Source organism: Prosopis cineraria, unplaced genomic scaffold (genome assembly GCF_029017545.1).
Source record: "Prosopis cineraria cultivar Desert tree isolate PC_DT_omini unplaced genomic scaffold, ASM2901754v1 PC7, whole genome shotgun sequence".
NCBI lineage: Eukaryota > Viridiplantae > Streptophyta > Magnoliopsida > Fabales > Fabaceae > Prosopis > Prosopis cineraria.
In genome coordinates, this window is record NW_026555338.1 from 38,940,552 (window position 1) to 39,012,640 (window position 72,089).

Below are 72,089 nucleotides of genomic sequence, written 5' to 3' on the forward strand. Positions count from 1 at the left end.
TCTTTTCTAACTGGTTATTTTCACTCTCAAAAAAAAAAAAGGTGGCTGGGAGGGCCGTTGGGTTTTATCCGACTGGAAGAGGAGTGAAGGAAAGGCAGGCACCTTCAAGCATACGGCAGGAAAGTGGTCTGGAGATCCCGATGATAAAGGTATCAATCCATTGTCATCTATAAAGTTCTTACTCAACTGCATAAAATTATACGGATTAATGCAATGTAGCATTGGAGTTTCAAATTCTGGACGTTTTGGTGCATGGAAAAGGAACAAGGAAAAAGATTTACGTTCTTAATAAGTTCTTTGCACATGTAACCTTGTATATTGGTCTTCCCCTGATTGTTATTTATGGTTGATCTTATTCATCCTGTAATGCTTGCAGGTATCCAGACATTTAGTGATGCCAAGCATTTTGCAATATCCGCAAAGATACCAGAGTTCAGCAACAAGAACAGAACTCTAGTGGTCCAGTATTCTATTAAATTTGAGCAGGACATTGAATGTGGTGGTGGTTACTTGAAACTTCTTTCTGGTTATGTCAATCAGAAGAAATTTGGTGGTGATGCTCCTTATAGGTCTGCCGTTTTCTTATGTCACGTCTTTTTATTGGTTCTTAGTTTACAACTTGAAATTCTTCAATCTGTAACAAAATTGATTTTGAAGGATATGCGTAAGTTAGCTCAATATTTCATTGTTGTTGACAATCACATTGATTGAACTATGCACATCCTGTTTCTTTTACATTCCCCCCACCCCTCCCTGTCGTACCCCCTGTCCTCTCGTTTATTTATTTCTTTTAATATGGCTGGTAGGAAGGCTCAGGAGATAAACAGTTATGGTACCCTGCTATATTTTTATTTTTATTTCTTATAGTAGTAATGTCCACCTGTGTATATACCAATATTGTACTTGTTTACCAGGGTAATGACGATGTGATTTTAGACTTAGTTTAGAATGCACAAACTATGCGTGTATAGCAGATTTTGTCATTATTTTGGAAGATTGTTGGAAGCCAAATGTAAAAATGGAATTAAAGTATCTTATGCCACAGTGCATACTTAGCATAAGCAGCATTACAGCTCTTAACTTAGGAAATTAAACAAATGAAGAAAACATGGCAATGGTAGCTTGCACTTGAGAGCCTAGTCTCTCCACACATACAATGTATACTTTTTCTACTTCCCTCCTTGGGCAGCTGGGCCAACTAGGTGACTACCCCTATCCCCCCCCCCTACAATTCATTACTCCTCTCTCCGCAAAAAGCCACAGTAGTTACATTTCCCCTTTTGTCTGTTTTATCCTTAATGGGCTTTTCTGGTGCATTTCCCATCTATTTTATCCCTGTTAGAATAAGTTTGGAAGGGCCAGTAGCATCAAAGACAAACTGGAATAAAGAGATATTAATCTCATGACTGTAGAAGTGACTGTATAGTTATAGCTGGCTACTTTTAATGCATTTAAAGATGTATGCATTGCATGCTTACCTGTAGAAGTGGAACTCAAGTTATTTAATGTTTGAACACCGACCTGAATTTTGCTGCCCTTTGCTGATGTTCTTGTTAATCTCATACTCCTTACTGTACTGTATTATATGAGGTGCTAAGTCAGCTGATTGCCCTTGCTTTATGCAGTTTTATGTTTGGACCAGATATATGTGGCTCACAGACTAAGAAGCTCCATGTTATAGTTTCGTACCAGGGGCAGAATTACCCTATTAAGAAGGATCTTCAGTGTGAAACAGACAAATTGACTCATTTCTATACATTTATTCTGAGGCCTGATGCTTCTTATAGTATCCTGGTTGACAATCGAGAAAGAGATTCTGGAAGCATATACGTAGATTGGGACATCCTTCCTCCACGTAAAATCAAGGATGTAAATGCAAAAAAGGTACAACCTCTGGGTGATTAATAGGTTTTGGTGCAGTGCAAGGGTGGCAAACTAACCGAATGTATGTCAGATGCATTCAAAAAACATTGAAAATTTAGCTCAAGTTTGGATATTTTTGTTTAATTGATTGCAGATGTTTGAATCTCTTTATGCATCTTATCTTTCAATCTGTCTGTCATGTAAAAATATTTGTTTTCATTTTTGTAGCCATCTGATTGGGATGATAGAGAGTACATCGAAGACCCTAATGATGTCAAACCAAAGGTAATTTTCATCTTGATTATCATATCACCTGCATCATTGCTGGTGCATGCATTTACAGGAGAGACCTTAATTCCATTTAGCACCTATTATAATATGAATTTTCTTGTTGCGTTCTACATTTGTTTTCCTGAATTCTGAGAAATAACTATCATGGGCAAGAAAGGATCATTAAAGTGATGGGGAAGTTATCCTCCTTAAGAGAGATATGTAAGAAGGCGAAGTTGAAACAAACAAGATTATCAATATAAGGCCTTAAATACGATCCTATTTTACCAACAAATCTAATAACTGGGAAGGACATTTTAATATATTAGCTTTCCTTTCTTGCCAAGCACACCAAAGAACAACATTTGTAGCCGTAGCAAGATGGGCCTCAACCATTGAGTCAAGGCTAATGGCCCATAGAGCTGTATAACAAGGGATGAGAATCCCTTATTGGAGGGGTGAAGAGACTTGTTTGGCACTGAAATCTTGTATCAATATGGTCAAATCAAGTGCACACAGTTATTCCAAGTAAGCTAAAGATGTTTGATTATCGCCTTAATAACAAGTTTACTTTGAATGAGATAAGGGAGTGTGTTCTAAGAACTAATCAAATTTTGATGCAAGATATCAATTCAACCAAACAAAGCAATATGACCCAAATAGGGGTAGAAAGATTGCAAATTAAGTACTTTTATTTGTCTAGCTTTCTGCCATTGATTTATTTCTTGTTTGTGTGTTTTTTTACTATCACAGGGATATGATTCCATTCCAGCTGAAATTCCTGATCCAAAAGCCAAGAAGGTTTATTTCATGCTCATACACAATTTAAAAAAGTTGATTATAGTAGGATCATATTAGCAGCAATAGCAATATTATATTGGAGGCCTTATGAATGATATTTGCTTTTATTTCTGGTTTTGATTTTTCTTTGAGTAGCCAGTTGATTGGGATGAGGAAGACGATGGAATATGGAAGCCCACCAAAATTCCTAATCCCGCATACAAAGGACCTTGGAAACGCAAGGTACTTTAAGCTTCTCATGTTAAACTTTTATGCATCCTCTTGGAACATGATTTCTAATTTTTCTTTTAAAATTTGTGTGGCGCAGAAAATCAAGAACCCCAACTACAAGGGAAAGTGGAAGATTCCATGGATTGATAACCCAGGTAGACTTGGGGTGATATCAGTTAAACTGAAAGTAGAGAAAAAATTGACATTAGCCTAACTAAGCATTAAAGAATTAAATGGGTAATAAAGAAAAGTGGCTAAGAAAATGGGTAATAAAGAAAAGTGGCTAAGCTCTTATGCATCTGAGGCATTATATAGTAATTTAAACATGCACAAAGTAGCCAATTTACCACGTGTTAACTATATTCATTGACTCAAATATATTATAGTTAAGAAGTCTTTCCAAATGCTGTGGGATTAGGGGAGTCGGATTAGACATGAAGTTAGTTTATAAAATGGTTCCTTTGTAGTTTTACTAATTTTTTATGGTAGCCAGATAATTTAGATCATAATTTGATCTTACAAGCAAATCAGATATTTTTGGTGGTGACACTCCTGTGACTTCCTTTACATTTACTAGACTATAGGTAATCTTATATATAATTCTGATGCTCAACTTCTAGTGAAGTCTAGTTTATATGTGTGAACTGTGAACTATGTGAATCTTCGAGAAATGCCAAAAACTTATTGGCAGCATTTAGTTTTGCCATCGTCTTTTGTCTTCCCAATTCATCAATCATCCTGAGCTACAGCTCCAATTTATGAATCTAGCTTCGGTTTCCCTTTTACTGCAGAATTTGAGGATGATCCTGATCTTTATGTGTTGAAACCAATCAAGTATGTGGGCATTGAAGTGTGGCAGGTTGGTGTAATGTCTTTCCTTTTTTGTCTCCCAAATGCAAAGAAAAATAGTCGAATGTAGATCAGATTCTCAAGTTGCATAATAGCAGTAAACCATTGTCTCACAAATGGTCAGAACCTGAAGTAAAACTTGAATAGTTAGCTATGTTTGTCTATTCGAAGCCTGATAATGTTGATAATTTGAATTTTCAGGTTAAAGCTGGTTCAGTCTTCGACAATATCTTAATCTGTGATGACCCGCAGTATGCTAGACAGGTTGTGGAAAATTTTATGGCTAACAATAGAGAGGTAAGCCTTTTCTTTCGGAGTTTGTATTTGTTACTATTTTAGAGATGTGGTTTTAGTATTCTTAATATGTGTACAATTACAGGCAGAAAAAGAAGCCTTTGAAGAAGCAGAAAAGGAAAGAAGAGCTGGGGAAGAAGAGGTTGTTGACCAAAGCTCATGCTTGAGCGCTATGATCTGAGCATTCACTAAATTTATTTTACTTATGGTAACCATTTGATCTTTAATGATTACATAGGAGGCTCAGAGAGCTCGAGAGGAAGGTGAAAAGAGGAGAAGGGAGAGAAATCGTAGATATGGAGATAGACGGCGTCATAGAAGGGTACACTGTATCATAATTGTTCTTCATTGCTTTATCCTTGGGCGCATTTAAGCATCAATATTCAATATAAGATATAGAGTGTGGAGCCATACTATTCACAAACCATGAATAGTATGGTTTATCTCAAATCAATATAAGTGTGAGGAGCTCACTCTAATTTAGTATGTCAACTTTGTTGTACGATGTTAAATTTGTACTTGAATCTTGTGTGATAAGAATTACCATAGTCACCAAGATAGCGTACAACTAATAAGGTGGAATTCACGCTGTTGGTCCTTATATTTTTCCAGATATGTTTGCGAGGAGAGATTTAGGAGGATGATTAACTTGTATTTATTTGCTCATTGTGTTTAAATACTCTAATCCTTCAAGTAGAGGGTAGACAATGCTAGGCGGGGTAAAGAGGAAATGGCGAAACCTATAGCAGTAGTTAAGTATTTGAGAAAATTTGGAAGATCTGTGGTTGACAAATATCAACAAAATTGTGAAAGGTTGTCTTGAGACTTGGGAGCTTGCTCATCTGTTCTAGCTATTTGATTTATATGGTAGTTTCATTTTATCATTTAGCCAGTATAGTAAATACTTTCATGATCACATGTTAGCCAAGATATTAATTAGCTTTGTATCACATCTTACTTCCCGACATTTGATCTTACTTTGGAACTGTGTTTTGCAGCCGGATCCCCATGATTACATGGATGATTACCATGTAAGCCAGAAGCTTTATTGCTTTGCGTAGTTTCCATATTGAAATATGAATCTTATTGCTAAGAATTGACATTGCTAGTTGACCCGGGATGGAGCGGGTATTTGAGTCCATACCTAGTTGCCATTAAAAAAAAAAAAATCTTGTTTACTTATCAAACATGCAAAACCTAGAATAGATCTTTGGTATTGCTGTTAGTGTTGTTTTGGATTACAAAGTGGTAAAATATGAAGTGATGGAAACTATAGTGATATTAGATAACTTTATTGATGCATTTTCTGACATCTGAGCAGACAATGAGCACAAATAAAAAAACTTCTACGTTTCAATTATGTTCCTTTAATTTGCGATATGTGATTAGAAACTTATGAATATGCATGTCCCTGGTCTTGCAGGATGAACTTTGAAACGTGCTTTTTGATTGACTTGTGTTTTGAATGCATTGCAAATGGAAAAGCTCGAATGAGGACGCTTGTTCTCCAGAATGTGGTCTGTCTGCATGATTGCTGCTATTCTCAATGCCATCTTTTCTGGTTCTCTAGTGTTGTGTGCTGCAGGATCAAAGCTGCGATTGGACTAGCCATAACTAGCCGCTGTACTGATATGTGAATTTGGATGTCAGCAGTAAGGTTTCCTTGAATAAGTAAACTTAGACGCCACCTGCTAGATCCAAATCTTTACTGCATAGATACTGCACAAAAGACCCAAAAAAAAAAAAACCAAAAAAAAAATTGATCACGCTCGTAGGGGAAAAAGGAAAAACATCACAACGCTTGATTATAGGATATTTTGCCAGTGCTAACAAAAGAGAGACGATTACAGGGTATTTTGTAAACAATTAATCAAATTTACAAACTTATTTTTATTTTAAAAATCTAGAATGTGAATATCTAACTTAGCGCTCCAAGCACACTATTTGCCTGCAAACATTTCTCATTGGAAACGCTTAAAATGTGGGGCTTGAAAAGGTCAAGTTCAATGAAGGAACATACAGCAGGCCACCTTTTTCACAAGGCACGAAAGGAAAGCTTTTCTGCAGGAATATTAAACAGGAAATGGATTAATCCTAGAAATTATAAGCAGCCTGATTACAATGTAAACACCTTTGCTAACTTCAAGCCATTTGACAACGTAATGCAGATCGAATAAGGTTCAAATCCTTCAAATGACAAATCGGTTATGGAGATTGGTATTGATGATTAATATGCTAGACATGGCACTTCGTAGCAGCCATTTAAATCTGATTTCTCCTCCTAAATCTCTGTTATACTGTTGACTATACAAGCAATCATTTTGGACATGTTTTCGGTGTGCCTTTCCAAATCGTTCAGAATCATATTTAGCTGTTCTTCATATGCAGCACACCGTCTCTTGCACTTTTGCCTTTCATTGTACAACTCGAGAGAGAGTTCACAGATTCTCTTATCTTTCTCATCCTGCAAATAAATGTTAAAAGTTTCAATGACTGCACAATCCCTTGTAAAATTTTGGGTCACCACAGCAATAATGAAACAAACAGGAAGTGGACATTAAACACCAGCTATAAATGATTACTAGACATAAATTAAAGTATCCGACCCAGTATAGGCAACCCGCTTAGTGTGAGACTTCGTTCTCAATGCATAAGCATCCAATTCTATATTATCCGTAGTGTATTGCATCACATAAGCCTTAAGAAAAGAGGGTTTATGCAACTGCAATGTTCTTCAAGGAGGTAAAAGAAGTCAATCTCAAGCTCCAATTGCCCAATCTAATTTACTTAAATTAGCTTCCAAGTACTTCAATTATATCTCAAGTAAAAAAGTTTAAATATTTGAGAACTATTATTCAACATGATAGGGAAATTGATGGAGATGTTACATGAGATACAAGTTCAATGGTTTAATTGAAAAAAAGAGAAAAAAAAAGTTATTTGTGATTGAATGGTACCTGATAAACTTAAAGAAAAATTTTATTAAACTATTATAAGACTAGCTATATTATATGGAAATAAATGTTGGGCTTTAAAATGCATTAGGAGTATAAAGTTGGAATAGCAGAAATGAAAATGTTGAGATGAATGTATGGGTATGCACATAAAGATAAAATTCAAAATGAGTATATACAAGAAAAAATAAATGTAACATCTATTGAGGAAAAAAATGGTATAAAATAATTTGAGATGATTTCGACATATACAGAGAAGATCGCGGGAAGTACCTATGAGGAAAGTGGAACGGATATAATTTTGAGCACTATAAAGAAAAATAGAAGAAGGCAAAAAAAAAAAAAACATTTATGAAACTTGTTGGGCTTTTAAAATGGCAACAGGAGCATGAAGTTAAAGTAGCAAAAATGAGAATGTTGAGATGAATGTATAGGCATACATGTAAAGATAAAGTTCAAAATGAATATATACGAGAAAAAATAGACGTAGCATTTATTGAGGAGAAAATGACATAAAATACTTTGAGATAATTTAGACATATACAGAGAAGATCGCAGGAGGTACCTATGAGGAAAGTGGAACGGATAATTTTGAATCTTATAAAGAAAGATAGAGGAAAGCCAAAAAAAATACTTATGGAAATTGTTAATCGAGACTTCTTAATTAACAACATTCCTAAAAGCTTGATAAATGATATAGTATAATGGTGTAGTGCAATCTATGTAGTCAACCCTACCTAATGAGATAAAGCTTGTTTTGTTGTAACTTACAAGTGCTTCATAACCACACCTTTTTTTTCCCCCCTTTTCCCGTTTTCTTTTTCTCTTTTGAGCCATAGCCAACAACAGCATAATGTCTGGGCAGCACGTTGAAATTTGATGCATAAAGTACCAACCACCTAGTCATATGTAGTGTTCTTTGACCAGAGACTTACCTCACTAACCAAGTGCTTTCCAGGTCCTCTCAATGGAACTTTGCTAGGGCTCATCAGTTTATGACAATGGTCCTTCACAAATTTGGTAACAACCCACCTCCCTCCATTCCGAAAAGCCAACCTTATCATAGCCTGACAACCTTCTCTTGTGAGTGGGGGAGGAGGAAGCACTCTCTCTTTTCTATATACATACTTTTTTGCACGAAAACCTTCTCTCGAGCATACAAAATCTTGACCAATAACTTGATTATTTACTCTTTGAACGACGATTGTGATGTATTCGCACAGTAAAACCTATCTGCCTGCCGTAGGCAATGTAGAATTCTCTGGCTTCATCTCTTGAATTGAACTCCATGCCTACAAATGGTTCTGAAGTTTCAGCAGTTTCCAAAGAATCTGTACCAGATTGTCCATCTTCACCTGAAAAGAAGTCTAAGTTTTGTGAGAGCTTCTCTACTGTGTTAGTTTTTTCACTAATTTCTGCTTGCACGGGAAAGACACTTTCATTTGAATCAAGTCCTTGGCTAGATTGGCGATCCATCATCCTCCTACAGCAGAAGCAAAACAAATTATCATTCACAATAATCTAAAAACAAAAGGAAATCCGACATAGTATTACAATCAATGATTATCAAGTACTTATGGATCTAGTTACTAAAAAGTTCTTCATTTTCTGTCTAAAAGGCTCCTTTTCAATTATGCATCAGATTGACCCAAAAACGAAAAAACTTTATGCCTCAAATCTAGGATCAGCCTCCAATGGCTTTGCTTTGGAAGAAATAAAGATAAAATCTGTCCAATTGAAGCTTTTATTTATCTCTATATATGTAGCCATGCCTCCTTGCAGCTTGAGACTCCAGATGAAAAACACCAGTGAAATATAAAACTTGAGAATTTGAAACCATAAAAAGAAATGAAAATAGGGTTTAGAAGGAAAACCAAAAATAAACTTTACTGTTTGTTCTTTATTGTTTTCCCTTAATTTTCATCTGTGTTGCACCACCAGTAAGAACCCAAATTCCCAAAAATAGACTGATTGCTGGGACTTCTGATTGTCAAGCAAAATATGAGGTCACTTGCTACTCTCCAGAAACCAATTAATAAATAAGCTCAAGCCCGCTTTAGTTTCTTTGATGTTCCAAGGAAAATGACAGCTAGGATGATCGAGAAGCCTATTCTGTAGGATTTATTTTATTCTCTGTTGTGTTATATAAACCATCCCAAGCCAAATATTTAGTCAGTCGATAGTTCTTGCCCTAGTCATACAGGAAGCACCAATACATCAGAAAAGGGGGCTACCAATATCTGAAAAATAGAAGGTAGGATGAACAAGATACAAAACATAACATACCTTTACATGAATATTGATGGCTTTTATTTGTTCAGTACATTTTAAAACATTGTGAATTACATCAATATGTTTGAAAACATGAAGAAACAAATTCCAAAGATTTAAGAGCTTCTAGAGGAAGTTATCATATGAATAACAAAGAAGATAAATATTGAATTTGAATTAGAAAGTCTAATTTTAGTTTGTTTTATAATTTCATTTGTCATTTATTATAAACAGCTTATTTTACACTTGATATTCATGTTTAGTACTCAATTTTTTTTTTTTTGGTTAATTTGTTGAACACACACAATCCCGTAAATAAGTCCATGAAGCTTTAGTGACAAGGAAGTAGGTAAAAGACAACAATACCCATAAAACGGACTATGAAACTGCCCCGCAAAAATCAAGAGAACAGCGATGATCAGGTATATTTGAACACATTTCTTCTGAAGTGCTGGAGATACAGGGCATATAAGCGAGGAGCAACATCCTGCCGGTAGAACAGGCAGGTCAATAGATCACAATAAAAAGGTTTTCATTCATAAAAGTGTCGTTCTGGTTAGAGTTACTGAGTTAAACTTGCATTGGACGTCCCTTCATTATGCATGGATCACACGAATGCTCAATCAAAATTGAGATAGAGGAAAATGTAAACGCAAACGGGGATAGAATGAGTTATATCAAGAAATAAGAATTACAATGAATATGGTAAGGGGCAAAACGAAATTGAGAGAGAGAGAGAGAGTATGACCTCAAGAAAGCTTACGAGGTTCACAGATGAAGAAAGAAAACAGCATGGGAAGCCAAAGGTTAGGGGAAAGAACACCACTATGAAAGAAGTAGGTGCGCGTTCAAGCTGAGATCTAATTTAAAGAGTTGGGATTGGGATTGAGATTGTGACTGGGGTAAGAATTGGAGGTGAAGACGACTCAGAAGATGCTTGGGAAAAGAAAATAAAGCGGCCAAAAGGGACTTCAAGACTCACAAATTCGGATCCTCGCTCTGGTTCATGACCCGCGTCTCAAGTAGAGTTTAGGCATACTGGGATTTCAATGTTTGGATTTCACATTTCGGTGGAGCAAAAGTGATTATAGAAAATATTAAGTACTCCCGCCGGATTAAATAAAGAAAATCTTTTAAAAATTTTATTTGATTCAAAATTGAGTGTATTAAATAAGTTTCAAAATTATTTTTTAATTATATTCCTACTTTATTTATAAAGTATTTAGTCTGAATTGGTTAACAATACATTATATTTTGGTTTGGAGGGAATATCAAATAAAGTTATAAACTAATTAATTATCATATGAAATTTCAAATAGCTTTTCTAACAAGAAAATTTTTAAGTAGATTTGATGTATCATGTCATTTGCAATTTATCTATTTTTGATTGCCTCAAGTCATTTAAATAAAATTTTACGCGACATTATTTTAATTAATTTTATTCTTATAACATAATGCATATTTAATTTATTATCACTTCTCTTTTTATTTTCATTAATGTCAGAATTAATTTATATTTAATGTGATTTGAATTTCATATTTTTATCGGATGAACTACAAATGACTTGACACACTGACCCTCTTCCTTTGGTCGAGCACTACGTTCCTTCGCGTCCCAAAAGCTGTTTGGATTATCTTATCTGTCTTCAACAACCGATAAAGCAATAAAGGAAGTGGTAGCCTATTGTTGGGGACTAATTCAAATTGAATGATTCCCTCCAGGCCCGATCAAAGGTAGTTGACTTATTCCTTGATAAAGGATGGAAGAGCCAATTCGTAATAGCCTTTCTTTTCCCCTTATCTGATAGGGCTTACGTTCCTACTTCGTAACGGCTTCTGCTCCCACTTTGTATGGTAGTTTAGTCCCTTCTTCCTTTTACCTAAAAATTTCTCTTTTCGATAATAAAGTTTTAAAGCAATAATTGATTATTAAATAAAGTTTCAAAAATTGAAATGTCTACCATATAAAAAAAAAAAGGGAGGCGGTTAGGTTTTTAAGTTTTTTTTTTTTCAAAACAAGGTTTTGGGAGCCATAATTAATTACAAAGGGTATCCAAACATGAATTTACATAATAGTAACTTAAGGTTTGGGAAGAATTTCAATAAAGGATAGTTAAAAGTTTTCAACCAACAACTCAATTAAAATTATATTTTACGGTTAAATAACCAAAATGTCTTTTTTTAAAAAAAAGAAGAAGAAGCGATTTTCCTCCTTTGCATCACAACCACTACTATTGGCCACTAGAAATGCATCATTGATGATGAGGTTATTGTCACTAGCAGCCATTCTATCATAAACAGCCATCAGAGCTTCAGCACTTATGAGAATTTAATTCCTAAATTAAAGTGAGATTTAAAGATCTCTAGAATTTACATAATCATTGAGTTATCAATTGCACTTAGTTATAAAATGTGATATATTATATCTAGCATAAACTTAATTTTGAATCATTGACTTGCCAACATTAATAGATTTGTCTTGTCAATAACGTTTACTTATTAATTTATTAAAAGAAACTTGTCAACGAAATTCAATCATGAAAATGTTTCTTTTATAACCTGAAATGTATTTGCTAAAAGTAGTAGGTGAATTTGCCATTTCATTGAAATTGACTTGTCAGTTTATTAAAAGAAGTTGCCAACAAGGCTGAATATAAAGAAGATGAGTCTCTACAAAAAATTGAGAAGTAATGGCTTCTAAAATGACAAGTTCATGGGGCTTCGCGGTGCTTGGGATGGTGGTTTACAGCATGTAAGAGTGTTTTGCAATCCTTCAAATGTGATTAATTTGATTTACTTGGAGGCTTTTTGTTTTGCATGAAGAGTAAGCCATCATTCAAGAGATACAACGAATGCTTCAGAGGGATTGGAGGGCTATGATTCTGAAGATTAACTGCGATTACAATGGCGACATTGATGCACTTGCCAAGCATGCTCTAAAGCAACCTATGGACTCATAGATCTTCTCAAGAGAGGAGTTGTTGGTGATAAGTAGAAAAATAAAGCTTGAGTCGTGTTGAAGGCAACATAGCTATGGACTTATAGAACTATTACTTCTTAAGAGAGGATAGTAGTTTTTAAATTTTGGCACTCTGGTACGTTGGATCGACAACTCTCCAAGATTAAATAAGCTCATCTTGCAAATAAGAACAAACGAAAGAGGAAAGAAAGGCTCAAAAGCTCAAGAGCAAAGCGAAGGTCCTGGATGAATGTTGGAACAGTAATTACCAGATTAATCCACCATTAAGCTCCAATTACAAGCATATAATTTCCCATTTAGCACTTGCTTGGAGCCATTGGGGAACAAATAATGTCAATTAAAATCAATTTAAGATTGTGCTTAAAACTCAAAAAAGGTTAAGGTTGAGATTCAAATTTCAAAAAGCCAAAAAACAAAGTTTTTTGGTAAGCTAATTTAAATAAATAATTATTTATGTTTTACAAAAAAAATCCGATAAAAGAGAACCCAATGCCTGTTTAACTTGCGCATAGAGAGGTAAATTGGCTATTTTTAATTACAATTGTCTTGAATTAGCCTGTCTCATGCACGTAAACTCATTTTTTCTCCAAGCCTATTTACTAACCCATTTTCTTTCTTAGTATATAAACATAAGGAGCTCTCTTCTCTCAAGCAATGTGTGACTTGTCATTTGACTCACAACTTCAAACAACATAATAGGAGGTGTCTAGCTTTTTTAAAGAGGGTTGTTACTTCTTAATTGTCTTTTTATTGGTTTTCTTTTTTCCTCCTGCTGTTTTTCCTTTCCTTTGTTATAAAAAAATGACCAGTTGAATTATAATTTTAATGAGTTCATTTAATATTTTGACATGTTTTCTTATGCATCAAGTTAATAAGTTACTAGAATGATAAGTTTAGTTAGGGTTTTAACAAATTCACTTCCACTAAACATGTTGATAGGTGACCCTTGCAAATTGACAAGTAAACCCTTCCAAAGTGACAAGTTCAATAAAGGTTTTAATAAGTTCATCATTTGATATCATAATATGTTTCCTTGTGCATTTTCAAACTTCTCAATTTAAATTGACCTCTCAAACAAGGTTTTAAAAATTGGACTCATCATTGATTAATAACTCTACTTTGTGATATAACAAGTTAATAAGTTCAATATTTAGAAGGTGAGTCTTGTTAACAAGTTCTTTTTAGTTAATTGAACCTTGTTGATAATTTCTCTTTAGCACATTGACAATTAAATTGTAATCAAATAACAAGTTCACTCACCATGTTGACATGTACTCCCTTTGATCTTATTTATAAATTATTTCTACTAACCTCATCAATGCTTATACAATAAAAGTATAAAAAATAAAAATTGATAAAATTCCAAACATAATCTTAGAGTAAAAAGAAAATAATAAATAAACTATATAATATTATTTTTTATCTCTCTCTCTCACTTACTTTTTAATGATAGTATAGACATTTCATTTGAAAGAAAATATCATTGTCAACCTCATGACTTAATAAACTGAATCACTTCACCTTTTTAAAGGTGACCACTAAAGTGGATTGAAGGGAGTATACTTCAAGTTGTGAAGACAGTTTCTATATATTAAATGAGGTTAAAGGTCTTTTTTTTTTTTTAAATTGTATGTGAAAGTTATAAATAATCCTAAACTCAGTTATTCCTGCCTCTCAACTTAAAAATTCTCTCTCCTGGCACCTAAAGTTAAAATGCCTCACATTTGATAGTGTAGGTCCCATTTTTTTGTAATTTTTTAATATTTTTTATTATAAAATATTAGTTACGGGCCACACATCAATTTCTTTTCTATATTTTTACTCTCTTTCCTCTCCCTCTCTTTGCAACCCGTTCATCATCATCATCATCATCATCATCATCATCTCTTCTTCTTCTTCTTCTTCTTCTTCTTCTTCTTCTTCTTCTTCTCATCTCTGTCACCTTCTCCTCTCTTTCTCATATTTTGGGTTAGTATATTAGCGCCGGCTTGAAGCCCAAGGAGCCATATTTGTTACTATACTTTTGTGAGTTAGCATAACTCCATTGGGAAGCCCTGTGGTTCCTGGTGACAATGTCTTCTGTAGAGATCATCACTTGCAGGATCTCATTCTTGTCAATGTTCATTAAATATGAGATGAAGATGAAGAGGAAGATGAAGATGAAACTAACATGGTGAGGAAATTGGTGATCGATGCAATTGAGCTTTTTGGGAACTAGTATGAAAGTTAATGAACTGAGTCCTTGAACTGGCTAAAACAAGAGAGAGAGAGAGAGAGAGAGAGAGAGAGCTGGTTCAGTGAGGAGTGGAGGAGGGAAAAAGTAATTGTGCAGAGCTTCCAATAGAGTACCATGTCAAGCATCTCCTATCCTCCTTTGATCCTCGCCATTGGCCATCTCCCTCATCCTCATCGAACCTGATACAAGATCTTCGATGAGCCTTGATGAGCTATATAGTTTCTCCATTCCCTCTCTCTTCGTCGGCCAACTCCCTCGTCCACATTGCGTGTGTTCTTCTAGAAGTTGAACATTGCACAAATCGGCAAATCGCACAAATCTCTGACGATGTAAGTTAAAGATCCAAAGGAAGGAGACGGTGTTAAAGTTGGTACTGGTGAAGGAGCTTTCACAGGTACAGGGGATTTCGCCGAAGACAGGGGGAGAGAGAGAGAGAGGAGGGAGGGAGAGAGCAAAGAGAGAAGGAGAAAATATTAAAAAAATAATTGATGGGACCCATTTAAATATTTGTAATAAATAATATTAAAAAATCTAAATATAAGCCCTAAGGAGAAAATAAATTACATAAACTGGAAGGTGCTAAAATAAAATTTTTTTGAAATTAAGGAATATAAATAACACATAATTAAATTTAAAATTATTTATAAATTTTTTATATAATTTGAGGTAAAAATAACCCTTAACATTGTTGAATTTTGTTAACCAATTCTTTTTATAAATTGACAAGTAAACATTAATGAAATAATAAATTTACTTATCATTTTGAAAAGAACAATTCAAGTTATAAAGGCACAATCTACATATTGAACATTATTGACAAACTTTCTGTAATAAACTAACAAGTTGATGTTAGCGAAATGACAAATTCACTTACCATTTCGAAAAATACAATTAAAATTATAAATAAATATAACCTTCTAATGATTGAATTTATTTGACAATTTTTTTAGCAAACTGATAAGTAGACGTTACTGAAATGAATAGTTCACTTTGACTTTTGATAAGTGAGTGATTTGAAAACTAAGTTTTTGTTATATGTAATATTTTGCATCTGACAAAAAGTAATTGATGGTTTAGTAGCTATATATCTTTCGGAGTCATGGGTTCAAATGTTAACTTCAGCCCTCCTTGAAGAATTAACTAATTGTCATCGTTGGAGCTCCAGTAGCGAATGTCAGCAACCTCATCTCTAGTGATGAATCTAGCCTTTTTTAATAAATGAAAGACATTCATTTAATTGAATATTAAAATATAATTTCAATTTCGTCCTAAAGCCCTACGATGATATTTTAAAATTTATTGCTCTCAATTGAAAAGTTTTAGTAAGAATGACAGTTAGAAATTGACTTTTACCCGACAAAAACCTGAAAGGTACAAAGTCTCAAAATAATAATAATAATAATGACAAATCCACAAAAAAAATTTAATGACAGTTCAATCCTCAATTTTTTTTAAAAATAAGTTATAAATATTGATTGAAATAATTACTGATGACTTCTTATTTTATGTTATAATTGAAGTGTTTTTTGTTATATTTTGAGAGTTATCAATTAAAAAGAGAACCACTTGCTTACTTTTAGAAAAGAATTTAACCAAGCACATCATATGGATTTAATGTAATATTTTTAAATTTAAAATTGTTAAAATTGAAATAAGCAAAATATTTTACTCATGAATATTGATTTTTGATAGGTGGGAATGAAAAGCTTACGAGGGGATGAGAAAAGATGATAGAGCTAGATATCAATTTTGGAAGGTTCTCTTATGCCAAATCACAATGGTTCAGGTGCCATGGCACTGCTTTTAATGTATCTAGAATTGCTCTTTAGTGTCGTGACACCACAGTGGTTGTGACATGACACCTTTCGAAAACCAAAAACATTAAGTTTCATTTTTTGAGTGAAAAACCCTATTTCAATTTGATTTTTTGGGAGAGAACAGCCATCTTTCAACATCTGAACCTAGAGACAACCTTAAGGGAGCAAGTTTTTAAGTCTAGCAGAATGGAATCAAGAGAAAGTGGAGAAAAATCATCTTCTCATCCACAGTCAATGTTTCTTCTTCTTCTTTCTTCCTTATGCTGCTGGAAAGATTTTGTTTATGCTGTCATGTTGTTTTTCTTTGTTATGTGTGGCTCGATTCCTTTATTCTAGAAGGTTATTAACCTATTTGTGTAAATAATTCTTGATTTACTGTTTAGCTATTGAGAAATAAAGTTTTGATTAGTTGTCTTAAGTTATTTTGTTCTTATTTGGTGCTTAAGCACCATTAGTTCAACTTTAAAAGAGAAAATTCAAATTAAATCTTGATAACTAATAGCTTAGGATTAATTTAACTAATTTTGTCATTAGAACATGAATGTATCCAATGAACCGACGTAATCCTCATGTATTTTGCTCTCCAATGCAAGTAATTAATTAAGGAAATAATTTGATGTAGTTTGGTTTATTAGGATTATCAGTAATCAGAAGATACTCTTGATTATTTTAAATTCCAAAATTATCAAAAATGAATTTTAAGATAATTAAAATGGTAATGAGAGGGTAAGAAAATAATTAGAGGATTAAGATTTTAAAACACTCATTTTGGTTGTCTCAAGTTCATTTGTGGATTGGAATTTTAATTGTGAAACTTGAAATTTTAATTTGATTTTGTTCTATAACCACTCTCAAATTTACTTGTTTAACTTGAATAAAATTAGTTTATTAAATGCTTGACATTAATTTGTGATAGCTTTTTGTGGAACAGCCTTGACCCGTTGTATTGCTTTTAGACTCATACACTTGTTTGTGCTAATTTTAGGCGCACCAAGTTTTTGGTGCTATTGAAATAATTACAAATTTAGAAACTTTAATTGCAATAAAATATTTAAGTTGTAAATGTAAATTTCAATTTGTAACTATTTGAATTGCTATTTGCAATTTACTTTCTAGAAAATTTTATCAAGGACCAAATTGTCATATATTTGATATTTTAGGACTTTATGGTGTGTTTGAATTAGTGAGAATTTAGATTTGAATCAAATCCTTCATTTGAATACATAAAAATTTATGAATTTAAATTTAATTTAAAATTCAAATTCATTTCAAATTATAATTCCTTTATAATTTTAAATTCTCTCTACATTATAATCATTTGAAATTCTAATCAGTATAAATATTTTATTCTTTTTACATTTTTACTACTGATATTTTTATGATTCTCATATATTTTATCATCTATTGTCAATTAAAAAATAAAAATCAATTTGTCATTTCTAATTTTTTATTGTCATTTCAAATCTCAATTAATATTTCTTCTTCATTTGATTTGTTTTTAAACTATCCAAACAAAGAATTTTAAAAGTGAGATTTGATATGAAAGATTTGAAATCTAAGATCTAAAATTGTTAAACACTACCTTAGTGTCATTCCCTCAAAATTTTATCCACAAAGGTCCTTTCTTGAAAATTTCCCTTCGGTTTGGCTCCAGGTGGCCAATTTGGACCGTTACTTAGATCTAACAAAGAAGCTGCTCATTGCACAAAACAAGGTCATTTTGTGAGGCGCACAACCATCGTTGGTTTCCTGAGGGTCAACCTGGAATAATTGCCCTTTGCACCTCAACACCTTGGATAATAACCTCCATCGTGAACATGGATAATAATACCCTACCAAATGATGCCTGTTTTTCTCCTCCTATAACTTCATCTCCTCTCCTTTCTTCCTCCCCTCTCCTCCTCAAGTTGTTGAATAGCACATGAATCATGAGCAATAGCCAATGGCTTCATCTTCAGTTGAAAAATGGCGTTTGCATCATCACTGTTAGGGCTGCATACGTAGAGAGAATGAAAATATTTACAACGCTCCCCTGTAAGAGTGTATTTTCTCTCCACCGTGACTTTTGATAGCTATGACAACTTCCTCTAGTTTAGAATACAACTCACCTCTCTCGTTAGTTTGTTGGGTCTAGAGTAAAGTTGATTGCTTTCGAACTATAGGATGATTTTGTTTTTTTCTACTGCTAAAATACTATTTTCTATTGCAGCAAATAAAAGATGACTTCATCATAGAGCTGGGAAACTGGTGGGCTCAACCCTTGTGAGCCCATAAGCCCAGTTTTCTTTTTTTACTCATTTTTTGAGGCCCAACCCTTATTTAAAGGGTCAAGAGCTGGGCTTATAAGCTCTATTTTGAAAAAAAATAAAATAAAATCAAACATTATAAGCTTTATTTTTAACTTTTCAAATTGCATCTATTATTACAACTTACAACTTTTCAGATTGCATCTATTTTTCATATGTAAACTAGAATTAGAAAGACAAAGAACTAGACGTAACTTAAGGTTGAAGTAGAATCTTGAATTGCAAGCTAATGGAGTCAGAAAGTGAGCACTTAAAGCAACTTGCGACGAGTAGTGAGCTTTGCGTTGGTCGAGAAATGAGCACGTAAAGGAGTTCCATGTTGGCTAAGAAGTGAGTACCTAAAGGAGCTAGTCAAAAGCATAAAGTAATTTGTCATCCAGATCGAGAGGCTAAGAAGTGAGCACCATGAAGGAGGAGGCCGATGATCCGAGATCATCTCTATCAAGATTGAGATTTGAAAAGGAGCAGAGGCCGAGTCACTGAGATGAAGGGCAATAATGAATGGCCAAGACTAAGTTTGAGTGTGAGGAGAGCAAGGAGATGAAGAGGAATGATGTGCGATCGAGACTGAGTTTGAAACAAAGAGAGCAAGGAGAAGAGAAAGGATGCGCAGTAGAGTATTGCCCCTTATATAAACTTAAGGTTTCTCACTTTCATTGCCAATTCAAGGACAACAGCTTTTTGGACATGGAGAGGGCAAAATAAAAGGAAACCAAGCTTAAAACACTACTCAGACTCAAGTCCATTTTTTCAAGACCTAACAAGGCAAAGCTTCAAAGCCCGACTTCTTAAAAAATAACTAATTTTTAAATCTAAACTCTTATAAAAATAAGTTTAAAAAGATGGCTCGCCAAACCCAACTCTAAACCTGGCTAGAAATGAACTTACAACTCAACTAAAAGTACAAATCAAATTATGCTCCATCTCCAATACCATGATGCGCTTTTTTGTTTCTTTTTTCTTTTTGAGACTATTTACACCTGACCTTTATTATAGATAGTAAATTTTACATTGTTCATTAAACTTGATGGGCAAAATTATACTAGGGTTCAATTTAAGATGCATGAAATTCTTCGTAGAATATTTTATGGCCATTTTTCTTCTTAAGTTTAGTCATTTTAGCCGAAACTTACAAGTGTAAAACTAAACCTTCGAGGTCATGCACTCATGTAACGTCCTGATTTTACTATTTTAATAAACTATTATAAAGTAAAACTCAAATCTCAGGCAAGGTGCTACAAACGAACTTGGATTGGGATGTCTGTGATTTTGAAAGGCCCAATAAAACTAAATCCCATGCTACACGCAAATTCCCTATCTACTGGTGTCCAAGGATTTGAATTCTCTTTACACTTTCTAAATTCTAAGATACGGAAAAGATCCAAATCTGTATCCAAGTAATTCATAAAATGTTCTCTTAATAATAACTTTATCCAAAGGATTCCAAGTTTATGAGGAAAGAAAGGCAAGAAAGGGTATCGTTTCTCAAAAGATATACAGGTTGCTTCACACAGACATGATCAATGTTCAAACATGGCACAGCAATCAACCAACTCATATGAACACAACAAGATATACAGATAAAAATATCCTAGATATAGAGATAAGTTATTTATGGAAATTTAAAGCAATCCAGAGACAAAATCAGAAAACATAATCTGGCAGCTGGAGAGGGAATCGGGCCACAGAAACTTCGAAGGGACTTCCTTCTGGGTTAGCCAAGCTGAAATAAGACGAGAAGGGCCACAAATAAACGACATTAGACACTTCAGCTGCAATTATGCAAGATTTTGAATCAACAACTCAGAAAGACAGAAGGAATGGCCAGAAAACTACCAAATCGGGAAAAAACGAAGGCCAAACAAATTTTTTTAAAAAACAGAAACTCATCCTTAGAGACATCAAGGTTTGATAATGGTGACCGCTGTTCAAGTGGACATCCAACTGACTCGATAATTACATGGCTCAAAAATGAAACCGTTGCATGCTCCCGCCAAGTTAATTGGTCATCCTAATGGAAAAAGAAAAACAAGTGTAACCTTAATTAATTAGATTGGATATTTTCGTGCTTCACATCCCACTTACCACATTACCTCGGTATTTCAGCATTTCTTTAATGTCTCTACCTGAAGTTGCTTTAGAGAATTTGTCAAAAAAAGAACGTTTTAGAAAAATCAAACATTAAGATAACGATATCACACAGCCCAATAGGATTTTGGTATAATTATCGTGACTTTACTAGTTTAGACTTCCTCTCCTCTTCACCAATTTCATCAAAACAGCGTCTATGGAATAGGATATGATTTCAGCCTTGTAACCCCTACTGTTTCCAAATTCAATAGCACCATGAATCAACACCATATCAGAGACCATTGGAAAATTAACAAAAGGAAAAAAAAAAAAAAAGACTAAGCAATCCTAATAGCTATTAATGGAAGCCTGGTGACTTTTTCTTGGGAAGGCATGCAATGGGACAAACATTATTTTGGGGTAATAGTTGAATGCTCCATGAAAATTGTTGAAGCCATATTCAACAACTTCCTTGTTTACGCGAGCCAATACATAATTAGACCTCCAAGTTATAGTTAAAAAAAAAAAAAAAGATTTCTCTATCCTCTCCGTCAACCAAAAATTACTAGTCTCAAAATCCCCCTAATGTTGATATTTAAAAAATCTTCATATATAATCAAATTTTATAAGCTCCACTGGACATGGCCAACCCCCCTCTTTAGAGTAGCCATGGACTTTCTTCATGAAAGAAGAAAAGAATCCACAGCTACCAGCAGGAAAATAAATCCTCAAACTAGGAATTACTTCTAAAGGAGCACACATGTCTAGAGAGCCTAATGGCGTAAAGAGTCATCCAGTCTCTTTGTTTGTGGCCCCAGAGGGAAAAAATCCTGTCTCTTTGCCAATTAGATAATGATCATGTGCTAGCCAGCGAAGGAAAGCCAAATACAAGTTCTATCCCATAGAAAACCCAAAGGAGAAGATATCCCTTGAAGGATGCATGTGTTCTCTCCAACCAAACGAAGCACAAAATGCCATAAACCGCATGTCACCCCACTTTTTCCCTTCTTATTACCAAACACTTCAAATTAGTTAGGAGAAGCTGTTCCAGGGTATTGGAACACCCAATTCTCAAGAAATACCAAAAGGTTATTCCACAGGTATCTTAACAATGTAGAAACATTGATAGGAGGCCACTAATTACCTATGCAAAGAACACATGAAGCTCAATAAAGTAATAGATAAGCAAGATAGTGGGTCATGTCAGTCACAGTAGAACACACTGGAGTTGTCAGCAGGAAATGTGGGGTTAATGACGACAAGGAGAGAGCCATTCCCATCTCACTCACGTCACCTTAGCTCCACCAGCAACACTTGTACCACTTCCCATTTATGGATTTACTTAATTATTGTTCAATCATGTTCAGGCTTATAAATAGTTGCAGTAAGTTTATGTTAGGAAACTCTCCTAGGCTATTAGAAGAGGAAAGAGTGAGATACTAGCTCAATCCCTTTCTAGGTAGTGTCCTTCGGATAAAAGTCCAATTCGCATTCCTACTTCTATCATAAATAAATGGAATAAAGTTAGAAAGCTAGATTTGTTCATAGTAATTAATTAACATTCATGAATCCAAATCGTACAGATTGAGGTTCATGAACACTAGTCATTGATAAATCCTCAATCCTGAATCACAGGAGTGTTTCATATGAAATAATTGACATGATAAATTAAGACTAACGCATACTTTTAATTCTCTAACTTTATATAAGATTATAATTTGATCATTTAACTTTGTAAAATATCTTTTTAGTATTTTAACCCTTATATCATTAATATCAAATTATTATTTTTTATGTCAATCATTGTTATTTTGAAAAAATTAAACTTACTATGTTAAACATTTAAAAATGTTTTGTCAATATTTGAAAGTTCAATGTAAAAATTTGTTGAAAAAAAACTAATAATATTAAGGTTAAATGACTAAAAAGGCACTTTATAAAGTAACGGGATTAAAATGAAATGTTGTATAAGGTTAAAGGACTAAATGTATACTTTCGCTATCAATTAGTTGTCATTGTCATTCTCATCATTACCGTCGTCATCACCATCATCATCAACAATAACAACAATAATAGAAACTAACAAAACCAACAAATATATGAAATACCTGCCAGGGACAAATGTAAAAGAACCTTCAATGGAACCTGATGCTGTCGGTAGAGTTGAGCAACTCTGGTACACAAATTCCTTATTGCCAGGATACAAAAGAGGGAACTGCAACCACATAAGATTGAACTTAACAGCCTGACTACTATGCCAAGAAATCACTTGAAAACTAGAAATCCTAAACCTTCACAAGTTTTGGAAATTGACACAACAACAACGCAAATTTGTTAGTTACATGCTTTTTCCCCTCAAACCCTCCTCTCAAAAACAATCTTGTAAGCACCTCATGACATTTAGATATGTAATTCGTATTGTCTGCTGGGCAGTCATGAGGCCTGGTTTGCCAAAACTAAGCCAGAAAGGAAAGAATTTGCTGAAACCAATATTAATTCACTGTAACTGAATTGATTGATCTCTGATCATAGACAAGCTCACATTATCAGAACACAATGATGTAACTTCGAGATATGGTCAGACTTACAAGAGGAGATCCAGGGGGCAGGTGGGTGTAGAAAAGAAATACCCAATGGATCAAAGTTAATACCATTGGGGTCCAGAAATTGAGGATTAAGTCATGATGTATAGTAAGGTGGCTTAGATTCAGTCTAGATACGATGGCCACCTTTTTGCTTGCTTTATTTTGCTACTGTTCTTTTGGTTAGCACTCAAGAATGTTGTTGTGAGTTAGACAGAAGGGAGGAGAGTGCTGGTCTCTCAAACACCAGTGAGAGGCTGTGTTCTTGTTGCTGTGTTATTTCCTTTTCTTGTAATTTTCATCCATAGGGAATAGGGTTTTGGTCAGAATCAATGAGTTTCTCTTTTGCAACACCGATTCGGTTCTTAAGTCTTAATATCAAAACCTCAGAATTTCCCTCATTTATTTCCTTCTTGCATTTAAAGTTCTGTTGAAAGTAATTAATATAGAGCAAAGCGCTACCACACAAGAACCAGTATGAGCTCAAAGATCTCAAAGGAACGATCTGTTGATACAAGTAAAACGTAAAAAGACTTTATTCAATCATCAGATACATGATACATCACAGTAGTAAAGGAGTCTCCAACTAATTCCTAACTACCCCTAGTCACTGGGTAACAGCACTTTCCCCCTCAATTTGATCCTTCTCCTCAAGGATTGGGACAAATTCAAATTTTATAAGTTCTTCAAACTTCTTCCACCAAATTTCTACAAAAGTTTCCTGTTTCAATTTCACCATCTATGCCATAGCTTTCTGAATCATGTTTTCTACAACAATGCTAGGTTGCCAGAAAACTAGTTTTGATATCAAATGATACATGTAAAATGTAAAAAGAGTTTATTCAATCATTAGACACCTAATCTTCCTATTGATACTAGTAACGAAGCCTACCCTCAATCACCAGGTAAAACTATGGTTGACCAAGTTTATTGAAATAATTAATAATTAATATTTATTTCCAGATTTAGTGGGATGGGAATTGTGTAACATTCCAAATTTTAACTACCTAATTAATCAAATTAATCAAGGGGCAATTAAGTAAATTTAAGTCAAATTGGGGTTAGAGGATAGTTAGAGGATAATTGGTCAACTAAGCTTTGATTTTAGCCTTAGGATTGGGTTCAAAATGGAGTGGGGCCACCTGAACCTCAAAAAGGGAGAAAAACAAGGAAGTGTAGCTCTGTGCCAGATGCTGTAGTATGTGGCTAAAAATCTAGAATAATAAGGCATCATCTAGAGTAGAAATAGAAAGAGAGTGTAAGAGCAACGAGAGCTCAAAAGTTCTGCTAAGGCACACCATTCTTGAAGGTTTAGGAGTATTTTGAAGCTATTAAACAACAAAATAAGTTTCGCAAGCCCTAATCTTCTTTCCTATTTCTCTTTGATAGTTTTGGAGGTTAGGGTTTGTTGTTAGAAGTAATTTTTGAACCTTAGAGGCTACAGGTCCAAACCCATTAACTCAAATAGAATTAACAGGAGTTGTTTAATTATCCACACCAAGGTTTAGTGTTGGGCATTTTTGGTTGTTGAGGACTAATTATGTTTGGAAAAATGACATTAATGAGGTGGTTGGGAAGGTTTGAATGCTATTAATGGTAAGCTAAGCATATAATGGAATTAATATGAACTAAAGAGAGTTAATAAACCCATGGGTAAGCTCAATATAAAAAATTGAAACCTTAGGGTATTTTTAAGTGCTAGGTTAAGAAATTAAAATTGTATTAATGGTGATATTGATGATTATGAATATGACTAATTGTAGATTAATCGTTTTGTTCACCAACTCGACTTGAGATCAAGCTTTGGAAGTGTAATAGTATTGAAGGTAAACCTTTGACCTTACAAAGATTTGAAGTAACCAAGAAAAATGTATTCTTTTCAAAATATTATACATTTTTCAACATTAAGAGACAAGCCTCAAAATCATTATCATGTGTTGTTTTGAAAAAGGAACAAATTGAGGTTGTAGTAGTTGTCTAATACGTTTCAACAAAAAGAACATGACTCCATGCATTGTCATATTATTGTGAAATTCATCAATGTGACTTGGTAGAAAAGAAACTATGTTTTGAAAAAGGAACAAATTGAGGTTGTAGTAGTTGTGAGTTGAACTAATAAATGACTGGTTATGGGATGATCAAGATATATGCGATATTATATGGGTAAATGTGATGAAATAGTGATGTGAGATATATGAAATGGTGCTCATTGGTTTAGCTAATTGTATGCTAGTATTAATTGAGCACATGGATGTGATTTATAGCAATGCTATATGTGTGAACATGACCCATTACATGATCATATGGCAAAAGCTTGCTTAGGAAAAGGAGTAGGTAAATCTACATGGTATAGCTGCCTTTTAGTAACCAAAGGCTAGCCTTTGTCTAACTATTCGTCAAAGGGCTGTTCCATTGTTTGTTGAAGAACTCAAATCTGACTTGCCTCCACCTGTTTGTCAAGGACACTAGCTTAGGAGTTCACAACACCTTAAAGATTCAAGAATGGGAGAAACCATGATCCAAGAGCAAGTGCAATGACCTTTGGCTGGGTCAGTCCTTATAATCAATGAGCCTAGGTAGTCCATTCGTATGGAGTTATTGACAAAGACCTATTTCATTTAATAGCCCGTGGTTTTGATTGGAGATATTAGAAAGATATAAGCCTGGCATTGCTCATGAATAGCATTGTACTTGTCGCATGATTGTTAGGTTTGTGGCAAGTGTAGACTGTTTAATATTGCCATTATCACATGGTTGTTAGTATTATAACAATGAACATTACCATATAATGGTTGAGAAACTTATGACTTGTGATAATGAACATTGTATTAAATATTGAGAACTTTGATGACCTATGATGATAACATGATTGGATTTGAACCATGTGCCTACGCCTCATTCATGTTTTAAATAGCAATTGGCATACATTTGCATAGAATCAATGTACCTTAATTACTAAATAGTTGTACCCACCCCTCTCCCTTAAAATTTTACAAGCTTTAGCTTGGGTGTGAAAAAAGAAAAAGCTCTAGAAGCTTAAGAATTTATAATTCCTATTGCAAAGTCTCTTACTTTATTTTTGTTCTATGTGTAATTGTAAGGACTTTTGCCAACTAGAGATGCATTTTTTAATATACTTACACTATAGTGAATTGCATGATTAAATTGTTGTATTTTGGGCCTTAGAGTATTTGTAATGTGAGTTATTTTCAATAGAGTAATACTAGTGCAAATATAGAAATAATTGTGATGTTTCAAAATATTGAATATTATGTGCATATGCAATGTTTACCTCCCCCTTCAATTTTTGATATCAAATGGTTGAGCGTTTGGAAATGAGATATTGATGTTGGATTGTTGCTATAGTGTGTTGTGCAAGCAGTCTTAGGTTCATTGAGTATGGTCTAAGTATTGGTTGTAATTTTTGGAAAATAGATTGAGCTTTAGACACCCTTACTGCGATAAAGTAGTAAAAGTGGTTTAAAAACGTTTGGGTGTTCTCTTGTATGAAATTATTTAAGGTTAAAACCCATGCCATCAACTAGTATCTGTAAAGAGCTTTCTGTAGACACCTAAATCATCTCAATCGGATATCAGACGTAGAAATAGGGCACGTCAGGAGTTCGCTCCTATGCTATCAAACTGTGCAGCACACCGCGACGTAAGGCATAGAGAGGACAAGCTGCGACGCACGAGCTACAAGTCGTAGCACATCCTCTGTTTTCTCTTCTCTTGTTTTAAATCGACTCTTAAAGAATTTAACTTCTGAAAGGTATCACATGCTTCCAAACTTATTTACTTTGATTCAAACTTGTTAAAGTTGTTTTTGAATTCTTGTTGAAGTGATAAACTTAGGTCCTAAAACTCAACAAATCTACATTTTGATTTTGTAATGTTTTCTATATGGTCAACCATGTTGAGTAATCAATTTGGGTTGATTCCATGGTTACTGTGGAGATTATGGTTAAGTTTTCGTTTAGTAAGGACAACCTTACAAATTGTTTAGGATAGCAATCATATTTATATTGATTTTACTTCCTACTTGAGGGATTTGGTATTTCCGTATGGCATATATATCAGCATACGATTGTGAATAGTAGTACAAAATATTCTGATCCACAAGGTCTTGTAGCAAATCGTTCCAAATGCATCTACTAGCATCATGACTCCTATAGCGTTGACGCCTCAAGGTTGACTCACACAATGTTGACCACTCCCACAACAATGCATCCAAGAGTAATCACCTACTACATCGATGCTTCTATAACGCAATCGTCGTCCATAGCACTGCACTTGACTACCACAGAAACGCAATTCTTATAACACAGTTGACTCCCACAGTGACGTGTTCAACTTCCACGTCAACAAGCACCTCTAATGAGTTGAGTTTAAGTAATCAACAGGTACCTAGTGAAACCTGACGTCTTCCACCGCAGACTTGACATTGAGTGATCTACATAAACCCGGTGGTCCCTCAAGATCAATTACTAAGGTTGAAGGGTCATTAGTACTCATAATTATAGATAAATTAAACGACTCAAATTACCAAGAATGGGCTTAGGCTATTAAGTTGGCTATTAACGGTAAGGGAAAGATGGGTTTTCTCACTGGTGCAACAAAGATCCCAAATGTGGAGATTTAGGCATTTCTGCAATGGCATATTAACAACTCTCTAGCCTCTTCATGGCTAATCAATGCCATGACTCCTCAGATAAAACAAAGTTTCATGTTATTGCCTTTGACTAGTGAAATTTGGATTGCTGAAGAAAGGCGAGAAGGATGAGACTACCTGCTGGCTCTAAATCCCCGCTCTATAGAAAGAGTTAAACCTCATGTCTAATGAAAAATGGGCATGTGCGAGAGATGCAGCCAGACATAAGGATCAAGTTGAGCAAGAACATGTATTCCTGTTCTTGGCCGGATTGAATACACCCCTCAATGATGTTCAGAGTTGAATTCTAAGCCGAGCACCTCTTCCCTTTACAAAAGAAGTCTTTAAAGTACGTCGTGAGGCTTCCCGATGAAAGATAATGCTACCTGACCCTTCATCTACTCCGTCCCCTTCTCTGGAGTCTACTGCTCTTGTTAGTCAACACAATGATGGCAAGGGTCGGCAAAGATGGCAAGGAAAAGTGAGTTGTGATCATGTTAAGAAGCAAGGTCATACACGGAATGTATGCTGGGATTTACATGGAAAACTAGCAGATTGGAAGCCTCAAAGGAGCAAATCCCATGGCTATCAAGCACTTTAAGACATTTCACAAGAACACTTAGAGATTGTTTCTGCACCCCGAATAGATAAGGAACAGCTAGGTAAACTTATTGAGAAGCCAAATGTCTTACAAAAGTCAGAGCAATCTTAGAAATCACCCCCTATTGCTTCAATGGATCATAAAGACACATGTACATTTCTTTCTACCTCTCATAATTTCAAATGGATCGTGGATTTTGGGGCATCTAATCATATGATATGTGATTCTATGTTATTCAGCACTTATGTTCCTTATGCTGGTAATGAAACTAATAATATAACAAATGGCTCATCTCCTATAGCAAGAAAAGGCAATGTTGTTATTTTTGATCATATGAAATTAGACATTGTTTTACACGTTCCTCATTTGGCATGCAATCTCTTATTGATTAGTGAGATCACCAAGCAAGCACATTGTTGGGCTCACTTTTGTTCTGCTCATTGTATTTTTCAGGATCTCTTATTGGGAAAGATGAATGGCAATGCTAATGAGCCTAGATTCATCTAGATAATAATGATCTTTATTATCTAGATGAATCTACCATGAGTAACCTATGGTCTCAAATTCAATATAATTTAGTTTCTACTTCAGATAACAAATCCAATGAGGATATTTTAACATGGTATGGGAGATTAGGTCATCTAAAGTTTCAGTATTTATGTCACTTGTTTCCCACATTTAAATTCAATAAAATGTCTTCTTTTCATTCTGATGAGTGTTAATTGGCCAAGCACCATAGAACAACCTTTCAATTTATTGATTATAAATCCACAAACATGTTCTCTATCATTCATAGTTATCTATGGGGTCCCTCATGCCCTCCTAATCGTACACACACAAAATGATTCATCACATTCATTAACCATCACACCAAACTTTTGTGGGTTTATCTATCACAAGAAAAAGTAAGGTTGCCTATGTCTTTATTGAGTTCCACACAATGGTCAAAACTCAATTCCAAACGTCAATTCAAATTCTCCATACTAATAAGGGCATTGAGTGTTTCAATAACACACTAGGCACTTTTCTCAAAAGTACTAGCATTCTTCACAAAAGCACAAGCCCGAATAGTCCCCAACAAAATGGGGTCATTGAATGGAAAAACAAACACCTTCTTGAAGTAGCTTGTGCATTAATGTTCACACGTAATGATCTTAAATTTTTTTGGGGCAATCCTATTCTCACAACCACTTATCTCAAAAATCAAATGCCAAGCCGTGCCCTCTCTTTCTCAACCCCACTTGTGAAACTAAGAGTTTTTCAACAATCCTTACCCTGATTCATCTCTTTCACCCAAGGTATTTGGTTGCCAAGCCTTTGTTCACCTACATAACTCATCAAAATTCAACCTTCGTGTTGTTAAATGCATCTTTCTTGGCTATTCCTCTACACAAAAAGGTTACAAATGTTACAATCCAATCACAAAACACTCTTTGTCAGTTGTAATGTCACCTTTGCTGAAACCAAACCTTTCTTTCCCAAAGCTTCAATTCAAGGAGAGTGGTGGAGTGAATTTTAGCCAATGGAAAGTAAAGGGGGAGTCAAAATATCAATTCTGAACTTGTTACGCCATCTAAACTTGAACTTGAACCTCTTGAGCAGCCATTTCACATTCCTGACATGTCCTCAATAGGTAGAAATACAAGTAATACGAATAAGAGACCACTGGCGTACATACAAAAGAAGCATGATAATAATGATATCACCGTGCCCTCAACATGTCTAGATTCTAACCCAGTAAAGGTTCCTAAATCAAAAGAAGTGTGTGAAGAAGACTATCATGATGAATCAGAGACCAATGGAGATGAACGTGTGGAAGTGGATCATCATATTAAAGTGACATAGATCTTCTTGCTTTGAAAAAGCAACCTAGATCATGCACTCAACATCCAATACAATATTATAATACTCTCTCACCATCTTACAGAGCTTTTGTCACTAATCTTGACAGGGTAAAGGTTCCAAATAGCATATATGAGGCACTGGAAAGTCCTTAATAGAGAAATGCAGTCATGACAAAAATGAAAGCTTTACAAAAGAATGGCACATGGGATGTTGTTGACCTACCCAAAGGTAAGAAAGTTGTGGAATGTAAATGGGTTTTCACCCCAAAGTATGATGCTAATAGTGGTGATCTTGACTAACTAAAGGCACGTTTGGTTACAAAGGGATTTACTAAAACCTATGGTTTGGACAATGAAGAAACTTTTGCTCCTATAACCAAGCTAAATACCATCGTATTATCTATTGTAGCAAATTTAGAGTGGCAACTTCATCAGTTAGACATTAAGAATACATTGCCGAATAGAGATTTGAAGGAAGAAGTGTATATGTCCCTGCCCCCAGGCTTCAATAAAGGGAGAGAAGGACAAGCTTGTAAACTCAAGAGATTCCTCTATGGGTTAAAACAATCCACTAGAGCTTGGTTTGACAGATTTTCAAAGGTGCTAAAAACAGAAGGCTACCAATAATGACTCCCTGACCATACAATGTTTATGAAGACTTATGGACGTAAGAGATGTATTGTCATAGTGTATGTTGATGATTTAATTATCATCGAAGACAATAAGGAGGAAATCATCAAGGTGAAGTCAGCACTCGGTAGAGAATTTGAAGTTAAGGATATCACAAAATTAAATGCTTTCTTGGGATGGAGGTGGCATGATCAAAGCAAGAAATTTATGTCACAAAGAAAATATGTGTTGAATCTATTGATAGACACTGGGATGTTGGGTTGTAGACTTGTTGACACTCCTATTACAGTAAAGAAAAAGAAGATCCCTAAGAAGAAAGAAGATGGGGAAGACACAGAAGAGGAAAATGCAAGTGATGGAGATGAGAAAGAAGTCTATAGGAATAATGAAACCATTGACAAAGAGAGATATCAAAGACTTATGGGAAAACTCATTTACCTCTCCCATACAGGACCTAAAATAACCTTTGCAGTTAGTGTAGCAAGTCAATACATGTGTGATCCGTGAAAGAAACACATGAAAGCAACATATAGAATTTTAAGGTATCATAAGAGAACACCTAGTAAGGGGTTGCTCTTCAAAAAGAATGAGAAACAAACCATAGAAGTCTACACAGATGATGATTGAGGAGGAACATATCCAGATAGAAGGACTACTTTAAGCTATTGCTCATTTGTATGGGAAAATTTGGTTACCTGGAAAAGCCAGAAACAAAGAGTGGTCTCCAAAAGTAATGCCAAATCTGAATAAAGAGCATTGGTTCAAGGAATCATGAAAGAATTATGGTTAAAGCAAGTAATGGATGCAATACGAGTAAGAGAGGATGCTCCACTAAAACTCTATTATGATAACAAGGCCACCATCAACATGGCGTTGAACCCTGTCCAACATAAAAGATCTAATGGCTCGTTTGGTATGCTGGAAGAGTTTTTCATAGAAGTGGAAGAGGAAGTAGAAGTGGAAGAGAAAATGGGGTGGAAGTGGAATTTGAAAACATGTTTGATATGCACATGGACGTGTTACATGGATTTTAATAAAAAAATGTAATTATGATATGAAATTGTAACTATCCTCCTCAAGAAAAATCCCTCTTCCTACACAAACCCATTGCCATTGGAAAACCTCCTCCACTATCAACAAAATCAAACCCCTCAACAAAAACATCAATCACAATGCAACAATCAAATTGAAAAATCAATCTTAGTTCACCTCAATCAAACCCAGATTTGTTGAAAACGAAAATACCTAATACAATTTTCACAAACATCTAAGAACTGATTAAGTAACCATCAAACACCATTTTCAATTGTTGCTTTCTGGCATAGAAATCTTATCTCGAGTTCAGCATCGCTGGTCAAAATAATCGAGTTAGGTTAACAGATTGTTGGATGTTTTCCCTCTAAACTCAAGTTTAGATACATTCGTCCTATCACAAATTAGATAGTTGTTGACACTATCAAGAGGGACTCTGTTAGGTTGATAGACCACTGAAGACACCATTGCTGATACCATTAAGAGGGAGTCAAGTTGAGACACCATTGAGAGAAAGGTCATCGAAGAGGGAGGCTGTCGGAAATGTCATTGTTGAGAGAGGGCATCAAGTTGAGAGACCATTGAGAGAGAGGTCATAAGAGAGGGAGGCTTTTGAAGTCACATTAGAGAGGGAGGATGTCAAAGTTATGCCATAGAAGAAAGCCATCAAGTTAACAGAGGCGTCAAAGTCATGTTGAAAATGAAGAGGGAGGCTGTCAGGACGTCGGGTTAGGAGAGAAGAGAGATGATGGTCAGGACTGTCAATTGGTAAAATAATTTAGGGTATAACGAGGGGAAAAAAAATCACTTCTAAAGAACTCAAGCTAGTTCCATGGGGTAAGGTATGGAACTAAATTCCATCAAATTTAATGGAATTGAGTTCCACATGGAAGTGGGTTCCATTGCCCTAAACAACTTTTTTTTTATGATTTCACTTCCACTTCCAATTCTCTAGCCTCAATTCCAAAGTACCAAACAGGCCATAAGCATGTAGAGATTGATAGACACTTTACAGAAAAAGTCGAAGAAGGAACAATGTGCTTGATCTATTGACCCACTACACTTCAAGTTGCAGATGTCTTAACAAAAGGACTCCTTGGACCAGCATTTCATAGTTGTATGGGCAAGGTGGACATGCTTAGCAAATGTGATCCAACCAGAGGTGGAGTATGGCTGATCGAGTTTATTTTAAATAATTAATATTATTTCCTGATTTAGTGGGATAAAAATCAGGTACGATAGCAATCATATTTATATTGACTTTTCCTATTTGTGAGGGACTTGGCATTTCCCTATGGTGTATCTATCAGCACACGATTGTGAGTAATAATACAGAATATTCTGATCCACAAAAACACTCATTATTTTGGTTAGAGTCTACATAAGGAAATCTCATTTAATTTACAATTCCCCAAGTCATATTCTAGGACCTTAAAACATTATCTAGCACATGAATTATGTGTGCAGCATGCATGTATATGTATGTGGATATGCCTGTGTGTGTACATAAATATATATAGCTGGATCAGCCCGAGTGACATTGACATTTTCTATCATTCTCCCATCATCTATACAACCAGAAGTTGAGGCTCCAACCACTACACAAATTTCCAGAAAAGGACACCCACCCATCGTTTTCTTTTCAAATTAAAAATCATGCATATGCACTTTTATCTAATAATAGGCAAAATGAAACTACTTAAATGGCAGCATCAAAGTCTTCTGAAGTAGCACTCCGACACCTAGTAGCCATGCAATGGGCGTCAAGTAAAAAAGACCATGTAAAAGAATATTTATCAAAATGGGTTGGAACAATTCGTCTACTCAAATAGTCATAAAAAGGTCAGCTTAGGCCTTAGCTCAGCTAGCAGCTTCAATTGGACACACTCAACTACTTCACTCCAATATGAGCTTTAGAGTGAGGAATGCCCAGTCTACAGTAGACCTTTGTAACTGTAATTTTCTTGGAGTGATAGAATTAAATCCCAACAGACCGAAACTTCAAACTTAAAATTGAGAAATTAACATCAACATATGGGTAACAGGTGTATATTACGACCCAACAGCTAAATATTTATCAGCTAAGTTACAGCAACAATGACTGTTTAATCTCTTGAACATGAAATGTGAAAAATCCAAAAGCACGTCATCATACTGCGTTACATGTAGTAGGACATTGACAAAACAACAAAATAGTTAATATTTAAGGATAATGAAACTTTTAGTCCATCAAAGTTGTCTCAATTATCAATTTGGTTCTTTAAGTTTAATTTTTGCCAACTTAATCCTTTATATTTTCTTAAATTATCATGTAAGTCCTTTAAGTTTTAAAACACAAGTTGAATATCAAAATAATCTAATGTGCAAAGTACAATAATGATTTGGCACATATATATATATATATATAAAACTAAATGAGAACAAATTAACCCTCAAATGAGTTTAATTTCTATTAATATAATCCCTTACAATATATTTTCTTCTTTTGTTTTTTTAAGAAAAAATTCAAAGTCTATTTTTTCCTACCCAAATGATTATACTCATTTTCATTAATTTACATGACTGCTATCAATATTCTATTATCCAAGTAGACAAATTTTAACTGTCTAACCTCTTTTTTTAAACAATAAAGACCAAGTTAATAATCGAAATAAACTTAAGGGAGTAAATCGATAGAAATTAAACTTGAAAGACCAAATTGATAATCAAGACAACCTTGAGAGATTAAAAATTGCATTATTCCTAATATCTATTATTAAATTTCATGAAAATTGATCTGAATAAGAACATTGATCAATGATGTGTTCCATCAATGAAGCATGTCTTTTAATAAAAAGCTAGTTTATGAAAGGGAAAAAAATACAATATATAACCAAAGACGCCTAAAAATAAAAGGGAAGCAAAATAAAAAGAACTTATACCTCTCCTATAACAGCTTCTCCATTAACATCAGATTCTATGATATCATTGGCACGAATAAGCCAATGTCTCCGGTAGAGTTGGCAAGAGTTGAAGAACATTCCATTGATGATGCACCCTTGATGCTGAAGGGACATGTGGATTGAATAGGAAAAAAAGTACTTCTCATGATCATCTAGAAGATCGGCCAACTCAGGTATAAACACCGCAGATGCTCGAACCTCAATAATATAAGCAATAATTATATAAGTTTCTCAAGAAATGAATCACTTACATTACAACAAAAAAAAAGTGAAAATCTATACACTATGTTAGTTAAAAAGCTTACTAAACCACTTGTTACATATGCCTATCAATAATGAAAAGCAAATAATTTGTTTTTGGAACAAAAGTTATCTTGCCTGATGATGCAACCACAAGAGCATAATTATAAATACTAAATCACTTCTAGGAATATTTAATATTTAATGTAAATATTGCCTCTCAATATATAGCCATTATTAGCATTTATTAGGCATTATTAGTAATTATTAGAATTTATTCCCCCGTTGTATATATAGTCAATATATATCTCAATATTGCATCAATAACAAATTCTATTTTCTCCCAAATTCCACATGTTAGAGCCAAAGGAGAGAACGGGAGAGAGTGCAAGAAAAACAAAACCTAGGGTTTGAGCATTAACACTGGCCCCAAAGAAGTAGTGCGAGGATGAATGAGAGTCACAATAAGGAGGGTGATCTGGATCTAACCACCCATAGAGGGACCTCCAGTAGCCTCCAATTGGCCCAAACCCAAAACACTGTCGCCATTGGCGGCACGTGTGAGCCACACGAGTTGAAGCTCTGTTTAGAAGTAAGGAGTGTGGGGTAGCACATGAGGGGTCCACAATAACCACAACATCTTTCTCCATCGATGACATGGCATTTCCGACACGATTCCAACATTCTCAAGTCAAGGGAGCCTCTTTTCAACTTTTCTTTACCACGAACTCCTTGTTTTGTTCCACAACTCTCTGGGCACATGGTCTCTATGCACTCACTACTAACCACAACACAACACCTTCCTCCATCAATGACATGGCATTTCCAACACGATTCCAACATTCCCAAGTCAAGGGAGTCTCTTCTCAACTTTTCTTTACCACGAGCTCCTTGTTCTGTTTCGCAACTCTCTATGCACATAGTCTCTGTGCACTCAAGAGCATCTGATCATATGACCAATTGTCATCCATTGTTTACCACTTACATCTCATGTGCTGGGAATGTTAAAATGAAGATTGCAAATGGTTCCTTAACACTTATAGCCAGAAAAGGGAATATTTGAATTTCAAACTCTATAATGTTGGAATCTATACTTCATGTTCTTAAGCTTGATCACAATTCACTTTCAATTAGTCAATTGACCGAGAAGTCAACTTGTTATGCTATATTTCTCCCATCCCATTGTGTTTCAGGACCTATCATCTGGAGTGACAATCAAAAGTGCTAAAGAGTATGAGAGGCTCTACTATTTCAAAGTCTCCACTCAAGTGGGTAACTCATTGACTGTTGATAATTCTATGTCTACATCTAAAGTTAATTATTTTATGTCGTGGCATAAGACAATGAGTCATTTTAATTTTCATTACCTTAAATGATTGTTCCCAACTCTAAGCCCAAACCTGAATATTAATGGCATTCATTGTGAAGTGTATGCACTTGCCAAACAACACAAAACTTCCTTTCCTAGAGCCACATACACTCCCACCAAACCTTTCACAACCATTCATAATGAATTGTGGGGACCATCCCGTACTCCCAATCGTACTAAAACATGGTTTATTTCATTCATTGATGACCATACTCATGTCTATTAGATTTATCTTTTAAGAAATAAGTCTGAGGCTGCATCCACATTCATCAATTTCTTCAACATCATCAAAACCCAGTTTAATACCACCAGTCAAGTCTTACACATCGATAATGGCACTAAGTACTTTAACCAATCTTTAGTGCTTTCCTCCAAATGCATGGTATTGTCCATACTAATTCTTGTGCCCATACAACCCAACAAAATGGGTTGCAGAAAGGAAAAACCACCATATACTTGACATTACTAGAGCACTTATGTTTACTTGCAATGTACCCAAGTTTTATTGAGAGGATGCTATTTTGACCGAAACCTACCTACTCATTTGTATGCCTAGCTGAATCTCATCATTTGAAACTCCTCCACAAATTGCAAAGCGTTTCTCCACATCCTATATTAAAACTAATCTTCCACTTTGTGTGTTTGGTTGCACAATCTTTATCCATAACCACCAAAGCACTAAACTTGAACCTCAAGCTATCAAAAAATTTTCCTTAGCTATTATGCTACTTAGAAAAGATACAGATACTTTGACCCTGTCTCAAAACACTTTTGCCAACCTTGATGTCACCTTCCATGAAGATACTCCATTCTATCCCAATCCTTTGATTCAAAGGGAGAGCATAGGCCAATCTCAGACTTGGGATCAAGAATCTAATCGAGAACTAGTGCTCCTAGAGCCATAGTTTACACCAGCTGAGCCAGTACAAACACCACTTCCGAAGCCATTACCTTCACCTATTTTACCTACACCACCAACTCCTCTTATGCCACAGCCTGAGGAACACAAGCAGAGAAGAGAAGATGTAGAAAAGCTAAAAAAGAAATCAAAAAATAGTGAGCAATTTGCACTTGAAGCACCAAGAGAGTCAGAATCAGAGGTAGCTCTTAAAGCAAAAACTCATGGAGACTTAGGATTTGGAGCAACTTCTAAAACCCTAAAGATAGATGATATAGAACAAGTGAGTCTACTAATCTTAATCTTCCTATTGCTTTGATGAAGCAATCTTGTTTGTGCACTTTTCATCCAATAGAAAAATTAGTTTCATACAATGCATTTTCTCCTCAATATCAAGCCTTTATTACTAGTCTTGATAAGGTGAAGGTACTTGAGACTATACAAGAAGCTCTAAGCATCCTTTAATAGTGGAGTACTGTCATGGAAGACATGAGGGTCTTAGAAAAGAATAGGACATGAGAACTTGTTTAGCTACCTAAAGGAAAGAGAACAATGAATTGTAAGTGGGTGCTCACCCTAAAAATATAAGGCTAATGGAACCCTTAACATGTTAAAAGCACATTTGCTTGCAAGTGGGTTTACCCAAACATATGGTCTAGACTATGAAGAAACATTTTCTCCGGTGGCAAAAATAAATATTCTTGAGTTTTATTATCTATAGTAGCTAATCTTGAGTGGCCTCTTCACCAGCTTGACATCAAAAATGCTTTTCTGAATGAAGTTGAAAGAAGTCTATACGACTCTCTCTCAAGTTTAATAAAGACAGAAAAATTCAAGTCAGTAAACTAAAAAAGTCTATATATGGCTTGAAATAGTCACCAAGAACTTGGTTTGATAGGTTATAGAAAGTTCTAAAATCCTAAGGTTACAGACAAGCCCTATTGGACCATACAATGTTCGTTAAAGTCAAGGGAAGCAAGAAATGTATCCTTATTGTCTATGTCGATGACATAATACTCACCGAAGACCATCTTAAGGCAATAAAAAGAGTGAAGGTTGCCCTAGGCACAGAGTTTGAAGTCAGAGATCTCGGGAAGCTAAAATATTTTCTCAAGATGGAAGTTGCTCAGTCACAAAGAGGAATCTATGTTTCTCAAAGAAAACATATACTTGATCTTTTGAAGGAGAAAGGTATGTTGGGTTGTATACCCATTGAAACCCCTATTAAAGTCAAGAAACTAAAGATGCCTAAGAAAAAGAAGGAAAAAGGAAAAGATCCTAAGGGGGAAGAAAACTCAAATGAGGAAGGTGGTAAAGAGGAGGAGGAGGAGGAGGAAACTAAAGAACATGAAGAAGCAACTACAAGGAGAGAGATCAAAAACTTGTTGGAAAACTAATATATCGTTCCCATATGAGGCCAAATATAGCCTTTGCTATCAATGTAGTCAATCAATATATGAATTTCCTAATGAAGAGTTATATGGAGGCAATCTACAAGATTTTGATATATCTAAAAGGTACTCCTGGTGGAGGGTTGTTCTTTAGAAAACATGAGCAAAGATCTATTAAAGTTTATACCAATGCAAGTCGGGGTGGAACCTATAAAAATCAAAGGTCAACCTCTAACTATTGTTCATTTATGTGGGGAAATGTAGTCACATGGAGAAGCCAGAAGCAAAGAGCCGTTTCAAAAAGCAGTGGAAAAAGCTTTGGCTCAAGGAATAACAGAGGAAATGTGACTAAGACAAGTCTTAAATGAAATCCAACTTAAAGCAAGCTCACCATTGAAACTTTATTGTGATAATAAGGCTGCCATAAGTATGGCCTTCAAACAAGTGTAACATGAGAGGTCTAAACATGTAGAGATAGATTGAAACTTCAAAGAAAAAGTCAAAGAAGGAATTCCATGTTTGACATATTTGCCTATAATGTTGCAAGCAGCAGATGTTTTGACTAAAGGGTTACGTGGTCCTGCATTTGAAAATTGCACAAGCAAGTTGGACATGGTTAGCATCTATGATCCAACTTGAAAGGGGGTGTGGGAATATTTAATATTTATTGTAAATATTGCCTCTTAGTGTATAGCCTTTATTAGTATTTATTAGGCATTATTAGTTTTTATTATTATATATTCCCTCTATTGTATATGTAATTAGTATGTATCCCAGTCTTGCATCAAAAGAAATATTATTTTCTCCCAAATTCTACATCATTTTATTCATAATAAACGCAATGAATCAAAGGCTCTTATTATGCCCATGATTTTCATTTCATTTAATATCCCCGTAGCATCTCCTCAACTCCTAGGGCAAAAATGGGCAGAAAATAAAATATAATTCAGAAATCTGTTGTGAATTGAATCTGAACTCCATGGTAACAAGACACAACATATAGACAGATGCAATCCATACAAACATATGAAAGGCAAGATTTCAAGCAGAAAAGCAAGTTATGGTTCAATGCTTACATACTTCTTGCAAATAAAAAAGGAATTCTTTGATGTATCGCCATGCCAAGTGTTTTGATCTACAGCCAAGCACCCCTTCCCCTCCCCTCCCTTTAGTTTACATAAGCAAAGCAAGAAGGAACCAAAAAGGAAAGTATAAAATGCATATTGCAAAACATGACAAATGTTGGAAACTAAATCAGCATTTTGTTTGGTCAACAAAACTAAGTCAGCATTGAATTGTGATGCTGCACATATTAACAAGCAAATTGACAAGTCAAAAATTTAGTCAAAAATTGAAAAACGAAAAGGAACTAATTGACATGAAAGTTATGCAACAAATCTGATTTGAGCAGGTCTCTCTATCTCAATATAACTTAGCGAAAAGGCATCGGCCTCAACTATTTACTATTCTTTTCAATGCCTAGAGAAGCATACAAAAAGTGGGGGAAAGGGCGTGGTAAGTATAATCCTACCTCCACACCATTAGTTACAGCTGTTGAACAAAGAGGGGATTCTTCTGGGAAAAGGCTAATGCTTCTAACATTTCCTTCTTCACGAAGTTTAATAATGCCATTTTGTAATCGGCGACCATGCTCTTCTAACCACAGTAGCATGGCATCCTGTTGTTGATCGCCATTCAACCCATGTGCTAAACTAATCAGATCATGTGGTACACAGGGAATCATTTCTCCATCAGTGGCAAGATTCCTGGTTCCAACATAGAGTTGACCATCAGTATAGTCGAGGAAAAAAAGCTTTTCACTGTCTGTGGAAGAAGCTGCCATGACAATATACTTAGAGCTTCTAGAAAAACCCAAGTGGCGTAAAATTTGCTGAGTTTCTAGTATCACCTGACTTAAAGGCAAAAGGTACACATTTACCAAATGATTATAGAAAGAGTAGCCACCAATTAGGCCCAAAGAACTGCCAAGAGTACTATTAGCCAAATGTTCACTGGTAAATTCTTGCCCATTTTGAAAGCGATAAAGTATTCTTGTAGGGAGAGGTAATTTCACTTTTAAAGAAATCTCCAACTCTTGAATCTCCTCTTCTGATGCACCTCTACAAAGTGTTGCCTCAGCTTCTGGAAAGTTATTGGTCAGCCAAGTCTTTATTCTATCCCAGCACCTTTTCACACGTTTCACAAGGGACCAAGGATACATAAGGAAAGCCTCCCGCCAAATTCTGTAAGTTACCTACACATACACAGATATTATCACAATCCTAGCTGCACCAAGAATCCACAAGGCAAGTTTGTCACAAAAAAATAAGATATATTTTCTAAAAAATCATCAATATTATGGATTATGATACATAGGAGTCAAATAGCTAAAAACGTAGTTGTTTGAACTTTGAACAATGTGGTCCTTGGCATTCCCCATGCGTAATTATCACCCTTTGGTATTTCTTGTGTATTTACACGTGCTGAAAATGCTTGCCTAGGACTATGTGTTAGGCTAGTTGAATGGTCAAGTAGGACTATATATTCTGTGAATTTGCAACTGAAACGATCATTATGATAATAAATATCATTTTCCAATCAGAATTGTTAGCAGAGCCTTCTAGGCATATGTCATGGCTTCCTAAAATTCCCTCATCCAATAATTCATCTTCTACTCAGCAAAATGAATGTCTCAAAACCCAACATCTGTTGAACACCATCTCACTACTTAAAGGCTCCTAGTCCACGATTGGTTCATTCAGTAAATTAGTTGCAGTAAAGCTTGAACTATCTACTCTAGCAATCGTTAGTCCTTCCTCTACTTCACTGAAATAAATTTGAAGGTTATATCACTAGCGAAATTCCATGATCACCAGTAACTCATCCTGAAGCTAAAACCAGCATTTAAGGAATGGCATATGACCAACCAGCTTCTTATGAACTGGCTATTGAATACAATGCCCACAGAAATCTCAGCACAGATGACCTATTGCAAGAGAAAAATGGAGTAAAGGAATGCACTCAAATTCTTCAAGTTCAAATGTTAACTCTGAATCCTCTTCAGCTGCTCTTGATTCTTCTATTTCTAGAAGTCAAGATGCTTAATATGCTAATTCTCAACCCAGTGATGAAATTCCTCAACAACCTCTCCCCAAACATCCTATGATTACTCACAGCCATAGTAGTATCCTAAAGTTAAAGACTCCATTTCATGGTCTTACAGCTAGCTGCCATGATTGTAATGATGTGGAACCAACTTCTGTGTGAGAAGCTTTAGGCTCTAGAAAGTGGCAAGCAGCTATGAAAGAAGAATATAATGCTATTCTACAAAATCAAAATTGATTCCCTATAATGATCAAATGAAGCTTGTTAATTGCAAATGAGTTTCAAACTAAAATATAATTCAGATGGAAGCACTCAGAGGTATAAGGCAAGATAAGTAGCAAAAGAATTTCAACAGGATCCTAGCATTGACTTCAATTAAACGTCTAATCAAGTGGTTAAAGTAACCACTGTTCACATCATTTTAACACTTGTTCTAGCAAATGTTTGGGCTAGTAGACAACTTAATATGAACAATACATTCTGTAGTACTTCATGCCAATCTATATGCATAAACCAGAAGGCTTTGACTGTAGACATATGTTTGCAAACTCAACAAGGCTCTATGTGGGCTCATATAAGTACCAAAGGCATGGTTTGAGCATCTCCAATATGTCATGACAACTTGGGGGATTTGTAATTCTGCACTGATCACCCTCTAATTTCTTTGCATGTAATTCATCAGGTTCTTTTTGTGCAAGTACATTTTGATGGGTAAATTGATTCCCTATACTAAATCCATTTAGGTAAAGCTTAGTCAAATGTTCTCTTTGAAAGATTGGGGCAATTTACACTTCTTTTGGGAATTGAAGCCACCTGAAATCAGTATAGAACTTTACCTGTATCAAGAGTGGTTCATTTTGAATCTGTTAAAGCAGTTTGGAATGAAGAATGCTACTTCTTGTCCTACTCCCATGGCCTCAAGCAAGAATCAAGATAATGTCAAAACATGAAGGAAAGGCGCTGAAGGAACCCTCTAAGCATAGATGTGCTGTGGGTGCTCTTCGATACCTCACTATTACTAGGCTTGATATCTCATTTGTAGTTAATGAATAGGAGAATGACAAGTAAGGACCCCAGAAGAAAGTTAATGTCAACTTAGGATTTTTTTCAACACTAAAGTTTCCAAATTCAGTACTCCTTCTTCCATGTTTCAATACTGAAATTCCTAATTTGACATTAATTTTCTTACAACGTCCTTACTTGTCATTCTCCCTTAATTAGTTGAGCCAAATCTATAGTCCTACTACAGTTCAACAAGAAGGGCGTGAAAGGAGTTCCCAAGTATCTCAAGGGGACTACTACAATTGTTGATAAGAAAATGTTCACAAGCACAAGCACAGCCAAATGTTCTTAATTGTTGATGAGTAGGCTGCTTCTAACACAACATAAAATATGGTGCAGCACCTCCCAGATGAGAATACCTTTCGACCAAATTGGAACATTTCACACTACTGTTACTCTTATAAATATCCTTCCATCTTCTTTTTTCGGAGGAGATAAGCCATATTTCATGTTGTGCACAAAACATCCTTCACTCAACAATTAAGAACGTTTGGTTTTAAACCAACTCAAACATCAACGTCAGTTGTGAAAATATACTCCATGCTTGTTAAAAGAAACATCCTAGGTTTGGGTTAGACATCAAGGCATGTGATAATATTGATTTCTAATTCTCTATGATTTTTAAATTGGGCAGCCTGTCTAGATGATAAGCATTATACAGTAGGGCATTGTGTTTTTCTTGGCAATAATTTAGTTAATTGGGCATCTAAAAGGCAAAGAGTAGTTGGTAGACGTGGCACTGAATCTAAGTACAGGTCTCTTGCTCAGCTCTTTTGGCTTCTGATTTGGCATCAATTCAGTCATTATTAGCCAAAATATGAGTGCTCATCAAATAAGTGCCACTTATCTGGTGTGACAACATTGGAGCAACAACTTTAGCTGCTAATTTGTGATCCATGCTTATGCTAAAACATAGAACTTGATATTCACATAGAAAGAGATGGAGTACCAAGCAAACAACTAGTTATTCTGAAAGTTTCATCTTCAGAACAATTGGCAAACTCATTTACTAAACCTTAAGCTCATACACTGTTCTACTCTTTACATAGCAAAGAAAACTAAGAATGAGTGATCAGTCTTCTAATTTGAGGGGGCGAGTTAAGACTAAAGTCATTTAACTAATTAAAATAGATATTTGACTAGGTGCGATCTTTGGTATTCCCGCTATGCAATTGTCACCCTTTGGTATTCCCTAGGAATGACATTTAGTTATCATCCTTTGGTATTCCCATGGCATAATTATCGCTCTTTGGTAATTCATATGTTTATTTACACGTATTAAAAATGGTTGCCTAGAATTATGTGTTCTCTTTAGATAGGCTAATTGAACAGGTATATATTATGTGAATTTGCAATTGCAACGATCATCATAATACAGCAGTAATCATATTCATCTAAAAATATTGACTATGGGTGCCTAGCATTAAGTCCATCGCAACTGAGTATCCAATCACATCCTTATCCTCATTTTACTAATTTGAAAACTAGATATCAAACGAAAAAACTGCAGAATGAAAAATCAGATGTTGAATTAGAAATCAAGACAACAGCCGACGAGGTTGTGTTTGGGGTTTGAGGTCTCATGAATACAGTTGGATATGGTAAGGACTATGGAATTAAATAGTGAGCGCCAATAGAGTGCACGCACGCACCCTTTTAGATTTTGACCGAGTAAGACCAGTGATGTCGAGAGCTTTCTATCCATTTCAGCACCCTAGGGGGGAACGCGACTAACTCGCGTGGCCCCACGTTCTGCTTGAGTAGAAGATGTAAGAACATAAAAATTGATTGATAGATTTAATATGTGACCAGCCAAAATGACCCAGGGCCCAACAGCTTTGTCTTCATTAAACAATAAAGACGTCGACCCGGAATGAAGTTGGATGCATAGAGAGAAAATTTCCAATAAATTCGAGCGGTTTGGATTGACAAGATTTTCATATAGAGCGCTGCCGATGTCGTAAGAACATGAGATAATGAAGAACAATTTTTTACTGGCGGTAGTGAATAATTGAAGAAATGGCACAAGCACAGAACAACAAATTGATATTGCTTCTAATGAAGGGCCAAACCTTGAATGAAGGGACGGGATTTCCAAAAGGATCTACAGGGCTGGTGACACTGAGATCCTGGGAGCAAACTCTGAACCATAGAGAGTCTTCGGAAGCCGAAGACCTAAACCTCTTGCTTACACAAGCAACTCTGCCGATGTCTTCAGGGCCTAGTTTGTTAATGATTATGTGCAGCGCCAGATCTCCCACCGACTCCAAACCCATCTCTCTCCCTCGCGGGAATGCCCTCTGATTGCGTTCCGCCTGCGTCTGCGACAATCTCAGGTGAGGTGTTCCTAATCCCGATTGGCTTCCTATGACCCTATCTGTCATCTTCATTTTCTGCTATTATTTCCCTTAAAAGGGGGGTGGGGGGAACATTTTGCGGGTACTTATAATTTCCTTCAATTTTTAATTTGGTACCTATTTTTTTTTTTCCTTTTTTATTACCTCCTTTAAGTTTTCTCGGTTAAACACGTCAGCCCTTGCACATTTTGAACTCAACCGAGGGACCAACGGAGTAACCAACGTCATTAACTACGAAATGTGGAGGGAAAAACAAAAACGCACGAGTGCTTTTGAAGGTCGTGCATCCTCTGTTTTCTTTTCGGTACGGAGTGAAGATGACGCCATAGACTAGGGCTTCAGATCATTCTCTATTGCATTGAGCAACACTTTGATCAATCTCTATTGTTTCCGTTCGATCAAGATATTCAAATAGAGGTTTGAAAGCATTTTGTTTTTCTGTTCTGCTGTCTTCTACATGGGTGCATGCGTTTTTTTCTTCTGATTGTGTATGTGCGCGTCTTTTATGAGCGTTCTTATTCTTCTATGTTTCTTCTTTTGTATTTTCTTCTTTCTACTACCTTATTTTGTTTCTAAGTTTATATATATATTTGTTGAATTTAGGTTATAATGTGGAACAATATAACCGAAACAGGGAGTGAGAATGAGAGTTTACATGATGAGTATTTGACTGGTAAACTAGAGGATAGTGATAAGGTAGAACTAGAGAATGATTATTTTCAAAGTTTTATTGATGTTGATGTTGGACAAGGTAGTGGGAGTAGTTTTAATGTCTCGTAGCTTGAGTGTTCAAAGATTATTCATGTGTCTGTAGAGAATATTGGAGATATAGTGTTTGATCTAAAAGATGATGAGTTGTATGAAGAGTATGTATTGGATGAGGAAGAAAATAAAAGATTGACAAGGAACTTAAAGTATAATCTTGCTCAGATGTCTAAAAATTTTGAATTTAGGTTAGGAATGGAGTTTACCTCAATTTTATAGTTTAAGAATGCTGTGAGGCACTTGTATGCCAACATAAAGTCAAGGTATGGAGGTGGTACTGTAATTAGAGATTTAGTTATACGTGCAGCAAAAGCCACTTACAAGCAAGCATAGAAAGAATGAATGAGGCAGTTAAAAAATGTATCTAGGGAGGCACATGACCACTTGATATCTTTTAAACCTTCTTGTTGGACCAAGTCACATTTTTCAGAGTACTCAAAATGTGATATAATTATGAATAACATATCAGAGTCCTTCAATATTAGATTGTTGGAGAAATAGAACTTTTAATTGTTAGTTTACTTGATTGGATTCGAATTTATTTAATGATAAGATTTGCAAAAAATCGTGTCAAAGCAAAAAAGTATCATAATGAGGGAAAAGTGTGTCCTCGACCTCGTAAAATGCTTGATAAAGAGGTTAAAGAGTTCTAAAAGTGATTAGCAATAGAGGCTAGAAATGACATTTTTGAAGTCTCGTGTAACTCTTATAAGTTCTCAGTTAATCTTAAAGTCAAGAGTTGTGAGTGCAATTGGTGGCAATTGACTGGAATTCCATGCAAGTATTGGTTTAGGTCATTTATATTTTCATGGTTGTCATAATAAAAAATAATGATATCGTGTAATGTCCTGCAAGCATGCTGTTTCTTGTATCTATGCCAAGCGAGAGGATCCTCAAGACTATGTTGACAACTATTTGACTTTAGAAAAGTATGCTGATTGCTATTCTCCTATGATGCAGCCTATAAATGGAAAAGATATGTGGGTTAGAACTAACTTGGAGCCAATTGATCCTTCAAGATACCATAAGCGTCCTGGTAGGCCAACAAAGAAATGTAGAAGGGAGAAAGATGGGCCACTACCTCAAAACAAGCTTAAAAGAAGCAATACAAGCCTCTAGTACAAGCTTTGTGGGAAAAAAAGGGACACAATCGAAGAACTTGCAGTGAAGCACTCAAGCAAGCTTTAAATGCAAGTTCACAGCCTAGATCTAGCTCATAAGGTGGAAATAGCCACACTTAGGACAATTTGTTTAGCATATAGCAGATGACTTGGGTATTTTTATTTTGGATTTTTAGGATATGGCTTTAGATTTTGAGTAATACTTTATGGTTGTACTCTTATGAATGTTTTGGTTTTAGTAAATGACTTGAGTATTATTTTAGACTTTTTGTAATCCCAAGAACTTTTTTGGATCTTTAGCAAATATATGGTTTCATATTTTTGGATTTTCATTCATAAAGGTATTATTTTGGTTTCCATGTTAGCAAGTTTATTTTAGTTTATATGACAGCAAATATCTGTTATTTATCTTTTATGTTGATTTTCAAAGTGATAATCAGGTGGAAGGCACCCATATGCAATACTCTAGTGCAAGAAAACAAGCATAGTTAATGATTGTGCTTTAATATATATATATATATATAACAAAATAGTTGAGATTTAATTTATGTGTTTTCATAATATCATTAACAAGATGAGAATTTTCACTTTTTCTATTTACACAAAATCCAAATTTAGTTTTTAAAATGTTTTGTTCACAATTCTTCATTTGTCTACATGCAGAAGTAAAGTAGATTGGCATCTTTTTGTTTGGCTCAAATTTTTCTGGTCACAATATATATATATATATATATATATATATTAGAAGTTAGTTCCATAACCGTACAAAATTTTATAAGTGGACTGGCCAAGCTCTTTTTCATTACTGTTCAAATCTGGCAACATAATTTGTATCCAAAACCACAAAAATGACAATAGCAAAACAAAAGAAGAAATAGAATATGACATTAGAAAAATACAATAATTTCCTATTAACTAATCTTCATTCCATAATAATTTCCTTCACTTACAACATAAGTGGTCCATCTACCCACTTAAATTGCAAATTACATACAATATAGCATAATACATCAGAAGATAAAGTGGTCTACCTTCCTACTTTATTATATTCCACTACTTTCAACCCAATAGTCCCAAACATCTTTAAACAATAAAGTCTACATTCAATAGTGTCAACATTCAACCTCAAAAAAGCTTACACAATAACCACAATAAACAACACAGTCTTCAATTTCTTCAAGTTTCTCTTCAACCTCTCACTTCATGTTCTCATTCACTTGTTGGAAGTGCTTTTCTCTCTTGCTTTATGTCCTCAATCTCTTGTTTTATATGATTTAATCAGGGTCCAAATCTCTTATTTCTCTTCCTTCACACTAGCAATTGCTTGTGGTTTGAAGTAGGGAGAACCATCTTTAGGAATACTCTGAATAATTTTGTCAATCCAATAAGAATCCTTACATCCTGTAAGGAAAGAAAAAAAAATACAAGATTGATAAAGGTAGAACAATAGAATATTATAAACCTTAAATTGAATAAGCAAGTGGGAAAAATAACCTAAACATAATCTAAAACTCTCTGCACAAACCAGTTTGTCACATAAAACAAATGACTAAAATTGGTTAAACAAAATAAAAATTCAATATCTGCCTGTAAAAACCCAAGTCACAATAGCCAAAAACCTTTCATATGAATTCCATATCATAAAACTATTTAAAAATACGCTCTATCATCGTCCTTGGTTTATTACATGCCAAAAGTATTATTGTAACTACTGCTTATAGAAACATCGCTTCTTCTCATTGCCACATATGGTGATAGCTTAAAGATCTAAATTAAATTTGCATCAATCCAAATGCAAACAGAATTTAAGTGCTGAATTGTATCTTGAAGAAATTTAAGGCTGTGAAAAAATATTTAATTTAAAAATTGTAACCACTAAGGAATATCTTCTTCCCCACCCTACTCCACTGGCCACCACCCTTATGTTGTATGTGTGTCAAAAGTGTGTGTGTGTCAAAGTCCCACTTTGACTAAAAGAAAGAATCTCCTAGTGTATATATACTAAGAAATGAAGTAGGCTAGTAAAATGGGCTTGGAGGAGAAGTGACCTTGTGCACATAAGACAAGCCAACACAGAGCAATCACAGTTGAAATCAGCTGATTTGCCCCCTTGGGCGCGAGTTCAAAAGGCAATGGGTTCCTTTTATCGGATTATTTTTACAAAATAAATAATTAATTAATTATTTTTTTCTTACCGAAAAATCTCAGGTTTTGACTGTCTGGAATTTAAATTCAAACCATAAACGTTTTTTGCCATTAACCAAATTAATTTTATAAACGCATTTGTCTCCCTAACGTTTCCAGACAAAAGCTTAACTGTGATTTACATCTACGTAACCCCTAGACATGTGTTTAAACGTGATTTATGAGAGTGTAATCGAAGCTTTAATCCGATGATTATAAGCCAATGTTCATGTCTCCATCTTCGGGCTATATATATCCATAGGTGTAGACAACATAGAGTACCAGCCTCTTGAGTTTTCGAGGCAATTCTCTCCTCCCTCTACTATTTGCTTCATTGTTCATTTGACTGTGTTTTAGTTTCTACTGTTCTATTTTCTTGTTTCGCAGGAAGTGCTTGTTTAATCCTGGGGAACTGCCATTTCGTCATTCCGGTATGCCGGAATAGTTCTTAAGGAGATGTCATTCTGGGCACGACTCAAGCAATTCGTCCTTCACTGTTCATGTTTGTTGCCAGTGCCGCCAACAATCTTAAAAACTATTCAACCTAATGGTGACCAACAGTGCTGAGAATGTCACTCCCGAAGGTGTGCCCAATGGTTTAGCTGGAGGTCAGTACGTCCCAACAGCTGTTGCTGTTCCCCTACCTAGGCCGTTCCTAAACATATCAAAGATAGAAGTCTTTGACGACAGGAACTTCAAACGTTGGCAGGAGCGAGTCTTCACCGTTCTTAACATGCATGGTGTGGGCGCTGCTCTTACTTAATCTGGGCCTCCTGCTGATACTGATCAAGCCCAAAGAGTTGTATGGACTCATGCAAACAAGATATGCCGACACACTATCATTAGCACTTTATCTAATGATCTGTTCAATGTCTACTGTGTTTACAAGGAAGCCTGTAAGATATAGGAGTTCTTGGTGACAAAGTATACTGCTGAGGATGCCGGGAAACAAAAGTTCATTGTGGGCAACTATTACAAATGGGAGATGACCGAGAACAAGGATGTGAAGGAGCAAATCAATGAATATCATAAGTTGCTGGAGGAGCTTTGTGCTGAAAACATCAACCTTCTAATGAGTTCGTTGTCGAGATCCTGATTGAGAAGCTGCCAGAATCATGGTATGATTACAAACAGCAGCTGAAACATAAATAGAAGCAGTTATCCTTAACTGACTTGATCACTCACATCATCATTGAAGACACCAATCGCAAGGCAATACGTGTAGCTCGAACCAGAGAAATGATATCCAAAGCCAACCTGGTAGAGATAAAGCTTCATAACAAGAGGTATGATCCTAAAACTAAAGACAAAAAGAATAAGAAATCTAATTGCAAACCCAATGCTTCTAACCCCTCTTTCAAGAAGAAAGGAGACTATTTTGTCTGTGTAAACCAAGACATTATGTAGCACAATGTAGGAAGAGAGCGAACTGTGATAAGCCTCAGAAGCCAAATGTAAATTTGGTACAACAAGATGGTGATAGTGATGATGACATCATTGCTGCAGTGGCATCACAAGCTCTCTTGATTTCTAATGTGAAGAAATGGGTGGTAGACTCCGGGGCTACTAGGCACATATGTGCTAGCCAGGAGATGTTTACCTCCTATGATCCTGTAAAGGAAGGAGAAGACCATGTCTACCTTGCTGATTCCTGAACTGCTAAAGTTTATGAAAAAGGGAAAGTGGTCTTAAAACTCATATCACGAAAGACTTTGGCTTTGAATGATGTTCTGCATATGTCTGAAGTTAGAGCAAACTTAGTGTCAGTTGCTCTTTTAGGGAAAGCTGGGGTTAAAGTATCATTTAAATCTGATAAGATTGTAATGACAAAAAATAATGTGTTTGTGGGCAAAGGGTATTGTAATTAGGGATTGTTTGTTTTAAATGTTGATGAAATAAATAAGATTGAATCTTCTGAGTATATGTCTGTTTATATGGTTGATTCCTTTGATCTGTGGCATGCTAGACTAGGTCACGTTAGTAAAGGTTATATAAATAGGATGCGATAACTTGGACTACTTTTTGAAATTAAAAACAATGATTTTGAAAAATGTCAAGTATGCGCATAAACTAAGCAAAATAAAAAACCTCATTTTTCTGGTCAAAGAAAATCTGAATTACTATCTTTAATTCACGCAAATTTAGGTGATTTAAAACAAACCATGATTAGAGGTGGTAAAAAATATTATATTACTTTTATTGATGATTTTTCAAGATATACTAAGGTATACTTGTTAAGAAATAAATATGAGGCTTTTGAAAAATTTCTTTTATATAAAGCAAAGGTTGAGAATCATTTAAATAAAAGGATTAAAAGGGTTAGATTTGATAAAGGTGGAGAATATGTTTTGTTTATGAAAAAGAAGGAATTATACATGAGATAACACCTCATTATGCTCCCGAGTCTAATGGTGTTGTAGAAAGGAAAAATAGAACATTAAAAGAAATGATGAATTTTTTGCTTGTGAGTTCTTCTGCAACTGATAACTTGTGGGGTGAAGCTATTTTGTTTGCATGTTTTTTTACAAAATAAGATACCTCATAAGAAAACAAGGACAACACCTTATAAGTTATGGAATGGGTTTACCCTAAATTTAAAATATTTGAAAGTGTGGGGGTGTCTTGCAAAAGTTTTATTGCCTGACCCTAAAAAGAGAAAAATTGGTTCTAAAACTTCTGATTGTTTGTTTATTGGGTATGCTGAACAAAGTGTAGTATATCGCTTTTTAGTTTTACAAAGTGATATTTTAGACCAAAACACAATTGTAGAGACTAAGGATGCTGAATTTTTTGATCATATTTTTCCCTTAAAAATTAAGCATGTTTCTAAACTTGTTGAGAATTCAGAGTTTGAACAAAATTTAAATGAAATTTGGTTTTATGGAGAAGTAAAAGGCAAAGGAAAGAAACAAGTTTTGGAGATGATTTTTACACTTATTTAGTGCAAGATAAACCGTTAAATTTTTATGAAGCTATTTCTTCTCCTGATGCTAAATTTTGGAAAGAAGCAATTGAAATTAAAATTGATTCTTTAAGGAAAAATAAAAATTGGGTTTTAACAAATTTGCCCCAAGGAGCTAAGGCTATTGGGTGTAAATGAATTTTTTTTAAAAAAATATTTTCTAGATGGTTCAATTGATAAATATAAAGTAAGGCTTGTAGCCAAAGGTTTTACTCAAAAGAAAAATATAGATTATTTTGATACATTTTTTCTTGTGACTAGAATCTCTTCTATAAGAGTTTTTATTGCTTTGGCTTCAATTTACAAGCTTTTTGTTCACTAAATGGATGTTAAAATTGCTTTTTTAAATGGTGATTTGGAAGAAGAAATTTACATGGTACAACCTGAGGGATGTGTAATTCCTGTGCAAGAAAATAAAGTTTGTAAACTTGTCAAGTCTTTGTATGGCTTAAAACAAGTGCCTAACCAATGGCATGAGAAACTTGATCAAGTTTTGACAACTGGTGGATTTTTTACTGTTGAAGTAGAAAGATGTATTTATACAAAACTAGTGAATAATGATTGTGTGATTATATGCTTGTCTGTGGATGACATGCTAATTTTTGGCTCTAGTATGTGTGTTTTTAATGAAACAAAAAATTTTCTCTCTTTAAATTTTGATATGAAAGATATGGATGAAGCCAAGGTAATCTTGAGTGTAAAAATCATAAAGAATGAAAATGGGATTTTGTTTTTTCAAGAACATTATGTTGAAAAAATTCTTAGAAATTTTGGACATCTTGAAGATGCTCCTCTGAGTACTCCTTATGATTCAAGTGTGCAATTAAAAAAGCACAAGAGTGACCCAGTTACTCAATCTGAGTATGCATAGATTATTAGGAGTCTGTTGCATTTGATGAATTTTACTAGGCCTGATATAGCTTATGCTGTAGGCAGATTGAGCAGATATACCCACTATCAAGGTAGTAAACACTGAGAGGCTCTAGTGAGAGTTTTAAGATATTTAAGAGGTACCATGAATTATGGTATATTGTATAGTGGATTTCCCGCTGTATTGGAAGGATATAGTAATACTAACTGGATTTCGGATTTAAAAGAGACAAAATCCATTAGTGGTTATATATTCACTCTTGGTGGTGGTGCAATAACCTGGAAGTCTGCAAAACAGACAATCAACACAAAATCCTCAAGGGATTTTGAGTTCATTGCCATAGAGCTGGTTGGGACTGAGGTTAAGTGATTGAAAAACTTCTTAGCGAGTATTCTAATAGGTGAAAAGCCTACACCATTCGTGTCTTTACATTGTGATAGCCAGTCTGCAATAGCAACAGCTAAAAATAAGACCTTCAGTATTGAGACATAATATTATAAGGCAGCTGCTCAAAGATCCCTCATCTTAATCGATTATGTGAGATCAGAGTTAAATCTGGAGGATCTGTTAACTAAGCCTCTGGGGAAAAAATTTATTATTGAAACGTCGAGGGGGGTGGGACTTAAGCCTATTTGAAATTAACGGTCATGGAAACCCAACCTTTGTGATTGGAGATCCCGTGAAGAAGGTTCAATGGGTAAAAGCAAGTCATTTGTTAGTTTTGCTAGCACTGAATTTTGTCCCTTCCTATGGCTTGAGAAAGTGTTAGAATGCATTGAACGGAGGCTGAGCGAAAGCTCTTAATGTTTTCATAGTCCTTATAGATGGTGTATTCATTATAGATACACTTGATGAAAACACCAATACAAATGTAGAGTGGGGCAGCTCGTTAACCTCTAGAAATTCATGTTATTTCATCACATTTTTCTTATATTCTAATCCATTTTGGTTCAATTGTATATGTTTTTATTGCCCAAATTAGGAAAATGTGCATTTTGTTTTCGGCTTGTGTTCTTGGCTTTAATTTAATATTTTTAGCCTAATTTCATGTTATTTTGATTGAAGTTTTGATTAGGAGCATTTCTGGAGCTTCGTGGATGTTTATGGAAGGCTTTTGGATGAAAAAATCAAGAGCAAAATGAATGATTTTCGTTAGCTGTAAAAACAGTGCAAAACTGTCAAAGTTGTCCGAAAGTCGTGACTTTCGTTCGCGACTTTCGCCGCTGTCAGAAAAACACTGCGTTTCATTTATCAGAAATTGGTTGGCTAGGACATATATATGTTGAGAGCTCAACGCAGAACGCATTCTTCAGACTTTTAGACACTTTTGGAACTTGGTTGTGCTAGGGTTTGGGCATTGGAAGAGTTGGGATCAAGAGATTAAAGCTTTGAAGACATTTGGAGCTCATTTTCTATTCCTCTTCCCTTTCCTCTCTTGTAATTTGAAATGGGTCCACTTATTTTCTATATTTGTAGCTTGTGGATGATTATGAGTAGCTAAACCTTTTGTTCTAGGATTATTTGGAACCCTTGTGTGGATTAACACTATATTTCTCCTCTCTTTTTGTGATTAATGATATATATGTGTTTATTTTATTCTTTCCTTAATGCTTCTACTTGATTGGCCACCATTTAGATGTTGGGTTTACTTAATTTATGCTTGAGAGGGCTAGGTTGAGTGTAGAACTTGGGTAAAATTGTGTAAGAACTTGATATTTGCATGTTGAATGGATGGTTTTGCTAGTAAGATAGAGATATACTTGCTAGCCTTACATAGCCACATTAGGGTTGGTTTTTAAAATTGAGTTTTATTAATTGTAACAAGAGATTGTGCAATCAATTTAACTAAACACTTGTTCATGACTTGAGAGAGCTTGTCCAAGTATTTTTAGAACCCTAGGTTAGCACTTATTTTCATTAAAAGCATTTATAAGAGGAGGTAATTTTGGTGTTATGAAATGCAAGGGAGACAATTAATCCTAGGTCCTAAATTGTGTTGGAAGTTTGTGAATTGCTCACTTTTCTTTATTTTCTAGAGTAAATTTCATTTGCAAAATCATTTTCACCTAACTTTGTGTAGCTCAACTTGATCAAATTTACTTAGTCTTTTGCTTGATCATTATTTTTGAACAAATCCTCGAGGGAACGATACTTTACTTTCATTATATTACTTGTTACGATCCATACACTTACGGTAAGCAACAAGTTTTTGGCGCCGTTGCCGGGGAATTGCTTTTGAAAATATTTTGATCAACCTTAAACTAGTAATATTAGATTTTGCTTGAGCTTTGTAGATATTAGTTCTAGATTTTTATTTTGTCTTTGTTCAGTGCTTTTGTTTTAGTTTGATACTTCTTGGGTTGTTTCTTCTTCAGGTACCCATTTGGCATATGCAAGTCATAGGCCCAGAAGGATTGGAAGTGATACTTGAAGGATTGACAATCTTTGAAGAAACCGAGTCTCCTAATTCTGAAAGAACTCCTGAAACTCAATCGAAAAACATGGCAGAAGACCAGTATGATACCACCTCAGTTAATGACTTTACTAACCGAAATCTGAGGGGTACTCAATCTTGTATTCGAATGCCGGAGTTTCAAGCACATACTTTTGAGATCAAGCCCGCCATGATCACAATGCTTCAAATGAATGGTGTGTTTCATGGTCTATTCAATGAAGATGCTAACAAGCACTTGATGTCTTTTGTGGAAGTATGTGATTCTTTCAGACAAAACGGGGTGCCTAAAGATGTCTTGCTCTTATGATTATTTCCAATTTCTCTACAAAACAAGGCTAAAGAATGGTTCAACAGTCTTCCCGAAGGTTCTATTAGTTCATGGGAGGATCTTGAGAACAAGTTTAGAGCCCGATTTTTCTCTGATGATAAAACGGTGGAAGCAAGAGATGAATTTCTTAGCTTTAAGCAATATCCAGAGGAACATCTCTATGCAGCTTGGGAGAGATATAAGATGTTGATGAAGAAATGCCCTAATCATGGGGTGGACAAATGGGTAGTGATTCAGATCTTCTGTAATCGTCTGAATCCATCTTCGAAGGCTATGGTTGATTCTATCACAAATGGGGGATATCGGAATGTGCCTATCAATGAAGTTTTTTGCCTCTTAGACCAATTGTCTGCGAACAACACTCAAAACACGGATAGAAGGAATACATCAATGGTGACTAGTGCTAAAGATGATTCCTCTTCCTAGATTGTATCCATCTTGAATGCAATGAACAAGCATTTTGATGTGTTGGAATCTCAAATGTAAAGGGAAAATTCTTATAATGTGCATGCTGTCTAAGCCATTCTAATTGTGTGCAATCAATGCAATGATATGCACATGCCCGATCAATGTCCTCTTTATATGACCACTGAGTCTGTCAACTATATGGGCAAGTTTCAAAATCCTCATAACAACCCTTACTCTCAAACCTACAACTCAGGATGGAAGAATCATCCTAATTTTTCATGGAGTCAAGGAAATTCTTCAAATCAACCTTCATCCTCTAATGTCAAGCCACTTCACCCTCCGGGTTTTCAAGCTCTACCAAAGCCAATGCCGGTTAAAGAAGAGGAGTCTATAATGGAAAAGATGCTAGCACAAATCTTAAGTAATCAAGAGTCTGCAAGAGTTAAAACTAAGGCAACTCTTACTCTTCATGATACCGCAATCAAGAATCTCAAAGTACAAATGGGGCAATTGGCTTCACAAATGAATGCTATGTTAAGAAGTAATCTCCCTAGTGACACTATTCCAAATCCTAAAAGGGATGGTAAGGAGGAGTGTAAAGCAATCACTTTGAGAAGTGGGATGCAATTACCCGAAGTTCTTAATTTCTTATGCCAAGTGCAAGTGATGTGAGTAGTGGTGCTACTAAGGTGGTTATTGATAATGAAGTGATTAATGAAGAAATTGTGGTTAAAGAGTGTGACAACTCGAAGAATAATCAAGAAGAGAAAAAGAATGAAGATCAAGCTAAAAAAGTTGGCAATGAGAAAAAGCCACAAGAGGCCAAGCTAAAATATGTGCCTCCACCACCTTTTCCTCAAAGGCTTAGGAAGCAACAAGAAGATGGCCAATTCAAAAAGTTTCTTAATATGTTCAAGCAATTGCATATCAACATTCCTTTTGTGGAAGCTTTGGAGCAAATGCCCAAATATGCTAAGTTCATGAAAGATGTGCTCTCTAAAAAGAGAAGGTTCAATGAGTTTGAGACGGTTGCTCTAACCAAGAGTTGTACGGATATCATTAAGCAACTACCTCAAAAGTTAAAGGATCCCGGTAGCTTCTCAATTTCGTGTCTTATTGGGAATAAATTTTTGGGTAAGGCATTATGTGATCTTGGAGCTAGTATCAATCTTATGCCTCTCTCTATTTTCAATAAATTAGAGTTGGGTGAAGCTAGACCAACAATCGTGACTTTACAATTAGCGAATAGAAGCTTGGCTTATCCACGTGGTGTTATTGAAGATGTTCTTGTAAAAGTGGATAAATTCATTTTTCCAGTTGATTTCATTGTCCTTGATTGTGAGGCGGATCGTGATATTCCTATTATCTTAGGAAGACCATTCTTGGCAACCGCTAGAACCTTGATTAATGTTGAAAAAGGTGAGCTTACTATGAGGGTGGATGATAAGCAAGTCACTTTTAACATGCACTAGTTGATGAAATCTCCAATGATCTTGAGCAATACTTCTTTGTTGATATGCTTGATCAAGTTGCACAAGAAGAATTCAATGAGACAATTCCTAATGATTTTTTGGAAGCCTTGTTACTAGGAGCTCAATTAAAGACTCAAGATGGAGAAGAGTGTATGGCTATCATGAATGCATCACCGGTTTATCCTAGAAACCGTGTCCAATTTGAATCTCTAGATTTATCTTCTCTTGGTAGACCATATTTGAAATCCTCTATTGAAGAGCCACCATATCTTGAGTTGAAGACATTACCTTCTCATCTTCGGTATGTCTATTTAGAAGCCAACAACACTTTGCCAGTGATTATTGCTGCGAACTTGAATGAACGACAAGAAGAGCAACTTGTGGAAGTCTTGAAAGCTCACAAGAGAGTTATTGGGTGGACTATTGCCAACATAAAGGGTATTAGCTCTTCAATTTGCATGCATAATATTTTTCTTGAAGATAATCATAAAACTTCTATGGAACATCAAAGAAGATTGAATCCTATTATGAAGGAAGTTGTGAAAAAGGAGATCTTAAAATGGCTTGAGGCAGGCATTGTCTATCCTATTTCTGACAACTCTTGGGTGAGCCCAGTTCAATGCGTTCCAAAAAAGGGAGGCATGACTGTAGTGGCTAACACCTAAAATGAGCTAATTCCTACTTGCACTGTCACTGGGTGGAGAGTATGCATGGATTACCGGAAGCTAAATGCGGCTACTAGGAAAGATCACTTTCCTCTTCCCTTTATCGACCAGATGCTTGATAAATTAGCTGGAAGGGAATTCTTTTGCTTCCTTGATGGGTATTCAGGCTATAACCAAATTGCCATAGCTCCAGAGGATCAAGAAAAAAATGACATTTACTTATCCTTATGGAACTTTTGCTTTCAAACGCATGCCTTTTGGGTTATGCAATGCACCGGCCATTTTTTAGAGGTGTATGATGGCAATTTTCTCTTATATGATTGAGCAAACTATGGAAGTCTTCATGGATGACTTCATAGTTTTTGGGGATTCATATGAGGAGTGTTTGATTAACTTGGCCAAAGTGTTAAAGAGATGTGAAGAGACCAACTTGGTCTTGAATTAGGAAAAATGCCACTTCATGGTTAAAAAGGGCATAGTTCTTGGCCATAGAGTCTCCAAAAATGGCTTGGAGGTAGATAGAGCTAAAATTTCAGTGATTGAGCAACTTCCTCTACCTACTAATGTTAAGGATGTGAGGAGTTTTCTTGGTCATGCGGGATTTTATCGCCGCTTCATCAAAGACTTCTCCAAAATAGTCAAGCCTCTTTGCACTCTTCTTGAGAAAGATGTTGAATTTAAATTTGATGATTCATGCTTGAAAGCATTTGAAGAGTTGAAGAAAAGACTTGTGTCTGCGCCTATCATGATGGCTCCTGATTGGAGTTTGCCTTTCATTGTGATGTGTGATGCTAGTGACTTTGCTGTGGGTGCTATGCTTGGCCAAAAGAAAGAAAAAGTGCTTCACCCAATTTACTATGCTAGTAGAACACTTGATGATGCTCAAGAAAACTACACCACGACTGAGAAAGAGCTTCTTGCAGTGGTGTTTGCTTTTACCAAGTTTAGATCATATCTTGTGGGTACTAAAGTGACAGTTTACATTGACCATTCAGCTTTGAAGTACCTATTCAGCAAGAAGGAGTCTAAAGCAAGGTTAATTCGATGGGTACTACTTCTACAAGAATTTGACTTGGAGATTATTGATAGGAAGGGTACTGAGAATCAAGTGGCGGACCATCTTTCTAGGTTGAGTACTGATGCTCAACTTAAATGTAATGTTGTTATTGATGAAGCTTTTCCTGATGAGCAACTCTTTAAGGTTGACAATATTCAAACACCGTGGTATGCAGACATTGTCACCTATCTTGTTTGTGGCATCTTGCCCTTTGATTTGAAGTTTCATCAAAAGAAGAAGTTTCTCCATGATGCTAAGTTGTATTTTTAGGAAGAACCCTATCTGTTTCGCCAATGTGCTGATCAAATGATTAGAAAGTTGTTCTTGAGTGTGAGCAACAAGAAATTCTAAGATGTTGCCATTCTTCTGACTATGGAGGCCACTTCGGGGGTGACAAGACAGCATCTAAAATCTTGCAAAGTGGTTTCTATTGGCCCTCTTTATTCAAGGATGCATAACTTTGTTTTAAAGTGTGATAGGTGCCAAAGGATGGGTAATATCTCTAGAAGGAATGAAATGCCACTCAACAACATGCTTGAAGTAGAATTGTTTGACGTGTGGGGCATAGACTTCATGGGACCATTTCTCATGTCTTTCAACAATCAATATATCCTTGTGGCTGTAGACTATGTCTCAAAATGGGTCGAAGCGGCGGCATTTCCCACTAATGATGCTAAAGTAGTGCTCAAGTTCTTGAAGAAGCATATTTTCACCTGCTTTGGAGCACCAAGAGCCATTGTGAGTGATGGTGGTACTCACTTTTGCAACAATCAATTTCAATCTCTCTTGAAGAAATATGGTGTCAAGCACAAGGTCGCACTTGCCTACCATCCTCAAACTAATGGGCAAGCTAAGATTTCTAATCAGGAAATTAAGAAGATACTTGAAAAGACGGTAGAAGTGGCAAGAAAAGATTGGTCCACCAAACTTGACGATGCATTTTGGGCTTATCGAACGGCTTACAAAACTCCTATCGGCATGTCTTCATACCGGTTAGTTTTTGGGAAAGCATGTCATCTACCGGTAGAGCTAGAACATGGTGCTTATTGGGCTATTCAAAAGCTCAACTTTGATTTTAAAGCCGTGGGTGAAAAGAGACTTCTCTAACTGAATGAACTTGATGAATTTCGGTTAAATGCCTATGAGAATGCTAGGCAATACAAGGAGAAGACAAAGAGATGGCATGACAAGAAAATTTTATGTAAAGCATTTGAGCCAGGCAAAAAGTACTTTTGTACAACTCTAGATTGAGATTATTTCCTGGCAAACTCAAGTCTAGATGGTCGGGACCGTTTAATGTGGTCCAAGCATTCCCTCATGGTGCTATTGAGCTAGAAAGCAGTGAAGGAGAAAGATTTAAAGTCAATGGACAATGAGTGAAGCATTACTGGGGTGGTGAGGTAGATCATGAAGCAATCACCTTGCCCATATCTGATGCCTCTTGAAAAAGAGAAGAGTCAGGTTGAACACTTATAAAACAAGTGCTACTTGGGAGGCAACCCAAGCTCTAAACCTTATCTTTTAATTTTTCTTTTGTAGTTTAGTTGTTTTGTTGAAGTTATATGTGATCTTGTCTCTTTTGTAGGTTAACAAGAAGATATGAGGAAGTATAAGCCTTTGGAGAAGCAAGAAATGTGGCCAAAGAACAAAAGAGCACAAAAGGAAGGAAAATTTCAGGGAAGTCAAGCTATTTAGTTGTTTTTATGCTTATAAACTTGTCTTGATAATTATTTTGAGCTTATTGAAGTAAATGCAATTTTTTTATAGTTTGATTCCCATGAAAAATAGTTCTTTTCGGGGGTTGATTGCATTTAAATTGAAGGAAATTGTGTATGGTTGATGAATGATGGTTAGAGAATGATTTTGGAATGAATTGAGTGTTTGGAAGAGGTTTTAAGGGGTGAACAAATTATATTTTTGAAAACAGAGTGCTGCATAATTTTGCTGTCAAGAAAGTTCTGACACAAGTCATGACTTTGAACTCACAACTTTGAGATTCCAGAGAAGGTCAAAGTCGTGACTTTCATTTCAGTCTTAAATCCAAAGTCACGACTTTCATCTCCTCTGGACCTGCTTTTAAAAAAATAATATTATATATTATTATTATTATATATAAAACAAAAAAATCTAAATTTTTTTCTTTTCTGTCCTTTTCTTTTCTTTCCCTTATGTGTTATAAAAATAATATATATATATATATATAGATATTTATATAGATATAATAAAAACAATTCCTTCTTCTTCTTATCCTTCCAGTTCTGCAGCTCTCTCTTTAAAAAAACAAAAAAACAGAGAAAGCTTCGGTCCAGATCACATGTCCTCTTTCTTTATTTCCCTGTCCAGTTTTGTCTCATTCACTTCATCATTCTCTTCCAAAACTCACGCCGCCCCCTTTGCTTCTCATACACTATGCAGCCACCGTTTGTTTTCTCACTCCTTCATTTTCGGTTAAGCTCCTGTCACAGTTTTTTAGCTCTCACCGATCCATCCTTGCTTCCTCTTCACGAGCTTCAATCTTAGCTCAGAAGCATCTCATTTCACAGCCATTTCCATTCTGCTACTATAGCTCTCTCTCCGCCATAGTTATTCGTGGAAGCTTGAGGGTGTCTCTTTGCCATTCGTCCCTATTTCTCCTCCCCAAGCTTAAATCACTGCTCCAGATCTGAAACGCTGATGACCCTGAGTAGCTTCAATCACTATTACACCATCGCCTTCCTCGTCTCTGGCCCATAGCTGTTACAGCTTTCACTCTGTATTCTCCTTGTTCGGTTATCAGCTCGAACCAGTACAGCTGATTCTCTTCTCTCATTTCACAGCATTTCCTTTCCTTGATTCGAAAAATCCGGCTGTGTAAGTTTTTCATTTATTATTTTTTTTATTTTTTTTCTCTTTTGTGTTTTTCTCCTTATGATTACTTCATATTGCATTTTCAGTTTTGAATGAAATTTTATACGGCAAATTGTAGAACTGGTCTGGCTTGGGATTTTATGGCTGTGCAAATTTTAGTATTGAATGCCCATTTAAAGCGTCAGTAAAGACTATTTTCCCAAGCAATCATGAAAGTCAAGAGTGATTCATCAATCTATGGCTAGCTCGATTCATGTTCTGATGCTAGGGTGTCGATTTTGGAATTTCTGTGGTCTTGACAAATTGCTTTAGTATATGAGCTGCTGTTCATTGAAAATGCTAAAGGTGATACTATTAGTTTTTGGGTCTGGACATGTTATTGTGGCTAGTTAAATTTTTGAATGGGATAGGATTGATATTGCCTTGCTGGATATTTTTCCTAATTGAATTAGACCTATTGTAAAATGGCTATTGGAAGATTCAACTTGATTGAGGCATCTTTTGTAAGTGTTGTGATTCAAATTGACAAGAATTATGCAATCATGTTGCTGTTTGGTTCTAAATTTGGATATTAAACAAGTGTGCTGCATTGATTTTTAAGCTCTATTCCTGGCTTTTTTTTTCTTCTCATAGTTTTGTGGGTGTGATTGGCTATTCATGTATTGATAATTCTATTTTTGGCTTACTTAGAAAAAAAAAGTGATATTGTTATCATACTTGTGCAAATTGAATTTGGTAAGCATAACTGAGCTATATTTCTTTGGTTGAATGCTCTCATTATGAAACTTGAGCTTATGATTATAACTTGTGCTCAACACTCACTGTCATACTTCTTGACTCTGAACTTAGCTTTGCTCTTCATGTTTTGAATCCTTAGTTCAAATCTGTTATGTGGAAGCTAGACCTTGTTTAAACATGTTATGTAAAGTGCCATTTTGTGCTAGCTTCATTTACTCTTGTTTGCTTTAAGTTTGAACCTTTATTCTTCCTTATACTAGCTATTGCTCATTGGTATTGCATTAAGTACTTTCTTGCAGGAAATGGGTAAGAAAAGTGTTCCTCTTTCCAAAAAAGCTAAGGTCATTGAGGTTGGTGAAAGTTCTAAGGGATCAGGATGGGATAAAACCTAATTTGCCACTGCTGCGATTCAAGATTATTTTGAGCAAAATTTGAAGGAGAGAAAAATAACTCAAGAAAGACCCTTCCCTTTGAGATGGTCTGAGCAATTCTATAATAATTTGCATGATGTGTATCATGCCACTAGCCTCATCCGTGAATAGAGCCATGCCTCTCAATCGCTTGTGGAAGCTTACTATGCCTACGCTGCTTGCAAGGATACCTTACGATGTAAGGTATGGGGCAAATGGGTAGAGATCACTGAAGACACATTTTGAAAGGTGTACAACCTTTCTCCCATAGAAGAGTGCCAATATACTGTCTACAAGAATGATAGAACTCAATTGCCATTTGATGATGTAGTCTGAGTACTATGCCTTCCTGATAAAAATATTTGGCAACATGACACCTATGGCAATCCCAAGAGTATTCTACACTGTAATCTAAACAGAACAACTTATATTTGGTGGCACTTCTTGGCATCTAATGTGATCCCAGTAACCCATATGAGCGATGTGACTGTTAATCAAGCTGCCCTGTTATATACCTTGATGATGAGGCAACCTGTTGACTTTCCAAAAATCAAGTTTGAGTATATGCGAAAGTTGCCTAGAAGCAGATATCGCAAGCAGCCATTTGGGTTCCCACACTTGATTACTCAAGTGTGCTTAGAGAAGAAGGTTCCTACTTATCCGAAGGATCTCATGCTCCCTCTTTTGCCAAAGTTCAATTATAGAGAAATTCGATGTGCTGAGGGACCAAGAGGGGTACTAGATCAAGCTGCGGATGGTAGGAGGCATATTGATCCACCTCATGTTGAGCCTACACTGAGCAACCTCATAGCACTCATCTAGAATATGCATGAGGGCCACCAGAGCCAGCTGGATCGAATTGACTTCAGGCTCCACCACATTGAGCTATTCTTGCATCAGAGATTTCAAATGGACTTGCACGAGGAAGAAGAGGCTGCCAATACTGATGTTGGCCAAGACTCAGACACTCACGCTGACTAGCTTCACCCCTCCTTACTTTACTGCCTTTTATTTCTGTTTTTAATTCTAATTAGCTATTGATTAGTTCTTTTTGGGTAAATATGGTTAACCATGATCTTCTGATATCTTTTGTGCAAGGCTAACTTTGATCTTTTTGTAGCTAATATGTGATACCTTGACTAATCTCTTGCAACTAATTACTCTATGATAACTTGTGCACATGCTGGTGTAGTTAGTTGTATTTTTGGATTGCCTGTGGATATATCTCAATTATACTGTTACATGTTTCTAATTTTTTGTGCCTCTCATGCACCTTCTTTTTAGTTGTTAAGTTGCATGAGAGAGGACCCTTATTTTACCCTTTTTGACAGTATGGACACTGTTCAATTTAAGTTTGGGGGTGAGGGTATTATTTTGGTTGATTTGACATGAACTTCAATTTTGAAACTTAGCTATTTACTGTTCCTCTGAACTTCAATTTTGAAACTTAGCTATTTACTGTTCCTCTCTTCTGAAATTTAAGCTAGATTGAGAAATTATTTGTTGAACAGAATGCGTGATCCAATGATCGAATGTTGCTTAAACTGTATGTTTTATAGGAAGTTGTGATAAATATTTTGGCATGCTTGATTTGCAGGGTTAAGGCTTGCTTTCTAATAATTTGTGAAATTTTCTTTTCCACTTTTAAACCAGATAATGATTTGAATGCCTCTATTAGGAAATTTTGTGGCAAGTTTATGTGCATTTTCTTTCTCAATTGAGAAACTCTAAAACCTATCTTGGAATCTCTTAAGGCATTTTAATCACTTTGCATGATATTAAAATATGATTTGGACATTCTTTCAAATGCGTTTGAGCCTTTCAAGCCTACCTATTGCATCATTTCACTTGAACCCCTTTTGAGCTTGGAATTGAAAATCTTATGTATTTTCTTTTTTTTTTTGAAACCTACATTAGACCCTAGCCTCTATAACTTGAAAAACCATGAACCACCTTACTCTTGAGATAAGTGATAAAAAAAAATTATTGTGCCAGTGGGGAAGATTGGTTTAGTTATTCAAGGAGGTGTTGTTCTTGTAAATTTGGGTGTGAGGAATGGAAATGAAGTTTGAAATTCTACTAATTGTGCTCCTAAAAAAAGTATAAAAAAATAGAAATATACATGAAAAAAAATTACAATGAAAAAAAGAGAGTTTCAATATCAATAAATTTGGAGTACAAGGAATGGTATTTGGGATAAGTTTGGGGTAAAGTATTTGGCTAGCAAGGATGAAATGGTTGGCTTTTTATTGTCATTTATCTCAAGTTCTTTGAATTCCATTTATCCTTTCATTTCAATAAGCCCAAAACCTTCAGCCACGCTACAAGCTTACAAAGCCCTATTGATTTTGAATTATGCGAAGTGATCTTTTAGTGGAAAGAGAAGAAGAGTTTAGGCATATGAAGTCTTGATATTGAGCTTGTTTCATGCATATTGAGTTGTTACATTTTGACTTGATAGTTGTAGGAAAATCATTCTCTGGTTTCACACACACACATTTCTAAATTGTTGGAAAGCATGATCTTAATTTGTGAATTGGGCATTCCTTTATATTTCACTGCTTTCCTCTTTAATATATATTTGGAGCAACTAGTGAGGATATTTTCATGCATGCTTAGTAGATGAATAATTGGTCAATCTAGTTGTTTTATTACTTGTTTTACTCGAGGATGAGTAAAAATCTAAGTTTGGGGGTGTGTTAACCTCTAGAAGTTCATGTTATTTCATCACATTTTTCTTATATTCTAATCCATTTTGGTTCAATTGTATATGTTTTTATTGCCCAAATTAGGAAAATGTGCATTTTGTTTTCGGCTTGTGTTCTTGGCTTTAATTTAATATTTTTAGCCTAATTTCATGTTATTTTGATTGAAGTTTTGATTAGGAGCATTTCTGGAGCTTCGTGGATGTTTATGGAAGGCTTTTGGATGAAAAAATCAAGAGCAAAATGAATGATTTTCGTTAACTGTAAAAACAGTGCAAAACTGTCAAAGTTGTCCGAAAGTCGTGACTTTCGTTCGCGACTTTCGCCGCTGTCAGAAAAACACTGCGTTTCATTTATCAGAAATTGGTTGGCTAAGACATATATATGTTGAGAGCTCAACGCAGAACGCATTCTTCAGACTTTTAGACACTTTTGAAACTTGGTTGTGCTAGGGTTTGGGCATTGGAAGAGTTGGGATCAAGAGATTAAAGCTTTGAAGACATTTGGAGCTCATTTTCTATTCCTCTTCCCTTTCCTCTCTTGTAATTTGAAATGGGTCCACTTATTTTCTATATTTGTAGCTTGTGGATGATTATGAGTAGCTAAACCTTTTGTTCTAGGATTATTTGGAACCCTTGTGTGGATTAACACTATATTTCTCCTCTCTTTTTGTGATTAATGATATATATGTGTTTATTTTATTCTTTCCTTAATGCTTCTACTTGATTGGCCACCATTTAGATGTTGGGTTTACTTAATTTATGCTTGAGAGGGCTAGGTTGAGTGTAGAACTTGGGTAAAATTGTGTAAGAACTTGATATTTGCATGTTGAATGGATGGTTTTGCTAGTAAGATAGAGATATACTTGCTAGCCTTACATAGCCACATTAGGGTTGGTTTTTAAAATTGAGTTTTATTAATTGTAACAAGAGATTGTGCAATCAACTTAACTAAACACTTGTTCATGACTTGAGAGAGCTTGTCCAAGTATTTTTAGAACTCTAGGTTAGCACTTATTTTCATTAAAAGCATTTATAAGAGGAGGTAATTTTGGTGTTATGAAATGCAAGGGGGACAATTAATCCTAGGTTCTAAATTGTGTTGGAAGTTTGTGAATCGCTCACTTTTCTTTATTTTCTAGAGTAAATTTCATTTGCAAAATCATTTTCACCTAACTTTGTGTAGCTCAACTTGATCAAATTTACTTAGTCTTTTGCTTGATCATTGTTTTTGAACAAATCTTCGAGAGAACGATACTTTATTTTCATTATATTACTTGTTACGATCCGTATACTTGCGGTAAGCAACACAGCTCTTATGAGATCGCGGCGAAATCTCTAGAGCATTTGTTAAAACCAAACGCGCGCATGGCCGATAACGTACAAAACTGTCGTTAACAGTAGAGACTATGGGGGTATAATCCGATTAATAAGACCTCTAACACATGCTCAAGATCTGTTGGTTCAATAAAGAAGTTACACCGACTTTTTTGTGCGCTAAGTTTTATTAGTCTATGTTTGGTTCAAGTCGACAGATACCAAATTCAAAGTGATTATCCTCCATGTGAATAACACAGACGAACATAGATCCTTTTGATACATGTGGGGGATTATTGTATGTGTGTCAAAAGTGTGTGTGTGTGTGTGTGTGTTAAAGTCTCACATTGATTAAAAGAAAGACTCTCCTAGTGTATATATACTAAGGAATAAAGTGGGCTAGTAAAATGGGCTTGGAGGAGAAGTGGCCTCGCGCACGTGAGACAAGCCAACACAGGGCAATTGCAGTTGAAATCAGCCGATTCGCCCCCTTGGGTGCGAGTTCAAGAGGCAATGGGTTCCTTTTACCAGATTATTTTTTACAAAATAAATAAATAATTAATTATTTTTTTGCTTACCAAAAAATCTCAGGTTTTAGCTGTTTGGAATTTAAATTTAAACCATAAACGTTTTTTGCCATTAACCAGATTAATTTTCTAAACGTATTTGTCTCCCCAACATTTCCAGACAAAAGCTTAACTGTGATTTATGTTTGTGTAACCCCCATACATATGTTTAAACGTGATTTATGAGAGTGTAACTGAAGCTTTAATCTGGTGATTATGAGCCAACGTTCATGTCTCCATCTTCAGGCTATATATAGCCATAGGTGCGGACAGAACAGAGTTCCAGCCTCTTAAGTTTTCGGGGCAATTCTCTCCTCCCTCTGTCGTCTGCTCCGTTGTTCATTTGACTGTGTTTTAGTTTCTACTATTCTGTTTTCTTGCTTCGTAAGAAGTGCTTGTTTAGTCATAGGAAATTGTTGGTCCATCATTCTGGTGTGTCGGAATAGTTCTTAAGGACAGTGTCCTTTTAAGCACAACTCAAGCAGTACGTCCTTTGCTGTTCACATCTGCTGCCAGTGCCACCAACACCTTACACTTTAGTGGAGATGAAACTAGCAATGCAGTGACTGGTTTTTGCTAGTAGTACATAAAAAATAATAAATAAGAATAGAGGCAGTCTAACATACTGTCATATTGCCGCCAAAACTTACGTCTAAGATAGCACTTTCCTTGCTAAAACAAAAGAAGCTATTATGTTTGAGAAGCTAAGTTAAAAGACATATAAGATAAAGTAAACCAACTAATAAATTGGAATTAAAAAGGGGAAGGTAAAAGACAGGCTTATAAGTGAAACGTCAAGTAAACAATGTGACCACACTAGAAGCATACAAATTAGATAATTGAAACTTCAAAATTAACAATATGAACATAGATGATAGATTTGTCCCACAGATTTTTCTTTTTTGTCTTTTTTTGTGTGCTCCTTTTGACATTTAGTTTGATTCCATAATTGTATAGGATTCTAACATCATAATCATTTTCGTTCAACCAAAAGTACAAATATTGAAAGTCCCCAAAGGTTATTGAACACCCTCACAGCTAAAAATTATAACAAACTAGAAGAAACAACAACTTCTTCCACCCACCAAATTGAGAAAAGCAATGCCATAAAAATGCATTCTACAACAAGCAGAACAATTTCCACTGATAAATTGTTTCAGATGAGGCACAAATGTTTTTAGGCAGTTTTCTTTTCTTTTTATTTATTCATTTTTTTGTAGAAGAAAAATGGAGAGAGAAATCATTCTTGCTCAAATCGGTGGAGATCACAAGTGAACGAAGATCACCCCATATCCTACCACATGAAGATCGCCATATTGTCTAGTGATTGCAGATCACATAGTTGCACAAAGATCCCTATGGCTTTTTTTGCTAATAGAGATCGCCCCATCATCAATCGCAATAAAGATTATTGCTTGAGACATTAATTGCCTCAACGCCTCAATTTCAATTTTCAAAGTTAACAGTTGTTCTCCTCCGTAAGTGCGTCAAACTATTTTTCAATCTATAGGATGTAACGTGGCTAACATTAAAAACTTTAAAGATGGAATAAAAGGAAAAATAATATAAGTACCAAATTAAAAATTGAAGGAAATTATAGGTTCCAGCAAAATGGTTTTCCAAAAAAAAATTAGGGGAGCGACCCATGTTTCAAGAAATCGCAAGGTTACTCATGAACACGATTTCAATTACTCCGTCCATCCTAAATTACTCTCTACTAATGTTTTTAAGTAGCTTTGTTTGATGCATAAGGTATTGGGTATATATTATATATTTTTAATTATATTTTTATTTTAATAATTAATTAATGAAAGTACTTTAAATAAATTAAAGATTATATTTATTATATTCAAGAGCATGGTTGAAAAAAATGTAAAAATGTTTAGAAAATTAAAATTTTAATTAAGTTTTATGAGAAATATAAATTAGTTAATAATATCTAATGTATTTTATATGAAATTATTTGAGATAATGTATATGAACAAAGCACACGATTGTTTACAAACTTATTTTTTTAAAAAAAATATAAATCTTTAAAAATATATTTCATTTAATGTAATTTTAAATTTACACAATTAATCATTATTTTTTTCAGTCTTTTTTATTAGTCATATTTTAGAAGACTTTTTTGATGTAATATTTTAATTTTTAAGAAAAATTCTTTCCACATGTCAAAGCACTCTTTTTTATAATTAGGGGTAAAATTAAAAATTAATTTATTTTTAACATAATTTTATTATTATGACTGACTCACCTTAATTTTGATAGTTGGTTAAAAGTAACTTATAAAAAGAATTGTGAGAAAGTACATTACAATTATTTCAATTCAATTTTAATATAAAAAAGCATTATAGATAAAAATTTATTGTTAGGGAAAATGATAATAAAATTTTACTAAAATATATAAATGAAAAATCAAATTCCTCAAAAAGCCGTAATTTCTTTAAAGTCCTTAGGTGTCTTTTTGATATTAATGATTTTATGTTAAATTATTAAATTTCTCATTGTTTAAAATAAAATTATGAATTCATGTGAAAAGTTATAATTTATTATTCAATTCTTATGATTCACAAAGTAAAAGTTGTAACTAATTATTTTTAAAACTTAGACTTCAATGATAAAGAAAATTTCACATGAAAAGTTTTAATTTCTTATTCAATTTTTGTGATCCATGTAACATCTCAAAAATTAATTAGAGATTAAATTAATTGATTAGAGAGTTTAATTTAGTAGGTTGAAATGATATGGAGTTAATTATTGGGCTAGAAAAGCCTTTTAGACCAATTAAGACCTTAAAAAGGATTAAATTAGAGTTTAAGAGGCTATTGGGCCAGATTTGAGCCCAGAACCTTAGGATTAATAAAGCTGCTCATTTTGAGCTATTCGTTAAGGCGAACAATGCTTCTCACTGTAATGAGCATACTTGAATTTTAAATATTGCAAAATGCGATTAGTTTGCATTTTAGAGAGGAAATTTGGAGATAGCGATGTGGCTCTGCTCGAGTTTGCTTAGGAATGATTGTAAAAAGCTTTAGAGCATACAAGTCATTGGGTAAGTCATAAACACTCTCCTTCTCTCTTTTTTCTTGATGATTATGGAAATTTCTTTACCATAAAGGTTATAATTTTAGCCTATGGCTTAGTTGTAGCAATTTATGGAGTATTAATGGAGGTTTTAATTGTTATTTAATGCTCCTCTACCTAGTTTCTAGTGGTTTGTAGCATTTAATGTTTTTAATAAAAAGTTTAAAGTTAACCCTAATAATGAGAAATTAATTTTACACTAATGGAAGGTGTTGATAGTGATTATAAGAGTTAATGAAGGTCAAATAACCTAATGGGAGTTTGTTTTAGAGTTAAAATGGCTTAATTATGCTTAGTAGCAAATTAGACCTTAATCATGATTAAGGGATAATTAAGGACAATTAGTCATTAATGCTGTGTTTTGGTATTTTATGTGTAAAGCATAGTGTTCCAAAGTTTCGATAGGTGGGAAGCTTCCTCTAAAATCTAAAGTTACACTTTTAGGGTGATAAATCCAAGAGTTGAGGTACTTGGGACTTATAATTGCATATAATTATGTTTGCAGTATTA

General features: G+C 35.0%; 2 protein-coding genes and 1 pseudogene across 5 annotated transcripts in view; 1 reads left to right on the forward strand and 2 right to left on the reverse strand.

Moving 5' to 3' along the window:
* Positions 1 to 5,974, forward strand: part of LOC129315411 (calreticulin-3) — a 6,699-nt gene extending 725 nt beyond the window's left edge. Inside the window, exons 2-14 of one of the 2 annotated variants that reach the window (XM_054959070.1) lie at positions 42 to 149; positions 377 to 569; positions 1,626 to 1,884; positions 2,092 to 2,148; positions 2,887 to 2,934; positions 3,070 to 3,156; positions 3,242 to 3,299; positions 3,936 to 4,003; positions 4,195 to 4,290; positions 4,373 to 4,429; positions 4,526 to 4,609; positions 5,286 to 5,318; positions 5,711 to 5,974. In XM_054959070.1, the coding sequence (XP_054815045.1) occupies positions 42 to 149; positions 377 to 569; positions 1,626 to 1,884; positions 2,092 to 2,148; positions 2,887 to 2,934; positions 3,070 to 3,156; positions 3,242 to 3,299; positions 3,936 to 4,003; positions 4,195 to 4,290; positions 4,373 to 4,429; positions 4,526 to 4,609; positions 5,286 to 5,318; positions 5,711 to 5,722 (1,160 nt within the window). In that variant the 3' untranslated portion in view covers positions 5,723 to 5,974. The remainder of the gene's footprint in view (positions 1 to 41; positions 150 to 376; positions 570 to 1,625; positions 1,885 to 2,091; positions 2,149 to 2,886; positions 2,935 to 3,069; positions 3,157 to 3,241; positions 3,300 to 3,935; positions 4,004 to 4,194; positions 4,291 to 4,372; positions 4,430 to 4,525; positions 4,610 to 5,285; positions 5,319 to 5,710) is intronic. The other variant, XM_054959071.1, reaches the window with a different exon arrangement.
* Positions 5,975 to 6,334: 360 nt separating this feature from the next.
* On the reverse strand, positions 6,335 to 10,564 carry LOC129315413 (uncharacterized; annotated as a pseudogene).
* A 9,685-nt stretch (positions 10,565 to 20,249) lies between these two features.
* On the reverse strand, positions 20,250 to 45,683 carry LOC129316205 (F-box protein SKIP16). 3 transcript variants are annotated; one of them, XM_054960505.1, is made up of 5 exons: positions 45,341 to 45,681; positions 40,633 to 41,355; positions 35,183 to 35,401; positions 23,030 to 23,136; positions 20,250 to 20,574 (listed from the first exon to the last, which is right to left on the reverse strand). In XM_054960505.1, exons 1-5 carry the CDS (start codon positions 45,656 to 45,658, stop codon positions 20,496 to 20,498), a joined length of 1,446 nt encoding a protein of 481 aa, XP_054816480.1. In that variant the 5' UTR covers positions 45,659 to 45,681; the 3' UTR covers positions 20,250 to 20,495. The 3 variants fall into 3 exon arrangements, with proteins under 3 accessions (XP_054816480.1, XP_054816482.1, XP_054816481.1); XM_054960507.1 differs by lacking the exon at positions 35,183 to 35,401 and having other exon boundaries at positions 45,341 to 45,683; XM_054960506.1 differs by lacking the exon at positions 23,030 to 23,136 and having other exon boundaries at positions 45,341 to 45,682.
* Between the last annotated feature and the right edge of the window lie 26,406 nt (positions 45,684 to 72,089).

What these genes read in the sequence shown, in the direction of transcription:
- LOC129316205 (XM_054960505.1), bottom strand. Translation starts at nt 45,658, where the DNA reads ATGAAGATGACAGATAGGGTCATAGGAAGCCAATCGGGATTAGGAACA. An exon ending in GAGAAGCTGTTATAGGAGAG is followed by an intron (nt 23,137 to 35,182) that starts GTATAAGTTCTT and finishes ATGTGGTTGCAG; the next exon opens with TTCCCTCTTTTGTATCCTGG. An exon ending in TTTACATTTGTCCCTGGCAG is followed by an intron (nt 20,575 to 23,029) that starts GTATTTCATATA and finishes GTCTTATTTCAG; the next exon opens with CTTGGCTAACCCAGAAGGAA.